Raw genomic sequence first — 56974 nt, forward strand, 5'->3', positions numbered from 1 at the left:
CAAAGACCTACAAGTTCTATAATGTTTTAATTATTTTGTATTTAATTTTATTTATTTTGTATTAAATTATCCACGTGTATTTACATATATTCACATATTATGTTTCTAACAATTTTATCACACACAATATATACCTTTTGATATTTTGTTTGCTTCCAAAGTTATCTTATATTGCTCTTTAAATTATCTTTTCTTTTTTCCCCCAGTATCAGCCTAGTTGACAACGAAGATTAACAAAACAACGTAGATTTGGATACAAATATTTACTAGTTTTTATTTTATTGATTTAATAAGATTTCTTGCTTACCATCAACCATAAGGGGCATATTGATGTATTCCATGAGCCAAATATTTGTTATCGATTAGATTGCTTAAATAGAAAAAAAGAATAATACAAATAATTAATTTTTTATGTTGTCCAAGGGAAAAATTAGGTATACTTTACCCTTTTATTTATACATTATAATGTATTATTTATTTCCTTTGTATAATTTACATTAAATTCTTTCCATTATGATATTTTGGTATTTCAAATTAACAAGCTTTAGATATATTGACATACTTGGTTTCCACCCCAAAAAAAAAAAAATATATATATATATATATATATAATGACCTACCAAATAAGTCAATTTTAATTGATTATGACGTATTATTTATTGAGTGTGTATTTTTCAAAATAAATAGAGAAAGAAAGAAGTATATATGAACATTTTGGATAAGTTACAAGTTCTAAATTATAATTTTTTGATTTTTAATTTCCTCTTTTGAAAATTTTAACGAGTTATCCAAGTCCACGCAGCATTTCAAAAAAAGGAAAATAAAAAATGACACGAGTAGCGACTTCCAAATCTTCGTCTATCGGCCACGTAACCGATTAACTTCCAAAAACTGCAGTGCAATCCTTTACAACACATATGTCAACACGTGGCGTCCTCGTGTCAGCAACTGGATTAGCATGCTCTCTTCGTCTTACACGTATCCACTTCTGCTTCCACGTGTCAAAAACCCAGACTGCCTTCGGAATCTATTTATTTTGGCAATAACCAGTTTCCGGTAGTGAAAAACTTAGTGGAAAGTGGAAAGAGTATTGAAAAGAGGGGAAAAAAAAACAAGAGTGAAAAATGCAGTCGGGAAGGAATGCAATGGAGTCTGTGAAGGAAGGTGCGGCCAACGTGGCAGCCTCGGCCAAATCGGGCATGGAAAAGACCAAAGCCGCCCTGCAAGAGAAGGTCCTTATTATTTTGTCCATTCCTAATTTCTTATATACTTCTATTTTCGTAATATACATGTATAATGAAGATTTTAATCTTGATTTTGAGTGTTCACTCTACTTTTTTTTAAAAAAAATTTTATTTTCGTTTCCTTTTTATATGAGAAATTAAGGTGGAGTTTTTTTTTTTTTTTTTTGGAAAATAAGAAAAACAAACAAAACAAAAATGTAGGAGTTCTCTTATTGGAATCGATGCCATGACAACTTGGCTTAAATGGACCACTATCTTTTTCATTTATATATATATATATATATATTTTTACGCGAACATCTTTTTCATTCATATGGTGTGGACAAAGATGCCAAAGTCATAACAAGGCAATGACAACTGCGATTTTGAATCATGGCCTGCCTAATCGTTTGGAGCATTAATTCATTTTCAAAAACTTCCAACAGCTAAAACCAACAAAATAAATATTTCTACATTCTTTATTTATTTATTTATGGGCAAAATTGGGTTGGCAGAAGGAGAGAATGACGGCCCATGACCCAGTGGAAAAGGAAATGGCAACCGAGAAGAAGAATGAGAAGATAACAGAGGCCGAGCTCAATAAACAGGAGGCTCGCAGGCAAAACGCCGCAGCCAGACAGGCAGCCTCCGCCGGCGGTCACACCGGCTCCACTGGTTACACTGCCACCGGCACTACCGGATACACCAACTCCAGCACCGGCACCGGCAATACTGGCAACAACACCATCACCACCAGGACGGCAACCTACTCCACTACCGGAGCCACCGGCCACCCAACTGGGACCCACCAGATGTCAGCATTGCCTGGACACGGCACTGGCCAGCCGGCGGGTCAAGTGACGGACGGTGTGATGGGGGCCCACCCTGTTGGGACCAATACAGGGACCGGTAGGACAACGGCCCATAATCCATATACTGGGGGGACTAATACTGAATATGGTTATGGGTCTGGTGGGTCCTATAGTTGAAATGGGCTTTAAGTTTCTGTGTAGTTCATTTCGCTTTGATGGTTTTCGTTTTGTACTTGTTAGGTTTCGTCGTTTTTCATTTTTTCAGTCTTTAAAAAAGTGTTCTAGTGATGGGGTATGGTTGTTTGGTTCTGTGGTCGAACTAGTTTGTCTTTTCTTGTAATGTCTATTGAAAAAAGTATTTTGATTGAATAAAGAGAGTAAATTATGTAGAATCTGGTTCTGAAACTTGGCAACTAAATATATTTATTTTAACAGAAAAAGAATAAGACGGAAAAGTCCTTGGTTAACCGGCCAATGATAAAGAGTATCTAACTCGTATATATGCTTTTGATGTCAAAAAACTTTTGTATATTGCTTTTAATTACAGCACCGCCCTTTGCTGGACCATGAAATACAACAAAATTTCCAATTGGTGCGTTTCTGGTGGACCAAAGGGGGGAAAAACACAACTTCCAAAACGTTATTAATATTGTAATATTACAAGGCAAAATGGACAAATTGTATCTTGCAGAGTAGTGTAACCAAAGGAAGAAGTGGCTACTTCTGCTAGGGGGTTTTCTACTTTAAAAATCTTATGTCCAAATTTTATTTGAACATGCTTGTTGTTTTCCATGCATCATTATCTATTCATTTCTTTTATCTTTTCCATCAAGTACGGTTGAAGAAAAATATTTATAATATATATTTCGTAATACAGACATGTATAATATAAGTTACTTCACTTTCAATCGAGACAAGACGGTGGACATTGGTTTGTGATAACTGGTAAGTCTGCAGCTCCCACACATTAGAAGTAGTAGGCTTTTTAAAGACAGCGTACGTCACTTCATGCAATATAAATTTAATTATATAATTTCATAACTTTAGCATTATGGCTATCCCTATGTTAGTCTATGATAATCATTAGTTAACATAACTTTCAAGGATCGGCTTTTGATTCACTTCTCACAAGTTTAGCAAATTACCGAATTCTGAACCGACAAGTCCACATTATATGTTTAAAAAATAATTAAATAAGCTAAATGTCAAAGCATGAAAACCTTCTACTCTCAGAAGCAGAAAACCACATCTAAATAAAGCTATCCATGTTCTGAAAGAAACCAGATCGCCAAAGAAAAACAAAAATAACTCTGATATCGTATTGTTTTTTGTCAGTAGTTCCATTGCACAGACATTTCAAAACAGCACCTCCACAAATACATAGCCGTGCAACAATATATGCCGTGAAACTAGCCAATGTTAAAAAACTAGCACCGAGCCCGTCAAAGTGTAGACTTGCGCAGCTCCGCTGTCCCATGTGCAAAGTGACATCTATCTCCAAATGTGCACGAACCCTTGCTAAAATTATCACACAGCTTTGTCTTAAAGTTGTTCCCTGGAGGAGCAGGGGGCCCCGGCATTCCGGTGGTTTTACTTGAGGCATTCATTGACACGGTGACAATTAATTCTCTTACCATCGCACCTGCTTCCTCAATCTGTTCAAAAGTTCCCTCAAGTTCAATGTTCTTGAGACTTGGATCTGACTCGATGTCCCGGATGAAAAGCCTGGCTCCTGTTTGACGGCTTATCTGCTTAGCATTCACACCGGCCCTCCCTATTATGGCCCCAGCAAGGGAAGCATCTACACTGATTTTTGCAGTGGCTTTGGCACCGAAACTTGAAGCAGGCCCTGGTGGAGGTGGTTCCATCCTACCAGCGAAACGATTTGGTATGGAAGGCATGGCGCGGGGATCGTCATGGGAGGGAGCAATTGGCTTGCCAAGTTCCCACTCACCATGAGCAAAATGGCATTTGTCTCCAAATTTGCAGCCTTCAGCAGAATTATACTTGTTGCACATACGCGTTTTAACTGCTGCAGATGAAGAGCCATTCGCAAGAGGGGGTGGGGGCGCCATGTTTCTTGGAGCTGGAGGAACAGCAGGTGCTAAATTCATCATCTGGGCAACAGCGTTATAACCACCAGGAACATAGTGCAGAAAGTGGCAGCCCTCGCCAAATGGGCATCCAGCAGTGCTGCAAAAAGAAGCATAGCACAATCGAAATCAGATTATAGTAAGTAATCAATATTACTAGTTCCCGTTGCATCTAATACAACACAAGTCAAAACTAGGATGCACAAAATAAATTGATTTGCAAAGAAATATATGAATTCTTAGTCAAAGTGGCAAACAGCTTTCACTCAACTAAAAGCCCAGCAATAAACAGTTAACGCATTGTATGAATTCTTACTGGGCCATAGAAATATGTACACAGAACTAACATGGATAACATATGACTTTCAAACAAAGTTCATACTTGACATAAGCATGAAAATACAGATTCGCAAGCAATACAATCAATACAATAATGTTTAATTGAATAATATAGCATGAAATAGCATCGAGGATTTCTGACTTTGGCCAAACTTCAACAATTGGAAGATATAGACATAATGGCTATTTGAGAATCAAATTTTTTAGTCATTTAGAGGCCAATGTTCTATTCCATAACTTGGTAATTCATGAACACTAATACAGTCAGTATGCTGTTCTTTATACAATTTTAAAGGTACATGATAGTAACAAGTAATGGATAATTTTGGAGATAGGTTCACCACACATGCATGGACGTACATATCAATCAAGAATAGTACCATACAAAGTTCACAGGAAACAATTAATAGCAGCCTACGGATAACATGAAAAACATAGAACCCAACTCTCCTATACTGCACAATAAATATATGAGCATAAAAATAAAAAATAAAAATAAAAAACCTAAAAATTGTATTCTGGAGATCACATAAAAAGATATTATAAGCATGAGAACCAAAATTAACAGGTTTTTTAGTTTCAAAATGTTATATACAATAACATTCACATGCATCAAAGAGATGACAAAAGAACTCAAACAAACTATAGCTATTTTAAATTACAATATATGTGAGAAAATGCTAGTTCTTGCAATCTGAATTTGAGGAATAATTGTTTACCAATCATAATAATAAAAACTTTCTATTGAAACTCTAGATTTTACAAATCATACCAGAACGCAATTGATCAAAGCTTGACAAGTTAACTTCTCTAGAACTTATTATTAAATGTTTAATTTAACTAAAAAGTTCTGTGCATTATATCTTACCCAGTTGGCTTGATAAAGTATAAAATATTAATGGAGGTATAAGGTACAACTTATTACTCTTGGATCAAACTTAATGTCATTGCATAAGCATCAACACTTAGTGAATGCTTATCCTTGTACTTCATACAGAAAGCTCAATTTGTTACATAGAAACTGTTAACTCGATTAGACCACGGCAAAGTATGTACCTGTATAACAGCTATGAGCCCAGTTCATGAGTGCACTTACAGCATTTTATCTTGTAATTATTGCCATTTAAATCTTAAAATAAAATTTATATAATCAAATATTATAAGATACAGTTCAGGATATTTATTTAGATAAGCAAAGATTTGAACCTGAAAAACTTGGTGCATGGCTTCGATTTGCTTCCTACACCAGTTGATAAGGACTCCATTTCTGTTACAAAACATTAATTACTTTTTCTCAGTTAAAATTTCTTTCAATTCTTAATCTGATAACTCTATAACATCCCAGACTCATTAAAACTTAAAAAAACCCAAAATAGATTCTTGTATAATATCGTCAAAATAATCTGTATTAATAATAATTTTCTTAGATTATAAGTAACCAATAAGTTTGAACATCGTTGCAGCTTTATCTAACGTTTCTTATTTTGAGCTCCCATAATTTGTAATGAGGCAACCAATCCGGTGAAGGGTCCAAGTACATTCTCATTTCGTGAAAAGATGATTTAATTGATTCAATCAATCGAGGGCTAATACCATGCATTGAAATCTAGTTGTTTTTATATGGAGTAATCTGTCATAGAATACAAATCCAAAACAAGCCGAAAAAGGTCAAACTGAACTTCACAGGCAAGCAAAGTATACCCCAAACCTTCGTATATTCGAAGGACATCAAATCTTCTATGTAACAGAGAGTAACAAAAAATATTGAAACTAAAATAACAAAGCACCATGCATTAAATCAGACATATGGCCAGCAAGACAATGCTTTTTGTAGTTTTGTTCTCACTGCTTTTAACCAATATAGTCTTCTATTAAAGTTTTGTCATTGCTTTTTGAGGAAATTTTACCCCCCCCTCTTCCAAAATTACAATCCAAGAATAAGCTAGAAGTATTGAAACAGGTACAAAAACCATAACAAACACCTCTAACAGTAAAGAAGCAAGAAAAAGCCCTAGACCTTTTCAGAAATTCAAGCAAAAGTTTGAACCTCATAGAAAAAGAAATTCCAAATCTCAATAAATTAAGTCGGAAAAAAGATTCTCTCGCATATGAACTTCAAAGTTCCACATAGCAATTTCTAATTCCCAAAAAAAAAAAAAAAAAAATGAATGGTCGAAGAATAACACTGAAGAAGGAAGGAGGAAAACCAAGAAGTGAAAGAAAGAGAGAGAGAGAGAGAGAGAGAGAGAGAGAGAGAGAGAAGCGCTGAAATTTTGAAGAATTAAAGAAAAACGAAAGCAAAGGACGAACCTTGCTTGGACTTTTTGACTCCGCCATTAGTGTTGAACCCAGCTTCAGACCTCGCTCGCTTCCGAATATCCATAAGTCTGGCACTCAGATCGAGATCCAAACGAACTCCACCAACTCGAACCCAATAAAATATTTCAGAAAAAAAAAATCCAAAAACAGTACCTCAAATCACAGAGTAACAAGAAGTGGAGAAAAAAAGAGAAAACAAAAACCCTAAGCCCAAACCCTAAAAACTAAGAAAAGGGTTTTTGGAGGAAGAGGAACAGTGTATAGCAGCAGAAGAAGCTGGGGGCAAGAGGGTGGGAAAAGTCGAGAGGTTCAGATATTAATAAAATCTATTATTCTTTATAATAATATATGTATATATATATTTATATTTATATTTGGATAATTTAGGTAATAAATTAAAGGGCAAAGAGTAATTATGGTTTCCTCTCTGATGATATTAAAAATAATTTAAAAAATATATATATTTGAGGACTTTAAAATTAGGGTTTCAAAGTAGTTAATTTTGTGATTTGGATTCCGAGCGCCATCTTGGATATAGTTTGCTGCCTTTTGTGTCCACCTCACGTGTCCTTTTGGCTTGGTAGAGTTGCTTACCTAAGCTCTCAAAATCTAGGGAATAATTTTTTTATTCCATATACCATTTTTTTTTTTTCTCTCTCTCTTTAGATGTACTTCAATGTATATCTTCTCATATTATGCTTTACTATTTTTCTCTCGATTTGGAAAAAAAAAAACTAAAATTATATAGTATTTAAAAGTGAAAACCTAATAAGTATTTTTTTTTATTTTTTTATATCCTATTAACTTAAAATTAAAATTAAAGGTTGTCTGTTGTACATTGAAATATTAAAGTTAAAAAGTATCAGATATGAAGTTGAGTGTTGACAGCCTAATAATGTGGAATTGCTAATAATTGGTGCTTAACTTTTATTTATGTTCCCAATATTTATAACATCGTAAGCTAAGACCCCTGTTTAGGAGACTCGTGATGGATACAAGAGTCTAACAAACAAATAATTTAAGTGATTATATAGTTAATATAAATTTATATTATATATATATATATGTATGTATAATATATCTGCAAATTAAATATTATTGGTGCCACCACCAAAATGACCATCTTATTGTTGTATTTATATCCATTTTACCAAAAAAAAAAATAATGTGTATACTTCTTATGTAAGAGAGGGAATGCATATACATGTGGAGCAAAGGAAAATCTTTTCTTTTTCACCCATCTGTAACAATATTTTTTACTTTTCGCTCTCAAAAAAATTACTATACATGCTATTATTTTCCCATTTAATTAATCCTAATATATTTATATGAAAAAAAATTCCTCCATTAAACAAATAAAGTTAACTTTATTTAATTAAACATGGTAATTTTTCTCAAACTAAGAAGTGTATGTCATTGTCAAAATATAAGGAAAGTATAATATTTTATAAAGATATCAAAAGAGAAGACAACCAGGGATTCAATTATTTGAAAATAAATTCAAAATCGAATTTTTTGAGTAAAATTTAGATTAAATTAACCAATGAAATATTGATGTGGTACAAGAACTGAAGAACAAAAATTAAATTAAATTGTATAATAAAAATATCATTTCATCCTAGTCCTACCACCAATACCAAATTATCCAATTGGTGACAGATTTATAGAAGAGGAGGCCAGAACAGTATTTTCACAAGGGCGCCAAAACCAACAGTTCACAAAACTGTGCCACCCTGCACATTCGGCAATTACTAAGCTCGTAACGATCACCTACCATCCAACAAACCAGGCTTCGGTTTCATCGAAACTTATACAAACACGCATACACAAACATACACATTCTTTGTATAATCTCTCTCTCTCTCTCTCTCTCTCTCTCTATATATATATATATATATGTACACACACCATCAAAACCCAGTTCTTGATTGTTTCTCCTCTGCCTGGAAATCCTGCGATATCATAGAGGTTAGTCTTCTATCTTACAGTGAATGCAATGCATTAGCATATGTACATATGGTTTTTGATTCACTTATTAGTATCCCCTCAATGTGTTAACATGTGTTATGTTTTTGGTTTGCTTCTTTTTTTACCAGATGATCTAGATTATGTATGTATGTTCAGATTTGCTACTATGTTTTGTATTTTGGGAAAAAAATTATATATTCAGGATTTTAGATGAACGCTGTTGTTTTGCTTGCCTTGAAGCATTAGGCAAAGTGAATAAACACAGTACTTTGAATGGTTTCCAATAGTTAATTTGAAGAATACAATTTTAGTCAATTAATATGAAATTTCATTTTAAATGTTGCACTTTTTATTTTTTGGTTTCTGGTGATTTAGCTTTATATCAAAAATGGGCACAACTACAACTCCATGTATGCATTTGGTAAGGGTCGAACCTGGCATGTCTTTTTCTCGAAGAACATTCATGCCAAGCAAAGCAAATTTTGGTGCTGAGAGTAAAGTGGAAATCTGGAAAAGGCTTAAAAGTTCTTCTCACGTCTCATCATGGCAACCAATCTTCCAGAGCTTTTCATCTGAGACTATAAAAGTAAACAAGGCTGTTACAAGGGCAATGTCTGGAGCAGCCCATAACGATCCGGTGTCAAAATTGCCTATTGATTTGAGAGGTCGAACATCTTCTATATTCACTTTAATGACATAATCGAGACTTGCTTTATATGCACTTCATCATTGTCATTGTTGCATGTTGCATTGCTACTCATATACATACACACATCACATGGCACACTGATAGATCAAAATCCATACTCATCTCGTACTTTATTAATGTTAATCTTGCAATTTTGGCATGGTTTTAGTCATAAAGCTTCATTATTTGCCTTTGCTTAATACAAAGTTTTATTTAACAGTTTCCATTTATTTGTATAACTAGTAATTGGGTGCTTCCTTCCCTGTTATGTGCCAGAATTTGGAAGCTCTGAAAGATGTATTTTCCTCGGTGTAGTGTTCTTTCATGTTTAAGTCTCGTATCAACAAAACATAAGTCAAGCAAAAAAAAATTAATTGGTGTTGTTGATTATACGTGAGGAACAGGAAACTATTTTTGTTAACTTACAGTATATGCATAAGTTGCAAGATCCATATACTGCTTCTTTTTCTAAACTAAAAACCAAATTAGTACCAGTTTTTCACCATTTCAAGGATCTTATAATGCATATGATTTTTGTAAATTGCTGAGTAAACATCTCTCTATGTTAGTATGATGCAGTACCATTTATGTTAGCTTGGAGCTTTTGGGATTGATGATATCTTAACATGGTACTAGAGTGTTTTATGTGAAATCTTGTGTTCAAATCCTGTACACTGTTTTCCTTTTAGTTAAAACTGTAATCAACAGAGTTTAGTCCCAAAAAAATTGCGAATGAAATGTAATTTCGTCTCAAAAGATTTCTTAGAACAAAATCACTGCTAATATATTGGATTGCCACATAATGTGAGCATACGTAGTACCGCATCTAATACTGTGACAACTCTTATCAGGTAAAAGAGCATTCATTGCAGGTGTGGCCGATGACAATGGCTATGGATGGGCAATAGCAAAGTCTCTTGCTGCTGCTGGCGCTGAAATTCTTGTTGGTACTTGGGTGCCAGTAAGTAAATTTGACTAACAAATTCAATCGTGATTGCGGATACTCAACTTTTGACAAAAAATTGTAGTTTTATTAAAGAGTCCCTTTCTGTTCAGGCATTGAACATATTTGAATCCAGTTTACGGCGTGGGAAATTTGATGAATCTCGCAAGTAAGAGAAGTATTTAATATTTTCCCGCATTTCAAACAATATGTTCATGTTGTCAAACCATAACACCAATTCTTTGCTATTACATATTGAACCTTTTGGCCTTTTCAGATTGCCAGATGGATCTCTAATGGAAATTGCCAAAGTTTATCCATTGGATGCAGTGTTTGATAATCCTGAGGCTGTTCCAGAAGATGTATAACTTTCTTATATTTGCATTATAGTAGTCAAATTATATTCTTAGTGATGTATTTTCTTTCACTTTCGGCAGATAAAAACAAACAAACGCTATGCAGGAGCTTCAAAGTGGACGGTTCAGGTATTCTCTTTTATGTAACAAATTTCTTTCTAATTTAAGTCAAAATTTACTTTCCTCCAACTTCAAACTTATTTTCCATTAATTTACTCTTTCTATAAAAACCTTCTGCAGGAAGTTGCTGAAACTGTGAAGCAGGAGTTTGGCAGCATTGACATCCTTGTCCACTCACTTGCTAATGGACCAGAGGTATACATAGTACTCTTTTTACCTTTGTTCTCAACATTACTGTTCAAGATTTCATGTTACTTATGTATTAACATATAATGCATAGGTTAGCAAGCCTCTTTTGGAGACATCAAGGAATGGATATCTTGCGGCTATATCTGCATCAAGTTACTCATTCATTTCTTTACTCAGGCATTTTGCTCCAATAATAAACCCAGGCACAGTTCTAGTCTTATTTTCTTCAGTTATACATTTGCTTCTGTCCTTTCGTTATTTGTCCACATGCTCCTCCCCCTCTCTCTGAAGGATCCTTAGATCGTGACCATCAACTGTTGCTAGAAATCCTATAAATTAAGCTTCAGTTTGAATTCAGGTGGTGCGACAATTTCTCTAACATACATTGCCTCAGAAAGGACTATTCCAGGGTATGTCTCTCTTTTCCATTTCAAACACTAGTGATGAGTTCTCATTGGAATAAATTTCTTCATTTGTTACATTACTTCCCACAGATATGGTGGAGGGATGAGTTCAGCAAAAGCAGCTCTAGAGAGTGACACTCGTGTGAGTATTTTGTTGCTTGTATGTTTGTTTTTAACATATCATATCTCACCATGACAACATCCGGGTGCTGTTCTTCGATTGGCCATTCTCAATTTCTTCTCATGCTATCCTTCCTATCTCATCCGTCACAATTCTGTCCTTGCTTTAGGTTCTGGCTTTTGAAGCTGGAAGGAAACACAAAATCAGAGTCAACACAATATCTGCAGGTACATCAATTAGTTCCTGTTGATAAAAGTAGAGTTATGTTTCTAAACTAGTACCCATTTTAATTTAGATCCAGGTATAAAGTACTTTTTCTAATTTCAGGCCCCCTAAGAAGTCGTGCAGCGAAAGCAATTGGCTTCATTGACATGATGATTGATTACTCGTCGGCCAATGCACCCTTACAAAAAGAACTATCCGCAGGTGAGTAATGCAAACAAACACAATCTATATCTACAACTTTGCTTGTTTTACAAGAAACCAGATATTCAAGTCTCAATATTCTATTCCTTCATGATATTCTAACTAAACCTTGAAAAATAAATTTTGGAACAGAGGAAGTGGGGAGTGCTGCTGCTTTCTTGGCATCACCATTGGCATCAGCTATTACAGGCACTGTTTTGTACGTGGACAATGGATTGCACTCAATGGGAGTGGGAGTTGACAGCCCCATATTCGAAAACCTTGACATTCCAAGCAACAATTAAAACAATAAAAAGTTATACACCACTGATTCTGTTAATGGATTTCACTGAAAGAAGTTACTTAGCAAAAAATAAATCTAGTTTCTTCTGGTTTGTTTTCCATAATTTATCGGCCAATCTTTAGCTTTTTCCTAGTTGTTAGGGAGGATAGGAAAGATCATAATTTTTTTCCATTTGGATTTACAATTTATATTTCAAAGTAATCCACCGTTTTCTTTGTATTTGTGTATCCTATAATTTTATTCGTTTTGTTGAAGGGAATATTTATAAACCTTCTTATTGAACAATGGTTTACATTGAAGAGCGAACTCGGCCATTTCTCAATCAAATTACCCCTAATATTCTGTAGCATTTGTTCAGCATTTAACGCAAAGGGTAAGAGCTAGACTTTCTTCATGCCCCAGTTTAACCATAAGGAAAGTGCTTTAAAAAAATTTATATATATATATATATATATATTATAAGTCTCTTTTTCATTTGCAATGCTTTCATGTCATTTTCAATTTTCTTTTACTTATTTTTCATATAGATCTATAAATTTTTTAAAAATTAGCAATTTACAATTTAAAAAAATGAATTACAGTGTCTTTATGCCTAACATCATCATTTAAAAAGAAAAGGAAAAATCAGTATAAGCGTTAGACGCACGTGAATATCGTGCCTTTAGAAATGAATAAGATTTGATAAAAATATGACCACTAGAATTCTATAGTGCCAAATGTTACTCCCAATGTCATGCCCATGAGAAAAGGACCTGAGAAAGATGGAATAGCCTACAAATATGAAACAGAACTAACCCATAAAAGACATCCCCTAATTTTAGTATATATCCCAGAGGAAGAAAAAAGACAAAAAAAGGAAAACCTAATGCATAAAGCTCCTATAAATATACACGGCTAAATGATCAGAATCAACAAAAGTATTTTGTCAGCAGAAAGTAGCCAGTATTACTCAGGAAAATGCTGCATCCAAGCCAATCTCATGTCAGCTTGCGTTTCCCTTTTCGAATTGCAGCAGCTCGTCTTTGCTTGGAATCACAGAAAGGTGAGTCTTCAATAACTGACGGTTCACCCTCAGCCTCAGGTGAGTCTTCCACAACTGTCTGCTCCTGTAAAACCAAGCCACGATTCCTGGACAATTTCCTAATTGGTGTCGTAGGTATAGATGCTTGAGATTGTCCAGATGGTGCATCTGTTTGGCTATCGGTTGATACATCTTGGTTCCTATGAGGCATCAGTTCCTCCCCAACTGCAACTGAACTTGTCATCAACTAAGAATGACATAGAAGACGTATAGTTTAGAAAACAATGACAAAGGAAATCATAAATTACATGAGCTTTAAAAAATGTCCCCTAGTAAGTGCCTTGAAATAATGTTTCATGCTTAAACAGAAAATTTTGATAATCAAATTAATGGAGGCTTCATATAACTAATGTTCTGCTGCTAGGAATATATATCAAATTGTGCTTCCGGAGAGGATATAGTTGATGCTACCGACTTGTTAAAAAACTTAACCGCACTAGTTACAAGAAAAAACATACTGCAAAGCTAAATAACTTACAATTACACAAGAAAATATGAAACTTTTATAATTGTGACCTTTACCAAATTACCTTCCAATCCTTAAAATCAAATCTGAAGACAAAATGGCTGTAAGAAACCTGCCCTGAAAGAACTTCATTAGCAGCAGGTGCATTCCTTGGAGCTGAGAAGCCAAATACAATAGTATATAAATAAAAGAAGTTACAGAAAAAAGAAGAAAAGAAAGACACAGATAGCAAAGCAGATATAAAATGAGCATTTGAAAAGAAACTTACATACTAGGTGACAGCCTTTCTCATTCACTTTTATTTCAGCCCGTCCATCTTTAACTAAGAATGAGAGTGCAAATAAATTTTCCACTGTCTGCGCGAAAGAGTTTCTGTTCAACACCAGATTTTCAAGCATGACACATCTATTCTTCCTCAAGATATTAAACATGGTAGCCATATTTTTATCAGTATCCGTCCTCTCCTCCACAACAGAATCCTTAAGCTGCAAAAAGTAATAGTTAAGCTGAACAGATCAAAATTCCTTGGGAAAGAAAGAAGGCTTAGAAAGTAATACTTCAAGCTCTTATTATTGATGGTAGTCATAGCTTAACATTTAAGTAACACAGAGTTAAAAATAAAAAAAGAAGTCAAATGCACATAATTTCATTGCTTTACAGGAAATGCCGGTAATACTAGGAAGGAATGAAAAATATCAGTTTTGAAATGACAAATGAGATGAAAGTATGATAATTGAAAAATTATTTGGACATCTACTAGAATATATATATATATATATATATATAACAGTTCAGAATATAGAAACCTTCACCTTAAATCCTTCCTAAAGTATAATCAATGGGGAGTCTATGGCCTAACAGAACCATTTGATCATAATTCTTGTAAGAAAGCAAAACTGCTTCTCCGATAAAGCATCCTTACCTCTTCAGGCCGAGCACTTTCCATAGGCCTCACATGTTTCCTACGAACAATAGCCTTCCGTTGTTTTATTCCAGTATCCATAGGCCCAATCCTGAAAGAGAAAGATATATTACTCATAAAGTCTATAATAAAACAAAACGAGAACTTTAAAATAAAATTTAAAAATAAAAAATAAAAATACACAGAAAATAATTTCTATAACTATTATTACATGGTGCAGCATCTAGGACCCCTCTGGAAAACATGTGAGACTGCAATTCCCACATCCTTCCAACATATCAAGTTCCTGCCATCCTCACTGCTACCACCCAGTCCAGTTTGTTTCCCAAAGTTTCTGAGAAGACAGGTGACAAAATCTGAAGGTGTTATTCCTTCACTGCTATGTGCCTTGACAGAGGTTATCAAGGTGCTTGTAATGTCCAAAAGAGCTTCTGCATCGGCAACCTGTTCCCTTGGTTTCTGTACTGAAAGTCATGTTAGAACAATGAAAGCATAAAATTAGTAAGCTAACTTCTTATATATATATACACATAAAACAAACTATACAATAAATCACTGGGGAAATTAAAAACTTACCAAATTGGTGCAAGCTCTCCACTTCATTAATGATTAGATTAAATTTATCAGAATCCGCATTTGTTATCTCATCTCTTTCATCTGCACATACATTACAGGAAAAAAAAATTTAGCATAAAAAGGTAAGTCCAACAAAAACTAAATAGCATTTTCATTACCCAACTATGTACAAATTCAAAATAATCATTCTTCTTTCATTCCTCGAAATTTGAATTACTAACTTAATTTTCCTTTTCGGTTCACAGCTTTGGAGTTTAGAATCCGCTAAAAAAAAAAAAAAAAAAACATAAACCCTTCGATAGTATACATATAAATTTTTCCATTCACATTTGAATCTTTTGCTCGCATTTTAATTTTACCAAACAACGAAAATTACAATATTTTTATATTCTTTTAACTTTTCACCCAATGGATTCTAGATTACAAATGTAGAATTAAGGGGGGGAAAAACAAAAGACGAAGATTACATAAACCCAGATAAACTTATCTTACATTCTTTCTTTCACAGAAAAACAACACAGAAAAATAAAATTATATAATAACGAAATTGAGCAAGATACACACCGTTAATTAAGGACTTGACGGCGAGGTAACGAGATCGAAGGACTCTACGGTCCGTCTGGCCATGAGATCGACTCGCTTCAGCTTTACCACTAGAACTGGTACTACCCGCTTCGCGTTTGACGGGCCGTACCATGACCACTCCAACTTTCTTCCGTAAACTTTTCGGGGAAACAAAAATTCAGGGAAAGTTGACTCAATTGTAGTCCCTACTCTACTACTCTTATAAAAGGATGGAGTAGGGCATAAATCGAAATATATCGAAATAAAACCCTAGGAATTCAAATTCAAATTCAAATAAGGAAAAGAAAACATTTAATAAGAGAAATTGGGGGAATTTTCAAAGAGACGTTTCCCTCTCGCACTTTCCCTCACGCGGTACCGTGATAAAAATTTTCAATTTTGGGGTAAACTTACTATTCAGAATCCGACTATTTTGGAAGTTTTGCAAAAATAGATTTCTATTTTAGAAATTTTCACTATTGCCCTCTGGTATTTAATTTTTGTTTCACTTTATTCCCTTCCGCTCATCAAATTATTTGTCTTACGTATTGTGACTTAACTGATATTTTTAACCTTTTCGTTTCTTTATGCATACAAATAGTCTGCAGTATGCGTTTTATCGGGAAAAAAGAAAATATATATATATATACAAACAATCTTATTATTATTATTAATTATTATTGTATTTTAATTAACAATTAATGTTTTAGTTTTTTGACATAAATGTTGTGAAGATGAAGGGTTAGTCAATAAATAAAAAATTAATGATTTTGAATAAAAGAAAATTTTAAATTTGTCATTTTGAGTAAAATATATTAGTTGACTAAAGTTTGACTAACAAATGGCTAAAAGGAAACAAAAAATTAAATGCGAGGGAACTTTAGTAAAGAACTTTCCAAAATAGAGATGTATTTTTGTAAAAAAAAAGAGAATAGAAGAAAAATCTAAAATACAAGGGGCTTGTGAAATTTCTCCTTTGTAATTTTCCCATTTAACTTCGGGGATAAGTATTATTATGGTTCAAGAACATCTTCATATAACTTAATTCTTATCCAAAATATATATTATATAACTTGACTTTACAATTACAAATGAATTGAGCATTATATGAAACAAAAGATTGCTTTAACAAATCATTCGAAGTTTATGAAGTCAGGATGGAATTTGTAGTGCACGAGAAAAGAAAAAGGAACTGAAAGAGGTTGCATGCAACTTCTTGATTATTAAGAACGATAAATCTCGATTATATAGGGCTATGAACCAGAAAAGTGATAGGGATTGAGGAAAAACGCTTAAAGCTATGTCGAAGCAATTTCATGTCCCTTAAAAATCAGATACCCAGAAGAAAAATGAAAACGATCATCCAGTTAATAACAAAAAAGACAATAAATGATGCATATTCTCAGAAGAGATAAAAACCAATCAATTGGCCAGTTTAGATGTCTTTTAAGGAGCAAAAACCACAAATTTTGGATGCCAGAACGGTACTTGTGCATATAAATAACAAGAAAAGTATCACGGCACGAAAGGGAGAAAAGAAAAAGGATCTGCTCGTGCACATACATGTTTTTGTGTATTTGTGCGCGCGCGAGAGAGAGAGAGAGATCTCAATTATGATTTTTTCCCATATCATTAATCACTAGTTTCTATTCCATTTTCACTAATTCCTGTGGGGGAAAATGTGCCCATACAGACGTCTCAAATGAAAGCCCAATAAATTAGCACAGATTTCCCAGCAAGAAAACAAATTGCAAAATTTTTATGTTACATTTTAAATTCCCTAAATTGGATTCCACTGTTAGCCCCAAGATCGGATTCCTCCTCCACAAAGATTGAACCTCTCAGCGTGTAAATTTGTTCCATCTTGATTGACCTCTGAAAATGGCGAGTCCAATCCACCACATGCCTTGGGAGCACAGTGAAACAACGCTTAAAATTTATTGTTAGTGATCATCACTTCTCTCTGCCGAGTGCTGATGGCAAGAATCCCACTCCAAAATTTGATACTTCCAAGCCCAAGATTAATCCTACCCAATGTCAGTATATTCTGGTAATGATGAGCAATCGTCAAGGCCTGAGATTAAGCCGGGAACATAGCTATGTGGGACCAATTCAAGACCTTTAAAATCCTCTGTTTCTAATGAAAACTCCTTATCGATGTCCGACTGAGAAGTACTTTTTAAATCATCAATCTGAACATCTTTACCGATGGGTGAGTTCAGGTCAAACCTTAGATCGTGATCCATGGGTACAGCCACTGGCAATGGATGGAATACCCGCTCAGCCATAACGTTACGCATTTCCCCAAGCTCCATTGAAGTTTTCTTTAACTTTGACTTGGAAGGTCTGGCTAGTTCAGACATGGGGAGCTTGTGCTTTCCTAAAAATTGTGACTTTGATGCTGAACGAGATCTCACATCGTTTGTTGGGAATACAGATGATGCCCATCCAAGACTATCCTCAACACAAGCTACTGCAGCAGACCTAGAAAAGAGAAAACAGGACATCCATTAGAAATCTACAGAGTTTTTCCAAGCATCGACTTTACACAGCATTGACATGACTAATGCTAGTTTGCAAATGGCAATCACCACGAGTCATCTCAAACCAAAAGGGATGACAAACTTTTCTGGACTGATCTCTTAACAATTTTAATCAACAAATGTTATGCAGAGACTACATAAAAGTCTGATTGTGTTATGATTATGAACACAGAACAAATGATCATGGTACCAGATAAAGAGTAAATAGTTGCTTTCAATCTTACGAGAAAAAGAACTTACATAACAGGTTGTAAACAATTCCAAGCCATTAAAATTAATTTATGAGTGCATGAAACCCTACGGTCCTTACCTGACTCGGTTCTCCGCCACATCACATGAAGATCTGAGATGATGATCATCCTTCATGTCCTTGCTTACAGATTGTAAAGAGTCTGGGCCAACCACTGACAAATTTACAACAGAGGGCAATGGATCCAGAGAGTCCTCCGCTTCTCTCTGGAATTCCAGTGTAAGCTCCAACTTTTCTGCATTAGCCGAAGTGCCTTCCCGATGAGTAGAAAGGCGCACTCTGTCATCCTGTTGTATACTGCTAGCATCATGAAGTGCATTTGCTAATAACCTGCTACTCTGTTCTAAATTGGTAAAGCTCATTCTTTCTGCAGGTTCCTTCATGTAAGTAAGAGAATTATGGTTTGCTGAAGTGAAAAACCTTCGACCAAAATAGAAACCATTTTGATGTGATGAATGATTTGGCCTGGAACCAATGCGAGTTGTCATCTTCCAGACAGATGTCAGCACGGCAGTGAAGTGTTTCTGAAGGAGAAACTCTCCATCTGGCTGCTCAGCAGCAACATCTAATAGCATACGTATGTTGTCCTGACATAAGAGAATTTTAGAAACAATTAAACTATATAACTAAACATAAAATAAAAGACACTGCTATCAAACAGGCAATTCTGAAAATCTATAAAAGATATTTAAACTAATAAGCCAACCTCTGTTACTTTGAGAAGAGCCTTTCCAGACCCCATATTGCTGACTTTGTCATAATTAGGATTATCCGGCGTAGACAACACGTATCTTTGGATGAGTTCCCTGAATCTCTCACAGCAATGGACAGGATGGCGATATCTTCCCCTGTAAAACCCACCAGCAGTCATACCATATAGTACTTCACTAACCAAGCTCCAATGAGGGCCATACTCATGTACCACAGCACATAATATTGCATCCTCCTGTGGCAACCAAAAATCAGGTGATGGCACACAGTCCCTCGACCAAATGTTCCCTTTCTTTAACTTCTCAGGTTTTATCATTAGTACTCGCTTCAAGGACATGGGAGTAATGGATATTTTTCCTCCCATCTTACTTCGGCTAACTGGTTTCTGCTCAGAATCAAACACACTCTCACATTGTTTTGACTCTGCAGGTTCACCATGCTGCAAACCAGCGAGGTCAGTATCCAACTCCGGGGAACATATCTGAAGAGGAGCCTTCTTAAATTTCTTAGACTTCTTCTTTGATATCTTTTCTCCTCCTCCATCTGGTGTTTTTTCTGCCTTCTTACGTTTTGTTAATATGCTTGAGTCTGAACAGCTCACTACATCGCGAGAAACAGTTTCTTCATCGATGGACATAGCATCCACCAGCGGCTCTTCTTTCACAGATTTCAATTCAGAAGCTAGAGATCTTTTCTTCAGAGATTTGAACTTTGCTTTCTTCGATTTCTTTTTAGACTTGGGTTTAGGATCACTTGGTATGTCATTCCTGTTAGAAAAATGATTAATTCAGAAACAAAATAGTTTCGAGGTTTCGCTTAGGTTCTAGAAGAAAATTCCCACATTTAATATGTTTAATCAAATAACACTGCTCTATTCTTGTTTCACCTTGATGAAAAACCACACATTGCATAATCGTTTTTCTTTAAGAATGCTGTGCCAAAAGCATCAGCATCGTAGAATTTTGATGTAAAGAAAAATGGTACCATAGGCATTTACAGTGCCAAACACAAGTAGTGATCATACTCACCATGCCAGATGACTCGTATCAGAGTACGACAAAAAGGTAGCCAGTTTTCATACCTTATACTGTAGGCATTTTATAAACTTATCCATGACAACTAATAGGAGCTATTAAATTGACATCTCAATATACCATGGCCTCTAGGAACCCAATTAGTCCTAAAGCTTCCATAACGTAACTAGAATAATTCAACTACATGCCATAGATTTTACAAAAATTTATCTCTATTCCAATTTCCAATAATCCAGCAAGGTATTAACTGTCATTTTATTTTTTTCCTTTTTAAAAAATTAAGTACTTCTATGACATTGTATTGGAACAAGGAAAATAAATTTCCACTAAAGTTTAAGTTGCTTAGAGACATAGAGACCGAGTGACAGTCACTTGTTCGTCTGAACATCACTTTATTATTTATCCATATATAAAGTAAGATAAATTTGCCATCGGAATATTTTATCTGGTTGTCAGAGTTTTGACATTTAACTTACTTCGTAGAATCACAATTTTCATCCTCATCATCTTCCCTCTCCTTGGCTTCATTTTCCAGTTCCTCCATCAACTGCAAAAAATTTAGTTATCAAGTGAGTTAATCTACATACACAGGAAAAATATAACCAAAAAAAGGAGAGAGGGGGGGGAGCCAGACACTAACCTGATTTTGAGCTAGGGCGGCCTCAACCTCCTGTCGATATGCCTCAGTTGCAAAATCAGCATCCCATCCTGCATAGACAAGCCATGTTACATTTGGAAATGGCACTGCTTACTGGTCATTCATCCAAACATTTCAAATGCTATCAAAAAGCAAACTGCCTGACATCATCATAGAACTTTTCATATTTAGAAACCAGGCTGCACTTAAATACAACTGAAAGATGCATTGACACTACAAATTTACCAGTCAATTGTGATAGTTTCAGGTGGGAAAAAAATACAATATAGAGATTTAAAAAAAAAAAAAATGATTTTTCGATTTCCTTTCACAAATACAATATAGAGATTAAAAATAAAAATAAAAATAAAAACATGATTTTTAGATTTCCTTTCACTTCTAATGTCAAACAAATGAAACTACAAAAAAAGGCTTAAACTGGGACTGATATCATGTTCAGAGAATAGGAACGGCAACACACATCACTTAATTATAAGTCATCAAATCCCACATATTTGAGGTACTGACATCTCAACGTTACTTTCAGCAACTAAGCAAATAAAAAGAGGGCACTTACTCTCATATACAAGAGGCTCCTCATCTTCATCAATCTCAGCTTCCATTTCCTCCTTGTACTTCTCAATACGGTCCAGTTCCCATTCGGTCTCCTCAAATCTAACTTGAGATTCCACTGCTGCCTTATCTATAATTGGGTCCCATAGCTCCAGAAAACGAATTGCATACTGATCAATAGGACGTAACTGATTTTCAAAGGATAAAATTGCTTGTCCTGCTGCTGCAGCTGCTTCAGCCATTTGTTTGACATCAGCCAACATGTCAACATCATCTTCTCTACCAGCAGCAACAGTAATAGCTTTTTCTTCATTAAAGTCACTGCCATTCAGCACCACACCATTTTCCTTGTTTGCAGACACCATCCATCCACCTTGATCGGCAGGCTCTTCAACCTTCCCATCATCCTCATTTACTAACTCATCATCTTCCAGTCTCCCAATGGCTTCTTCTGTAAACTCTTGGTTGTCAACAGCTTCTTCCTGCTCAACTTTCTTCAATGCCATGTAATCTGCTTCATCTTCTACACATTTTAAAGCAGCCTCCAAATCTGCATTAGAAACCGAAACATCATTTCCATTGGAATGTTTCTCCTTTTGGACATTCCTAATGAGAAGTGATCTATGATCAGAGAACAGCTCCATGGGGTCAAGTTTTTTGAAGAACTCAGTGTTGTAGCCCCCACTCTGTATCACTAGATCATCAAGAGCACGCTTCTGATTTGCTTTCTTTAATATATTCTCTTCAATAGTGCTCTCACTTATCAACCGGTAAATATGAACTTCTCGTGTTTGACCAATCCGGTGGCATCGATCTTGAGCTTGTTGGTCCATAGCAGGATTCCAGTCACTATCATAAAAGATAACTGTGTCTGCCCCAACTAAATTGATGCCGACACCCCCACTACGGGTGGACAAGATGAAAAGAAATATTTTCGGATTTGTGTTAAACCGCTGCATCAAGGTTTGCCTCTCCTCAGGTTGAGTGGATCCATCCAACCGCATGTAAGTGTAACCATACAAATTTATGAAAGCCTCCAAAATATCAAGCATCTTTGTCATCTGAGTAAATATTAATGCTCTGTGACCTTCTGATTTTAGTTTCCTCAGCAAAATTGAAAGCTCTTGCAATTTACCACAATCAAACTGTATAAGTCTCCTGTCAGGGAAATATACTTGCCTCCGAACAATAGCAGGTCTGACAGGTGATAGAAGTGGTGACAGTACTTCCGAACATTTCTGCTTATAAGTTGGGTGTAAAAAAACAGAATTTCCAGGTTTACTACACCAGCAAACAGGTGCTGGTGCCCGTGCGGCTGGAATTGCAAACATGAAACTTTCTACTAGGTCAATCATTTTCTGCAAGCGTTCAACTGGTGAGAGTACAATGTCAGCAAGTTTTGAGGAATACATGTAGGACAAAGGACGAGCCTTGTGGTGATGAATATCATGAACAGGATGCTTTACTGTGACACATTCCCTCAGGCCTGTTGAGTATATGGGTTTTTTGTCACACCTCAAGGAATTCCACCATGCAATGGATTCTGCCCATTCTTTTGCTAGTTTTAGTCTCTCCTCCAAAATTGCCTTCTGTATCTCTTCGAAAATATTTGTTCCATGCAACTTTTTGCGGTGTTTAAATCCAGGTCCAATTTCTTCAAGTTTAAGCATGTCAGCACACTCCTTGATTGAATTTGAAGACACAGCAAGAGCTTTGACTTCATCACTTTCCCAAGAAGTCATGCTATAATCAAGATGGGTAAATAAAAATCCCATGCCCCTGAGATCTACTCTTGAATATGGATCAGGGGAAAGTATAGAACAGATAGAGGAACACAATTGAATATCCATACCACCCATATCATAAGAACTTACAATTGGACGGCCTTCAAACAAGTCAGGATGATTGCAGACTTTGCGAAGTTGCATTATAACACTGATCATTCCAAAAAAATTAGCACTTGCAAGAGTAGCCTGTGTTTCCGAGCTAGCAATAAAGTCTTCATAAAGGTTACGCTGCCTCCTGGATAGCCTACAGTATATCACATGCTCATGTTTCATGGGGAGCTGCTTCTCCACATCTCGCTTCAAACGACGGAGTATGAATGGACGGAGGACATTGTGTAGACGATCAACCACTTCTTTATTTACTTTTTCTTGACCCTCTACCATCCCTGATATTGGATTACAAAACCAATCTTTGAATTCCTGATGAGACTGAAATATGTGAGGCATCAAGAAATGCATTAGAGACCATAGCTCCATGAGATCATTCTGAAGGGGAGTACCAGTCAATAAAATACGCCGTTTTGAATTAAAGTTCAAGAGAGTTTGCCATCTCTGTGACTTCCAATTTTTAATTAGATGAGCTTCATCTAAAATCAAGTATTTCCACTTCTTACGCTTGAAAACTTTTGAATCTTGAATAACCAGTCTGTAGGTTGTTATGCATACATGAAAAGAGTTTGGTTTCAACCAGCCTTGCCTCTTCAGCCTTCTCTCTTTTGCACTTCCAAAATATGTTAAAATTTTAAATGCAGGACACCATTTAAGAAACTCAGTCTCCCAATTTAGCATTACACTTGTTGGAACCACAATGAGATGAGGACCCCATATCCCCTTCTCACAGGCAAGGTGTGCAAGCAAAGCAATAGTCATAATTGTCTTCCCAAGCCCCATCTCATCAGCTAGAATTCCATTCAATCTTTTCTCATACATTGTAACAAGCCAGTCCAAGCCAATATGTTGGTATTCACGAAGAGGGAACTTGAGAAGGAAAGGGAACTTTGTACGAACTTTTGTTGTAGAGAAGGTGTTCCCTGTTGGTTGTGCTGATCTTGCAGCAGCAGCGGCATCAGCAATTCTGTTCTCACTCTCCATTCCTGCTTGTTCCTCTTCCATTAAACTACTCAAATCTGGCTGCTGTTCACCAGATTCAGCATCTTCATCAACAGATGCACGCTGCTGCTTCTGTTCAATGTCTTCAAGAGATGGAGACTCCACAAATCCATCTGACAAAGCCGAGGCATATTCAGATTCATCGTCCCTAACTCCATCATCATTTAAGTCCTGACAAACAGATGTAGTGATGGAACAAAAATCAAATGCCATGTGAACCACCAAGTGAAGATCAGAAGAAAACATTAAACCTACCTTTTTATACCTTGCAAGCAGTTCTTCTATAGGTATTTCACTCTCCTTCTGTAATAATGCAATCTGCAAAATAGTGGCAGAACATAAGAACAACCAATGAGTTCGACTAAAATCTTAAGAGTAAAGAACTCTGGGTCATTTGAAAATAAGCTTGTAACGCATGAATAGACGAAAGGTATGTATAAAGTATGAACTAGCTCCTCACCTCATCCATGGGATCTTTTGATTCTACCTTTGCTAATTCCTCCTCCTCTAACAAGGTTGTCTCATCATCCTGTACAATATGGTAAAATGAACAATTAATCAATAAATGTAGATAGATAATCTAATTCTTAGTCATATTAAATGTTTTACCACCTGAACTATATTTCTTACAAGATGAGCAAAACAACTTATCACATTCAAATACTTCCAACTCAAGGAAATTATATCAGCCAAATTCTGGCAACTACATTAATGCACACACAACATTCCAAAAATCCATATTATTACAGAGGGTATAAAACCAACAACCCATTGTTCAAAGAAAACCTTTAACGAAGTTCAGGGGAGAAATATTTGCAATACTCTCCCAAATCCTAATCAAGGTAAATCCAAATTATTACAGAGGGTATAAAACCAACAACAACCCATGGTTCAAAGAAGACATTTAAAGAAGTTCAGGGGAGAAATATTTGCAATCCTCTCCTAAATCCTAATGAAGGCAAAATAAGATATGAACATCACGTAATAAGACGAAGTAAAAAGAAAGCCCCCCAAAAAAATAAAAAAAATGAAATACTATCGATTAAATCATGTACGACAGAAGGAATAAAGAATTATTCGCCAACTGAGTAAAGCACCTGAGTAGCATCACAATTAAGTAAACCGAATAAACTCACACATAATATTTTAGGAATCCCACCCTCACCCCCCAAAATTATCCTCAATGATGCAGGAAGGCAACTGCATAACTAGAACGACAAAAAATAAATAAATAAATAAATATTCTGTCTGGCCAAATCAATCCTAGAAGGGGGAGTAAAAAAAAAACTGCCTATAATTTATTCAAGTCAATTAGCCTGCCGGTGGTTGAGCAGTATACTAACAACCAATGCAAACCATTACTGATTTTCTTTTTTCCATTTTCTCCCTTTTTTTTTTTTTTTTTTTTGGGGTACTTCTTTCTGGGGATCGGAGGTATTACAGATAAAAAGTGAGGTGCCAGCTAATACTTAGCAGTTAAGAGGTTGCAATAGTAATTATTCCTCTAACCACTATATAAACCATTTTTATAGGCACCCATCAGAATTTGTCTCAAAATCATTACATGTCACATGTCAGAGGAACTGAATTCCTGCAAAAACTTATCGACCTATTACCCCAATAAAAATAAACAGCAGGCCTAGTCACTATCATAAATTCAAGCCTCGGTTATTGATAATGTCAGACTCCAGTCAAACTTATGTATCTTTTGACTATTTTAACAAAAATTACAGTAGGAAAGAATATTCTTATATATCTTTTTTCCTTTTTGGTAATAAAAATTTTTATATATCTTATTGTGTACTTCCCTAGAAACATAATGAGCAGGCCTAGTCATTTCCATTAATTCAAGCTTCGGTTATTGATTGCGTGAAACTCCACTCCAACTTATATGCTACAGTAGGCAAGAAAAACAATTGACAGGAACTTTATGACATGCCACTACTAAATTGCAGAAAATTCTTGAACACCTTGATAATACATGTTTTAAGATTGGGGTGTGTACGTGGGCAAAATTAGAACTAAGAACATAAAAAAATTATTTCATGCTTTGATACCGATAGCAATCTAACAAAACAGCCTTTCTATAGTATGAACCAGAAATAGATTATATAACAGGCTTCGGCAGTGCCTACCTTTTCTTCCACGGCAGCAAGAACAAAGTCACAATCTTCCTACATCATATGACAAACAAGTCAGCAAACTTATACTAAAATTGACTAATGAAGTTAATACTAATACTTAGATACTAAGAAAAGAAACCCATTTAAAAAAGAAGGAAAAAATTATTAAAAAACATATATCCATATGGGTTTCAGTGACATGTACATTTAATTACATGCAAGTATCTAGTTAATGAATGTAAATGAAATTAAATATATAATCTTTAAAATATATGCGTCTGTGTTTGTGCGCAGATATCAATATATATGGGTATTTGTAGTATAAAGAATAATTATCATAAACTTTTCAAAAATCACAAATTTGTGAAATATGTAAATTAGTTGCAAATTGCAATGCTCAATCCACACGATCAAAAAACAATAATAAGAGCTTCCAATAACCAATGTAAAAGATCTTCGCATAACTATCAAGATAGATAAAAACCAAAATTAGAATGATAACATTTTTACCTCTTCATCATTGAAATCATATGATTCGTGTTCTTTGGCCAACTCCACAGCAGGCCCCAAAACATTTTTAGCTTCCCTTGTCTCATGCTCTAAAAAGTGATTTAACAATTCTCCATTACTTTCACCCTGAAATTATGAAACAACTATTATGACAAGCCCTACAAATGCTGTACAATTCAGCAATGGCAATTATAAACACATACAACTTACACAACGACGACCAGTGGATATGGGTGAGTTGCCTTTCTCAATCCTAGTAGCTGTAGACAGTTCAATTTTGTTGCCTGTGGCATAACAAACCCATCACCTTATCAGCATCGTAATATATGCAAAAGAAACATGAAATTTCAGCTACTTAAACTTACTATGATTTCCCTCCATAAGGTCTAGATCACCTGTGTCTTCATCCTTTATTGGACCATCTTCCATGCTATCTGAACATGTTTACACAAACAAAATATAAAAAAAAAAAGCCATTGACACAAAATGGAGCATGCCACTTAGACAAATAGAACAAGAGAGAGAGACCATTCCACTAACAAAATTGCAAACACAATATATGTTACTTGTATCACACCAAACAACTAAATTCTAAGATGATAAGCATAAAGATGGTGGAAAGAGCCATTCCACATGGCTTTGGGCTTTTCCACAACCCAAATAATTAGATTTTTAGGGGAAACAGCCATTCCACAAGCCTGAAAACATAGCAGTTGAATACAAACAAAGATCAACACAGCCATTCCACAAGCCTGAAAACATAGCAGTTGAATACAAACAAAGATCAACCCATTTGCTATGTACAGGTTAGAAATAAAATCTGCCAAAAAATTCTGAAGCCAACACAAACTCCCTATCATAAATAGACCACAGATGAAGATGTTTGAGATTCACCTTTCTCTCTTTCATAATGCTTGAGTAGCTCTTCAAGTGGAAGATCTATTTCATTTTGCAAAGCAGCCAATTCTTCTTGCCTTTCTTCTTTGGTTATCAGAGCCTCATCTTCCTCAATTGTGTGCTCATCATCTTCCTAAAACGGCAAAATTATGAAGGAAAATTTCTTAAATGGGCAAACAAATCGAAGCATAGAAACAACAGTATGGGGTTCTTAGAAAACTATGGTTTAGTGATAAATTTCAACACGTATAGTGAACCCATACTGTTGAGGGAGTGAAATGCTGTAAATATTTTAGTTTCCTTTATTAGCTTAGGAAATATTATAATTGCTGATTCTTTTGAATCAACTGTGTAAAACAGATTTAGTATGTTTTCTTTTCATATAATCTAGATTACCTATATTATTCTACTACCACTCAGTCAATGATATAGGCAGAAAAAAAGAATTTACTACTTAGTTTTCTCTTCATGGTATCATAGGATAGGGTTCTTTACCTAGGAACATCTTTCAAGTTTTTATTAAGGAAGCCTAAATTGTTGTCTAATTCTGAGAAAGTCTTAACTGCTGCCTAGATCAGACCATTGGAATAGTCATAACGTGAGTCAGCAATACTACTGTTAATGATAGCAGGCCGCCATGAAAATTATGCAATCAAAATAAGTTTTTGGAAGTATTATATTGGTAATATACAAAATATATTGACAACAGCACACCATATTCAGTAAATTGACATATGAATGTACACCAGAATCTGAAATTTAGAATCGGACAGAAGACAAAGAAAAGAAAAGACTTACTGATTCATCATCAGATTGCACATCATAATCCTCATCAATATCTGCTGTATCTACTTGAGGTTCAGTATCTGCTTGAGTTTCAGTACCTGCTTGAGGTTCTGTTTTTAGATGTGTAAAAAATTCTACCTTCGTCCAAGTTAATCATATCAAAAGCAAGGATACCACAACCTTCTACTTACCAGCATTCAGTTCTGTAGATTCATTAGTGGCATTTACATCGACATCTTTATGCTGAATGCTCGGTGGATCTTGTGTAGAATGTTGTTCCACAGGCTTGTAATTGTCCACGAGATTTTCAGCCAACATTGTAGAGTACCTGAAAATACCACCACCAGATAGTAGAATTTCACTTTGTCCATAAATGAATAACAAGAAGTCAAAGATCAGATTGGGTGAAGCACTAATTTAGATCGTTATTACAAAACATAAGAAAAATCATATGTTTACCTCTCAGTTTGACCCAAAAGAAACTCAAGCTGTTTATCAAGTGCCTTCTTCTTTTTCTCGTCAAGCTCCATCTGATGCTTGTAAAGCACCTGGGTTACAAAAGCAAGAACAAACATTCAAATTTTTGAATTGAAAGAGAAATAACATATTATATGAGTCATAATGAAGTTGAAATAGATGAACTTGCCAATTTTTCTATTTTCAGCCAGAATTTCTTCACATCCTTTGAAATATTAAGGGCAACTTTTTTCAACCGCTGCTCTTCTTCCTGATCAAAGAAGAACTTTTAACACATGAATTCCATAGAGAATATAAAAAAATATAGTCATGAATAATCACATAAGTCAATTTTGTTGAATAAGAAATAATTCCATTGACTATTGGACTACTGGTAATATGATAAAAAGATTTATACTCCTGGAAGTAAAAATCAGAACCTTCATTTTCTTTTCTCCCCTTGTAGCCTGATCCAACATGCCCTTGCTGGCTCTTAAAGCAACCTTCTTTGCCTGAGCCAATTTCCATTTTCTCTCCGACTCAAAGTCCTGCTAACAACCACTTTCATGAGCAAGAAAAGAATACAAACATGGATCACAATTTGCCATTCTTTTCATAACTTGATTTAAAATAAAATAAAGTAGCAAGATATTATAACTTTAATCTGATCCACTTAAAAAGCTAGTACATTGAAGATTTCCGGATGTTTAAGGCATAAACTTTTCAGTTACCTTTGAAAGCCAAACCATCTCCTCTAACACATGATCCCAATGAGCTTTAGGGCGTCGAGGTTCTCTGGGAGCTTCAAGGGCCTGAAACAGCCAAGTACTCATCAAAGTCAATACAAAAAATTATAGTGTTAAGCCAAAACAGTAGGTCAATGATGCTTCCATTCTAATTAAATACCTTTTGCCTTGAATAACTATTAAATGATTCTAATTCCTGCTAGTCTAAAACCAGTGGGTCAATTACGCTTCTGTACTAAATAGATTCGTCAGCCTTGTCTTCAGTTACCAGAACTATATCTATCACACTATGCATCAAGCATGGTTCTACAAAATAAAATAAAATCTAGTGGAAACTATTACAGTAGCATATCCACCCTTGTGGCAAAATTAGTGTTTGATAAAATGCTCAAGTAAATAAAACTGTAAACTCTTAACAGGCACTTGATACTCAAGATACATACATGTGCACACATATACACACATGTGATATATATAGTATAACCTTGACAACTTGCTGGGGGCATTGGCACAATACCCAAGTGACTACATCTTAACATTATTGTTACTCTTTTCTTCTCTGCCTCACGGATTTTATGCTGCTTTACATTTTTAGTTTTGCATTATTTTTCTTGAGTTCATGAGTAACCCTATTGACATTGTCTCCAATAAGATCTATTACTTCTAAAGAATCTGGAAGAAATTTGACCTACTTCAATTCCAGAAATTAAAAAAATGTTGTTCAGGGTTATTGAAACTAAATTCCTTTCTTTTGTTGTACCATCTAGGTTTTCGTTCTTACTTTTCATCCAAAAGCACATAAAAACACCATTTTTTTAGTAAAATCCATGGAGAAAACAGAACCTGGAAAAAGAACCAAAAAAATAGGCAACAGATAATCTTCCAAATTAAAAAATTCACAACTAACCTTTTGGCGCTTAGCTCTTGTTTCATGATCAAGCTTGGACCTCGGACCTTTAGAAGCCATGACTACTTCCTGCTAACTATGCCATCCTGGATAAACGTAACATCTACATACAACATAAAAACCAAACATATAGGATGCAATATTCCAACCATTACAGAAAACAATAAAAAGAAATAGTCAGTAAATGAAGCACAGGGCGTCATTTCAAGGAATGAAGCAAATTGTAAGTCTAGAAAATTCTCAAAGACATATTGAACGCATAGGATTAAGGAATTACTACTTTGAAATGCCTGAAATCTTTAAGAAGCCTTGACAATGCTATCACAAGCGTCAGACAACATAAAGAAAGAACAAAGTATAACTAAGGAAGAAAATCAACATTGTATATAGGTAGTAGTTAAGCTCCTTCATTTTAAAAGCTAAAGACATTAATATGAGCTACAAACTCTAAGAAGTCAAAATTGCACTTCAATTGCTAATTAACCTAAAAAGAGCCTTACACGTTGCAATGGATAGATTGTTTGCGAACAAAAGCAGTCAAATAATTTTCTCACCATTCTTTTCCTTGCTAGTAAAACTTCTAATTTTAACCCAAAAAAATCAACAAAGCCGAAAAAAGAAGATGGACCTCCCAAACACTTTGTATTCAGCTCGAATGAGGTACAGATTTTAACATCTTTAAGCCCTATATTTCTACAAGCTTTTTCTTCAATAAACTACGATTTTTCAAGTCTTTCTTTCTTAACATATTTTCCCACAAATTCTCTCCGCAAACAATCAGACACACACACACACACATATTTATATATATAATTTTTAAAAAATGAAAATAGCTGACCTGGTAAAAGGTTAGAGCGAACTTATCCTCGGAGTTCTCTCCGATCCTTCGCCACCGATGAACAAAAATAAATATGGAACTGAGAAAAAATAAATATGAGAAAAATGTATTTATGCAAATATCTATGCGAACGAGATATATATATATATATATATATACATAGAGCGAGAGAGAGAGAGAGAGTGAAGGAAAAGAGACCTATCGCCGTCGGTCGGGTGGATATGGTGGTGTTAGGGTTTTCAGTTCGGGTTTAACCTGAATACAGGTTCCGACAAACAACTTTTCCAGATCCGAATAACAAAACTCAGTAAAAGAAACTTCCTTTCTTGTTTGGTTGCTTGGGTTTTTTTTTTTTCTCTTTTTCTTTTGCCAGAAACCACAATAGTTTGATTTCCTCTCTTTTGCCTTCTCTCTCTGCCTTTGTTAATTTACTGATACGGTACTTCTGGATAAAACCCAATTTTTTGCACCCTGCCGCTGATCTTTCCAATCGTACGGCTTTGGGGCTTTCACACCTCTTCTTAGTTGCGTTTGCCAATGCACAACCTTTATGATTTTTTTTATTTTAACAATAAATATAAGCGCTGCTTTTTGTTGTCCCATAAATAATATATCTAAGAGTCATTCAATTTTCTACAAATATTTATATTTTTTAATAAAATATTCATCAACTAATTAGGTATTGATTGTGTTTTCTCTTGTTTTTTATTTATTTTGAATATTGTTGCATCCAACGAGTTACTTCCAATTGCAACTGAGTATACATATAAAGGCTATTTCATGATTATATCAATAAAATACATATATAGCGATTAATTGTAATTTGAGTTGTGATTCATTTTCACAACCAGATTAAGCATTTGGTTATTCACCTAAAAAAATAAAAAATAAAGCTTTTGGTTATACTTGTTTTTAAGTCAAGCATCAAACATCAATGAAAAATACAATTATTGTAATACTAAATAATACAAGCACACCAATGAATCATTAATTCGTAATAAAACATTTTATTGAATTGATGATTTAGTTTTTGTCAATTTAATAGAGACAATGGTTTGCATTCAAAAATTGGCAAAATCATTATTGCATCTTATGTAAAAGTAAAGTAAAATTGAATAAAATATTTTTAAACAAAGTTACAAGAAATTTTTTTATGTTTAATTTTGTAAAACTCATCTGTTAATTAAAATGCATGATTAAATTTGTTGACAAAAAAATAATTAATAGTTCATAGGTTAATTTAGAAATTTTATAATACAGAGGATAAAATCCATCGTCGAAGAGAATATGATACGGTTGTCTCAAATTATTATTTTGTTTTATAATTATGTTATGAATGATATTACATTATAATTTTATTTATCAAGAACCATGCTGTGTTATTTTGATAAAATAACATTTAAAGATCTCATATTTTTGATAAAAAAAAATATATCGTCTACGTTTAAAATTCAATACTTTATTAGTTAAAAAAGATGTGATATATTGTAGGATACAATTCATTGAACTCAAACTATCCAATAGTTTCCTCGCATAAAATATTATTTTCTTAAAAAAAAAAAAATCCAATAGTTATAATTAGCCCTTAAATGTAAACTCTTAGATTATATCAGAAAGTTGCTTGTGGTATAGAATCCTAATGTCAACATCTATAATTAATAGGAGATTATAACAAATTTATACGACAATACTACTAATTTTTGTGCCATAATATAGATATTAAACATATTTTTTTTAAAATGATATTTGCGTTGGGGGGATTCATTTGAATATCATTGAGATGAACCATTAACTTTTAATGTTAGCCCATCTACTATAATAGAGTTGAGAAGAAAAATGAATTTTACAATTTTTTAAAAATATTTTACCATCCAAGCATATTGACCAAATATTAGTAAAACATAATAATTTGTTTATTCCTCTAAAAAACTACCAAATGCGTGTGATACTTATTTTTTTTTAATTAAAATATAATATTTAACTTATTATTTTAAATAAGATAAAATCTATACATATATACTTTTAATATGTATAGGATCTTTCTTTTGCAGTGTTAATCTGACCAATTTAAATTATTTAATTAAGCTTAACAATTTATTATTTATTAAGAAATTAGTTCTAAAGTTAAAAAGGTTAGTTATTCGAAACACAGTTCATTAATAAAAATTATTACTTTTTTTGAGTAATGAATAGAGTTAAAGTAAAAATTCAACCAGAGTTTCATATTTCAGTAAGTACAGCAACTACGATCGAAATGGAAGTAAAAGTAAAAATTCAACCAGTAAATACGACCAGCAAAACAATAAGAAAAATGGCGACTTTAGCGGTAAAGTCCCTTTTTTTTTTTCCTTTTTGTGTGAGTGTGTGGGGGGTAACAATAGGTTGCATGTAGATAAACGCGATTTAACATTGCCCAAGTGCTCATTATAGATTCCAATTATATATTGGCATTAATATGGAATTTTGAAAATAAAAATAAGATCTTCCAAATACGAATATTTTTCATTCATTTTTGTAAATATAATTTATAAAACTTTATTGAAAATAATTTAACGAAGTCCGATCTGATTATGTATAACAGATTTTTTTATTTTTTTATTTTCCCTGAAACTTTGTAACGATCTAATTTCAACCAATCAAAACAGAGGACATTGATTTTAGCTTTGTGATAAGTCATTTATACATGCAGCAGAGGAAGAGAGAGATTTAATTAAATTTTATTCAGTCAAATTGTTTAATATTTCATGAATTATGTGCAAGTTTTCACTTATCAGCCATGAAAAGGCACTGTTCGTTTATTTTTTTAATTTTAACCAGAAAAAAAAAAAAAAAACATGCATTGCAACTTTTCAGCTGCAAAACACTCCACGGAATGAAATACGGCACAAAATGAAAAATCTAATTTTATTTTATTTTATTTTTTAACTTTTTGTCGAAAAGTGGAGTCCAGAACTTGAAGGTTGACACAAACATAAACTGCCAACTTACCATTAAAATAACATAAACTGTCAACTTGTACTAAGGAGTTGGGCGAGTCAAAACCATAACAGAATCATAAAATTTAAATTACTTCATCAAAAAAAGCGATTTCTTCAAAATTCCACCCAAGGTTGTCTACTTCCCTGCAATTATATCAAATAAATAACACTTCATAAAACCAATTAAGTTAAAGAAGAAAACTTTTAATTAGATATAATGAAGTAAGACAATATTTACATTTGTTGCAACTTCTGCAAACCATGAAATATTTATTTGGGAAACTCAGGGTCAATATCGAAATCTTTTATATCTTATTATTTTCCTTTTACTTTTATCATTATTATTATTATTATTATTATCATTATTATTCTGTCTATAAGTGTGTCAAACATTAACTTTTCATGCTTTCTTTTTTCTTCAGCAATAGGTCCAACGGTTTGACTTGGCACACCAAAGAAGAGTCTTAATTCGTAAGCTAGTCAATAGGACAGCAAAAAATCTCTAGACCACATTGTACGGATATTAAAAATATACACCACAATGTATTGAAACCCCACAATATGAGTGGAGTTTAGACTATTAAAGAGTAATTTAAGTCTTGAACCACCACTTGCATTATCTCCAAGAATTTCAGATAATTTACAGACAAAAAGAGGAAGAAAACAGGTGTCCCGTGCTTCATGGATAACATTGTTGATCGAGTGCATACCAGATCTAGCTGTTATATGGTCCCAGCTTTCACAAGCAATATCAAGTCTCACAGCACGACCCAACAAATCTTTGGCATTCAAATTTAGTGCCTATAACAAGGAAGAATATTGAGATCAAAACATCTCTGGAAAGATAAATAGAGGAGTATGTCCCTATATTCATTAGAAACACAAATCTATCTATGTCTAGAAACAATAATACAGCTCCGTTCTTAAATTTTTTCATACAAAAACCTTATAAGATGGGACAGCTTAACTATCTGACTCAAAAGAGTAACAGACATAACTATGCTTACCTTCTTTGCAGCTTCAGCAGTTGCAAACTCGACATGTGCAAAGACCCTGAACGCTCCTTTATTATTTGTTGAGAAACGAACCTCAACAACTTCGCCCGCATAATTTTATCGGATTGAAGTCATCTTGAAAATAGTATTTAATAATTAATAGTAGAATATACTCACAGATCATCTTGTTCAATACTAACTAACAAGTTGCCTACAAATAATGTATTCGAAGAAGTGGTTTGCGGGAGTAACAGGTGTTTGCGGCTGAATCAAACAGAAAACAATATTACATCAGTGAATCAGCCTAAATCAGAACATATTGAGTTGAGACTATTCTTCTTCTTTTTTTTTTTTTTTAAAAAAAAGCCTCAAAAGAATTGAAGGGTAGAGAGAGAACAAAATGGAAAATCATAGCTTTCTTCTCTGATTTTGTCTAAGGTGAAATGACATCTACCATTTCAACGTCAGTGACATGTTACAAACAAAAAGTCATTGGCTTACAAGACTAGAAAATATACAGAATTCAGCGAGCAAATAAAGGGCCATCATCCATTCTTTTTGTTAATATGTAGGTAGACGAGTCATATTGAATTGTTAAAGTCAACATTCCTAATGGAAAAAATTCTATGAAATTGAATCCAAGTTTTATGAAACATTTAGTGTCACTTTACAATGAGAAGTAGGATCTCGTGCTTCCTTATCTTCTCCCTTGCAAGACTTATCTCTGATTCGGACTCATCATCTGAGGAGTCAAAACCATCAGTATCAGTTTCACCCCAAAAATCTGCATACGACGCATCAAAAGCATCATCCTCATCAGAATCAGAATCACAATCAGCAGAAGCAAGATTCTTAAGTTGGCTAGTTGACTTCAGTTGTTTTCTTCAGCTGCAAATACATGAAGATAAATGATTAGCTCCAGCTTCAGCTTCGTCAATAAACAATTGAAGCAATTATATAATAATTCAATACCAATGCATCACCCAGTTAGATTACAAATAGTATTTATAGTACTCACAAGATGTTCATCATATGAGGAGTCAACAACAACAGGATCAGTTTCACATAAATAGCCGAACGTAAATCAAAATAATCCACATCAGATGTGGAACAACCAGAATCAGAATAATCAAAAGGATAAGGATTCTTTTCTGTAGGCACCATAGCTGTTGGAACTACAGATTTGGCAGCAGGCTTCTGGAATCAACACAAGACTAGATATTTCAGCAGCTTAGACAATGCTACAGAACCTAGAAAAGAAATGAAAAATGTTTATGGGCAATATCAAGTCTCACAGCACAACCCAACAAATCTTTACCTTCTTTGCAGCTAGAATCAGCAGCAAACTTGACATGTCCAAAGCCCCTGAACACTTCTACCTCATTTGTTAGGAGATGAACTTCGACAACTTCACCAGCATTTTTGAATAAAATTTTCCTGCAGGTAATTTTATCAGATTGAAGTCACCTTGAAAATAGAATTTAATAGTAGTAATAGTAGAATATACTCACACATCAGCTTTATCAATACTAAATGAAAAGTTTCCTACAGACACTGTCTTCGGAGAAGTGGTTTGAGGAGCAACAGGTAACTATTCTCAGCTTCAGCATTGTCAATAACTAATAGAAGCAATTACATAATCATTCAATACTAATGCATCACTCAATTAGACTACAAATAGTATCTATAGTACTCACAGGTTCATCCTCTGAGGATTCAACATCATCAGGATAAGTTTCACACGAATAATCCGAACGTATATCAAAAGAATCCATATCAGATGTACTAGAACAGCCAGAATCAGAATAATCAAAAGGATCGGGATTCTTTTCTGTAGGCACCATAGCTTTGGCATCAGAGTTCTACAGCAAAATAAGTTAATCAAATACACTAACTATAGTTAAATTATTTAGGAAAGCCAACGAGTATCAGGAATTTGGTAATCTCACATAATAAAACAAACTGTTTACTTACTTCAACCTCCTCAGATTTTTCATCTCTAGATGACAACCACTTTTTGGCTGTACCATTTTTAGCAATGAATAGATTTATTTGGAGGAACTACAGATTTGGCAGCACGGTTCTGGATTTAATACAAGACTAGATATTTCAGCAAGACTTTGTGAAATGGATTTAAAGGGCCTTTTTTAACCCACGTAATTATTAAAAAATATATATATAGCTTTATCTCATAATTAAAAAAATAAATTCCGGCAGCATTTTCACAAATAATATCTTAGGTACAGAACACATAAATTAACTTTAAAAGAAGAAAAAAAAAAAGGTTAATATTGTCAAGACCTAATTTCCAATCACTAAACATTTTCATGGGCATGTAATGAAGAACTACAAAATCACAGCCAAAACTCCAAAAAATAAAAGAACACTGATTATTAATAATATTAATATAATCCATAAACTTTACCTTCTCTTCCTTGTACTCAGATTCATCAAACTCCTCAGAACTAGACTCTTCTTTCTTCTTCTGTTTCTTTGTTTCAACCTTCTTTTACTGAGCAGCTCTCTTTTTCCTCTTCGTTTCAATCTTTTTTTCTCTCTTATTCCGCTTTACATCTACAGCATTCTTTAGCTCATCCTCAGCTTTTCTTTTGCTTATTTATTTATTTATTTTTTTTAAAGTCAAACAACCCAAAAGTTGAAAACGAAACAAAACTTAGAAGACACTTAGCCATATTAAAGATTTTTTTTTCTAGGAAAAAAAAAAAAAAAAAAAGAAGAACAAATTGCAAAAGAAACTTAAAGACGAAAAGATTTCCTATTTCCCAAAGTTGTACATCCATATACCAAAACCAATTAAAACCAAGAACGTGCTAAAGAAGTTTCTATCCTTCCACCATATACAATGTAAAACTCGTAGGAAAACTTAAAATACAAAAAATTTAAAAATAAATAAATAAATAACTGATGCAATACAATATCGAAGAAAGTACTTGCTGAACTTTCAGAAGGGAAAACAGTGGCAAGCATCATCATCAACTGGAAAAAAGAAAAAGACGAAGCCCACGAGAGTACGAAACAGTGGCGGAGCCACGTGTTAGTGTGGGGGCCCACAAAGCAATTTAATTGTTTTTTGGATACATATAGTGTTTTTCCAATAAATTGTGAAAATAACTCCATAATTAAATAATTGCCCCCAACTAAAATGTTTATCTTTTTTATTTACATTATTTCTTTTAAGTTTTTTTTAAATTTTAATTAATATATTAATATAATTATGCATTAAATAAATATTCTTTATTTCAAAAAAAAAAAAGAGTATACTTATTTTTAAATTTAATATTTTAATATTTATTTTATTTAATATTTATTATAACTTTTGCCATTTCATTTGAAGTTTTAAATTTTCTAGTTATTTATTAATTAATGATATTTTTTTTATTAGTGGAGTTTTTACGTTGATTATAACTACGTTTTTTTTTTTTTTTGTATTGTACTGTTTGTATTTTAATATATGATATTTGTGGATAATAAATACATTCTTTTTTAGCATGACATAAAAAAAAAATTTTAACACTATTGTTATTTCTGTTTTAATAATCTATTCAAAAATAAAATTAATATAGTGTCCTAAAAAAAATCTTTATTTTTTTCAAAGATCAATAAAAATTTCTTTTATATTGTGTATTAAAACATTTTTTTTTTCTAGGTTATAGCATGGCCACCTCACGGACATTCCTGCTCTGGACGAAACCTTTCTTCACAGACTTAGATGGAGGAGCTACAGCAGGAGGTGCATCAACCTGACTCAAAAATCAAAATCAATTGCAATATTAAAAAAAAAAGTAATAAAATAAAATAAAGTAAAAGCCAGAGAAGCACAGAAAAACGAAATCATTCAGGAAAACTTACAAATATATATATATATACTTTGGTGGCCGGTTTCTTGCTTGACTTGCTCATTAAAATGACCAAGATTGTACTCTGGGATTTGGAAAAGAAAAAAAAAAAAAAAAAAAAAAAAAGGAACAAGAGGCAGGTATGGAACTCTGCAAAACCCTGGTGCGAGGGTTTAGGGTTTTGGGTGATGCTGTGAGAGTGAGAGAGAAAGAGCGTATTGATGATTATTTATTTATATGTTTGGGGGGCTGTAACACGTACCTAGCTAATCGATATATATATATATATATATATATATATGCATATATTATATGCTCTGTTTCTTTATGGAAAATTAAATTTCGCTCTATGTCTATCAGCATGGATGCAACGTTGTTAAGAAAATTATGTTGAATCAATATGCATATTATATCGTTTTTCTTCGTCGCTAATGTACAAAAAAGAAAACAAAACTAATTTGGGCGTCGTTTATGGGTTTGTGTGAAATTCCCAGTTAATGTAATATTAATGACAAAATGCTACTTTTACCAGGAAAAATAATTCTGTATATAATTGCTAATTTAAACGGTGACCAATTTGTATCTAGAATTGATATTTCTAATTCACATTATTCATCATGATTTTTAAGTCATTATACAGACAACAGCTTGATGTTGTGTACAAGAATCCGCTTAATTCTCACACCTTGCCCTCACTATTAACTTGAACCTACTCAATTATTCTAGTTGGAAAAAAAAAGAAAAAAAAAAAAGAAAACACGAAATAAATATTTTGGTCACACCACAAATTAAACATATACCTACCAGCAGGGACAAACTCCAACCATTCTAAATCAATCCCTATTCTTTTCCTCCTTCACACGTTAATCCACCGTGGCCAAGACTCTTCCAAGCCTTGTCCTAGTTCTTAAAACTTTATCAACATTTTTCTTCTTCTTCACAGCTGCAAAAAAACCACAGCTTCTAAAGAACCTTATGCCCACAAAAACTCGGCCTCATGAAATGAAAAGCTGGGCCACCTCACACTCACAGTAGAAACGCACCAATGGATCACTAATTCATAGTAAGACATTTTCATTGAATTGTCGATTTAATTAGTTCTGTCATCTTAGCGGAAACGATAATTTGTATTTCAAAATTTGGCAAAATTAGTATTGCATAATATCTAAAACTACAGTAAATTAAATTTAATAAAATAGTTTTCAAACAAAGTCAGCAGTCTTGTATGCTTAATTTTATGAAACATTACACTTCATATATTTGAAAATTTATTATCATTTACCATTTTAAAGTTGATTTTTTTTATAAAATTGATTGATGAAAAAATTATTTTACTTTTATGTGTTAAGATAAATATTACATTATTATTTTATCATTTATTTAAGGGAAAAAAATTATTTACATCCCTTAGGTTTAAAAGTAACTTCATTAACGCTTTTAAAATTTAAAAAAATCATCATTTACCACGATAAAGTTTAAATAATTATTACTTACCATTCTTGGATTTTGGTTTTTGAAAAAATTGATTTAAGAAAAGTCTATTTTTCCATTATGTGTCAAAATAAATATTACATTATTATTATATTACTTACTTTATAACAATGTATACTAAAAGAATTATATCATTTACTATAGAATTTCATTTATACAATGATTACAAAAAAAATATAAAAATGATAACTAAATTACATTTTTAATATATATTATGATATCTATTGTGTATATATATATATATATTATATAACAAGATCATAAAATAAAGTTTTGATATTTATTGGGAAATTAAAGAGTACAATAGACTTTTTTCCAATTTAGTCAAAATCAGCTTCTAATGTAGTAAATGATGATTTTTCCAAACTTGGGGTGTAAATGATGATTTTTCAAACCTTTGAGTGTTGATAAATTTTTATCTAACCTTGAGATTATAGATGAAAATTTTCCTTTACGTCTTCAATAGTGTACATTAAAAATATCATTTACTATGAATTTCATTTATATAATGATAAACAATATAATTACATTTTTTTTAACTAAGTTACAATTTTAATATACGTTATTATATAAAAAAGATCAATAAAATAAAGTTTTAATATTTATTTTGAAAATAAAAGGATAAATTAAAGTTTTCATAAATCAATTCACTTAAAAATCAACTCTAAGGCGATAAAGTGATATTTTTTCAAATTTCAATAGTGTAAATAATAATTTTTCAAATTTCGAATGTGTATCTAAAGTTTTCATCGAATTTCGAAGCTGTAAAGAAATTTCCCTGAACTCTTAAATTATATTAGGAAGTTGCTTGTACAATGAATATTAATATCAACTTTTGTAATCCATATGCTGCTTATAACGAATGTTCTATACGAAATATAAGAGTTATCACCATTGGTATATGTCATATTACTTAAATGCTCCTATATAATAATATGCATACTATTTAACTTTTTCTTGTTTTATTTATTTAATATTGCATTTGCATACTATTTAATACTATTAGATAAGATGTTTCTTAAAAAAAAAATTAATAAAAAAATTATACCTTTGAAGATATATTGGATGTTTTTATTTATTTTTTGACTAAAGGTCAGGGTGCATTTGGTATAGAATATTTTATTTGCAAAGGTAATATAAGTAATTTAAATTACTATCCATTATTTTTAGGAAGTTATTTGTAAATATTTTTTCCCGACATTGGAGAGAATTTTTTTTTTAATTTTTATTTTATAAATTGGATAAGCAGAATTTCATTACCAAACAAGTCATTGAAAAGATTTGAACTTATTATGGTCCAAGAAAATAACTTGGTAAAGGAAAGAAATTATTTGTAAGAGGATCAAATGTAATTAATTCAAAATTTGAAAGAGTTTTTATGTAATCTAATGTTCTTTTAAAAAGGAATTCATTATAATTTAGCTACCAGTAGGTAACGCGCGAGATATTATCATATTAGTCAGCGGCGTAGTGCCAGCGCGGAATTGGAGCAATATTATAAATGCTATAAAAATTTTCAAAATTCAAAAACATATTTTTTTATAAATAATTTGGTGAATAATTCAAAAACTTCTAAAACACCTGGAACCACGCCAAACATAAATATTTTCGTAATTTTTGAAGAAGCAAAAGGGCAAATTCTTAAGTACGCCACTCTAATCTTCTGAACCCAAGTCCAGCCAAAGCTTGGCGGAATCTCCGCTAAATACAGCAGGGTTTTCTCCAATTGCAATTTCAAAATTTTACGTTATTTATTATTATTTTTTAAAAATCGTTTATATTTGAAACAAAGCTATTCTACTCACAGTTTCTCCATCCCACTCTCTGAATCAGTGTCTGTTCGGTCCCTATAGAAAAAAATCCCAATTTGAATTAGGGTTTTCTGCAAACAGAGAATCAACATGAAAGCTTCCGTCAAGTTCCGTGACGATAAGAAGCCTTTGTTCAGAGCCAAAGTCCCTCTTAACATCTTGGGTATGCCCTTTCAATCCGGCATCGTCGCCGGCGAATCCAAGGAGCTCACTCTAAATCTCGGCACATTCTTTGCTTCGGGGCCGTCAATCAGGATTGCGTATCGTCCCAATGATAGATGGAATCCCTTTTCCTTCATCGTCAAGACCGGAACCGGACCGTTCGGTTCTCCCACCTCGACCTCCATGCTTATGAGCGCTGAATTCAATCTGCTCAGCCGTGGAAACCCCACTTTCATGCTTCACTTCAAACCCCAATTCGGCGATTTCACAATCAAGAAGTCGCAGACTTCTAATCTGGACAAGTTAGTGAGGTATCAACACGGTGCCGTACCGGAGAACAATGGTTCGGTTGAGGTGGGTGAGACGCCGGAGGCTTACAGCGCGTTAACCGGGAAGAAAATTTCGATCTTACCGGCGGAGAATCCGAGCGGTGGTGCTATTGCTGGTCTTTTCGCCGGAACAGAAGTGGAGGCGAGAACAGCCGTGCCGGTGAGAGGCCACGCCGTGTTGAATTTCCGTTGGGGCGTTAGGGTTCCGTCGGAGCTGAAGAGTGGCGGCAATCCGATGAATAGTATTGCGTTCCAGAAAATCCCTTTCTTGGTTATGAACAAGATCGGGATCGAACACGTGTACAGCGAAGATCCCAAGTCGGCCACCGCCACGGTGGGCCCGCAGTCGGCTCTAACTTTCCCGGGGAATGCTGATGTGGCAGAGGTTTGTTTTTCGCTTAAGCGTCAAATGGAGATATTGCAAGACGACAATAGGCTTCTGAGAAAATCAGTGGATGATCTCCGGCAACAAATGGCCGGCGGCGTTAGGTCAAATTCTCCGGCTAGAAATTCCGATTTCGGTAAGTACCGTGATTATGATCGAAATGGAAGTAAAAACCCACCAAGCAGTAAATATGATCGACGAAACAATGAGAAATCTGGCGACTTTAGCGGGTTTTCGGCTAAATCAACTGAAGGAGATGTGAGCGAGGAATTGAAGAAGGCGTTGAAGTGAGCTTAAAATGCGTCGAGATTGCTGTAGATTTTTTTATGATATCGGAAACTGTTTTTTTTTTTTTTTTTTTTTTTTTGTTTAGTATTTGTATTTCAATTTTGAGTGTTTTTCTTTTAATAAAATCGATGTTTATTTTTAAATCTTCAAAGAGAAAAAGTTTTTTTTTTTAATTCTTTTAGTAATATTTCAATATTTTGATTCTCCATAGGTTTTGTACCAAAAAAAAAAAAAAAAAAGACGATGGAAAAAAGATTTTAATTTATTTGTTGCAAAGTTTTTAAAGATTTTACACGCTCCAAAAATTTTTCGAAGTAAACCTGGCAATATTTCTTTGTTTTTTTGTTTGTGATTTATGACTAATTTTCATATGGTTCATCTCCTTTTAAAACAAGATAAACGTATGAGCTGTAAAATTGAAAATATGCGTTTGGCATAAAACATGGAAATAGTTTCGTATTTTAAAAATGTGTTATATATTTAAAGAGGAAAGACAAATAGAAAAAAATAAAAAAATGACAAAAATAAAAAACTGAGCAAATGCAGTGAGATTACTTTTTTTTTTTTTTTCCCCTTCTAAAAATACAATTTATTGGTTGGCTTGGCTGACATATTTTATTTTGTTCCCTACATATTTTTAATACTCTGTTCCCTACATATTTTTAACCAAATTTTTTTTTTGGTTAATAATAGCTAATCAAAATTAATTGCTTACACTTATAGTATTATGTAAAAGGAAAAGGGTATAATAGTTTTAGCCCAAAAAAAAAAAAAAAAAAAAAAGAAAGAAGGAAAGGGGTATAATAAACAAAAAAGTTTATATCTTTTTGCTAGACACTTTTTTATTTTTTATTTATGTCATCAACTTTCTAATACTTGGATTTGTTATAATTTCTATGTAATCCTTAATTAATTAATCTAGTCAAAATGGGTTTTGTTTTTTCTAATTTTAAAATGGGAAGAAATTCTAGCAAAATAAAGATGACCATTTCTTCCAAAGGAGGTCATTCCCATTCCACCTCTCTCTTTTCTCTCTCTCCCACCCAATCCATTATCACAAACTTTTTATGGCAACGAGGAATTCCATGGAATCATGCATATTTAAATCCTCAAACCAATCAAATAAACTCAAAAGTTATATGATGGCTATGCCGGTCCATCCCTACACTTTAATTTGGACAATTACAGGGTCGTCCATGAGAGCCTTATATTAGATTAGAGGCTGGGCTGGATCCACAGGGAAGCGTCCGTACATGGTTGTTCTGAAATTCACAATGTCGTTGCTTTCTGGGAATTGGGTCTCTCGAAGTTTCTTGGTTGGTTCTTCCGTAGGTATGATCTTCCTTTGTCGTTTTGGCTGTGTTTGGAATGGTTTTATAATCCATGGGATTCTTCATTTTCTCAGTATTTGGTTGATTATACTTTATTTGTTTATTTGTTTGTTTGAGTTGGTTGGTGATGGATCATTAATATTAATTCGCAATCATGATCAATATTATCTTGTGGAGCTTTCTATCGGTTAAAGTAATCTGTTTCGGCTGGGTTTTCATGATGAAATTTCAAATCTCTGAATCTTATATCATGTAGTACAAAATTGTATTTTTAATTTTTTTCTCATTCAGTTATTTCTTCTCCTAAACTTCTAGTTGGCTAGTGGATGATTTCTCATTTAATGAATCGGTACTGCTAAACTATCTTTTTTGTTTTTCTTTCCTTTTTTGATCAATTTTATGTTTATTTGGTCGTTTAATTGTCTCTTCTTCTAAACTCCTAGCTGCCTAGTTCAATTTCTCATTTGTATGGATCCGATACAGGAAAACTGCCTTTTTTTTTTTTTTTTTTGATTAAACTGGAAAGAAATGGTTTTATCAGATTTCATATGTTGCTTGTTTGGTCATGAAATTTGTAAATGGAAAGTTTCTTGGCATCCTGAACTAATTACCAGCATAGATAAATAACATTTTACTTGTATAACTTTTAATAGGATTTTTCTACCTTGTCTATTATTTCCTTTTCTGATTTCGTTTTGGTGAGAAATCTTGGATGCAAGTGCATGCTCAATTGGAATTAGAATTTATCATCCCCTTTTGGAGCTGGAATCAAAGTATGTTTTCGCATGAATAACTGATATCCTCACTCTGTAATTTGGTAACAAATCAGATTCTTTTCTAATATTTGCCAAACTCCATTATTCATTTTTGTTGTACATATGGTCTGGGTGTAGGTGTGCAATCTCTAGCTCTGCACCTGATGAGATAGCGCAAAACCAGCATGAAACAATGGGAAACAAGTCCTTCACAAAAACAGGTATGGTTATGGAGATTGTAAACTAGTGCCATTATTGCTTTAATCTAAAACAATCCATTAGTTGCAGAATAAAAAACTATCCGTTTGGTTGTTCTCGGATTGATTCTTGTGCTTGTCATACGTATATATTTTTTTTTCACAGGGACATGGATTGCAAGAAGGCTGCTCAAAAGGAATACAAAATGGAAAGACCAGATTAGTGATAAATCAATGAAAAATCTTTACATTGTTGCATTTAACTGCAATTCCTAACTTTACAGGGTATGTGGTGGGAAAAAAGAAAAAAAAAAAAAAAACTCTGAATAAATAAACAACTTCAATTCCAACTCCTTGATCAAAGTGGGTAGGTGGGTATTCGTAAACCTTCAAATCAAAGTAATCCCAAAGCTAAACCCTACAAAACATCAAGGTACTTCTAAATATTTCCTGAAAATTGATAAGACAGCTTCAGAGAGATGATCCAACCTCGAGGAAACGTCGCATCATTTTCAGTTTCACCCACCATGCCTCTTCTTATCCTCTGTCCATTGACTGACCATACGTATAAGCATGTTCACCGTCTGCTTTGAAGCAAAAACAAGAAAATAAGTATCATATCGGCTATTTCTTTAAGGAAGAGTTTTGGGAAAAAACTGTTAAGATGGTGTAACAAACTAGGTTCTTAAAAAAAAAAAAAAAAAAAAATGTAAAACAATCAATCTGATTGACACCTTTATATGTTTTCATAAATTAATTCGAGAATCTAATCTAACAAATTCTATCAGCTACAGAAGGCTTAATGCGCACCATCTGTTTTACTTGGTTACTTTATTGGTCTCTTTTTCATGGTCGTCAAATTTCTAATGGTCCAAGATGCGTAAGGGGCTTCATCAGGGCCCAATTTTAATCGTGAAAGAATAAATTAGGAGGCACTAAGAAAAAAGAAAAAGAAAAATAATATAACATGCTAATAGAATAACCTGCTTTAACATTATTTATACAAATACAAGATCTGGCCACTCTAAGCTCTCTCAGAAAAGTTTCTTTTAAAAAAAATGCAATGTACAACAAAAATGCTTAGCATTATCATGTGTAAATATGTTTATTACCGCTTTCACCATCAGAAGCATAAGCAAGCTTGGCAATGGCATCAACAAGTGCCTGTTCGTGCTCCTGCACACATCACATATAACAAACTCATCATATTAGACTTGGCAAAAATTGACATATACGTTGGAGGATGCAACATTTTATTCATCTTACTTTCAGCATTTTCTTTGCCTTTTCAAGCTCAAAAGGATCTGGATGACTTGTGTTGAAAACCATCTCCACCTAAATTTAAAACCAAAGAATGTAAGTATCTGGAAAAAAAATAAAAAATAAAAATATTTGATTGAATTGACTTGCATTCATCAAACATACCTCCTTTACCAATGAATCAGTGTTTAGTAGTTCAATATCATCCGAAACTTTCTTTGAGATACCATTTTGTGATGGAAGAGAATCCTTCATGGATTGACTCTTCAAAGGTCCTCTCACTCTTCCATTATTCGGAATGCGACCACCACGGTTCAAGGATTTCTTAACTCCACGTCCTTGACCATTGTGTGCACCGTGATGAGATGTAACCATTTCTTCACCTTCCCAACGGATATCCTCAGGAGAAATCTGCAATCACTAAGATTTCATTCGGTCCTGCCTGATAAATTGGGTAGGAAACTTCTAATTCTACCAAGGTAAAATAAATAATGGTTGAAGACCTTCAATCATCACATGAAGTAGTTTGGAAAAAACATACCCAAGAAAAGAATGCAAACAGCTTGACAGTATCTGTAAGAAACAGATAACGTTCAGGAGTACATGATTCAAGGTCTTTCCAACCACTTATATATTAAAGACGAAGAATTACTTAAGAGTTTGAATGCTGTTTCTAAATATTTTTAATTATGAATAAATACAATCTAAGTCTCATATTTACAAATTTATTCTCAACCAGCTAGTAGGAATGCAGCCAAAGACTGAAAATGGCATATGACAACTCAATATGTTGTTCAATTTATGAAAACTGTAAGCACTATGCACCATAAGTCCAGTAGTTGGGAAAAAAAAAACGAAAAAAATAAAAATAAATGCAAACAGCTTGACAGTATTTGTAAGAAACAGATAACCGTTCAAGAGTACATGAGTCAAGGTCTTTCTAACCATTTATATTAAAGATGAAAAATTATTTAACAGTTTGAATGCTGTTTCTTAATATGTTTAACATGGATACATGAAACGTAAGTCTGATTTTGCAAACTGATTCTCAACCTGTGAGAATGCAGTCAAAGATGAAAATGGTAGTGTCAACTCAACAGGTTGTTCAGCTTATGAAAATTTTAAGCACCATCCACCGTACAAACTCCAGTGCATAATTTTGGGAGAAGGTTACTCTTAATTCCCAAATTAGTGAATTACCAAAAGCCAACATTCTATATTGTAGATGGCCTATCTTTGGTCACAAGAAAACAATAAAAAAGGATTTTCTCACACAAAAGAGTCTATCAGAGTGGAACCCTTTGCACTAAGCCTGCTATATGGATGAGCCTGCTATATGGATCTGGTCAATGTCCTAAACACCCCCTTATTCTCATCATCAAATTTCTCAAAGGTTGTAACAAAAATGCCACTAGAAAATTTTCAAGTGAATGTTATAGCTCAACCAGGAACCTCTTTTTTTCACAAAACAATGAGACTCACCTCTTTAAGGTCAACCAATTCCCAGGTCTCATTTTCTGTACCTATATCATAGACCAGAACATGCCGGCCCTGTAAATAATGAAAATGAAGTGAGTATGAGTGAAATATTTGCCATTTAAAACATGGCCATCCTTGGTCAAATCCAAGGAATCAAGACTTAAGAGGCAATAAATGCACTCTTTTCTGCTTAAACTTCATTGTGAACTATTTAAAAAAAAAAAAAACAAAAAAGAAAAAAAAAAAAAAACAAAAGAAAAAAAACAAAAAACAAAAGAACATAGCAAGAGGCCCTATTGCAAGTTCAAAATAATGTATTTTTTTAGATTTTCTGTTGGCTACTCCATGATAGTATGACAAACTGATATTTCACTAGTATCATGTTTACAGATTTAAACACAAGTAACAAGAAAAGTCAGGAAATGATCGATTCTCACTCACTATAATAATAACAAAAATCCATGCCTACCCCAAACATAACTTTGAACTTAGAATCACAATTGAATAAAACTAAGCATTCCACCTACTTGCATCATTTAGTTCATTATTTGAAACCAATTAGTTTTGGATATCATAAATGGAAGATATTTCCACAGTAACTCTGAGACATAATGTGCAGGTCTATGGTCAACCAAATGCACGCTCTTTAGTTCTACAGATTGTTAAATTAAGGGATTTGATCCTCTCAACATCATCTCATCAAGAATGTTTCAAAGAAACAACAATATATGATGGTCCACACAAATATAACCACTATTCCCACCTTTTTATTTATTAATGATGTTAAATTCTTGTTTTTGTTTGGTATGATTTGTCTAAAGGTACACATCTTGGAGCAAACACAACAGCTGACATAATAAACAGGTTTGATTTTGCCACACAGCTGTAATCTGAGGGACCATGATTTTAGTTAGTTTGCTCCCTCTCTATTATTAAATAAATTCCTTCAGGATCTTTTAGCACCACCTAAATACAAAATCAAACAAAATCCAACAAAACTAAATTGAATACCTCTTATGCTTACTTAAATGAGATGCACGCATTTCACCAATTATCAAAACTCATGAGTTATAAACCAGTTATGGTATTGCAGAGGCATATATCCAAATCAGAAACACCTTTCAGAATTTATGGAACATACCGCTGCAGCATCATAATCAGTTACTAAAGCCTCGTAGAAGCTGTTATCTGCAGGCCACCTTGTCCATACTTTCCTTCCAATTAATGGATCAAATGTTGCAGCTTCAGGATGTTCATTTACAGCATGGCCACCTAAAGAACTGCGGTTAATGAGTTGCCTATTTCTGGCAGGTTCTGTAGAAGGGTACCGCATAGACTTCACCGAGGATAAACTAGGGAATTGTTGAACCTGCTAACCATAAAACAAATTAAGGTCGATCAAAAATCCTTCTTTATCGATATTGCCATTTACAACTATACTGTATTAGGTTTCTTTTATGACTTCTATAAAAGCTCCAGTTTTTGCTGCTGGAAGGAGTTACTAATAGAAGAATTGAAGCTGACAGTGGCACACTAAATGCTATATAAGGTACCAGTTGGGATGTTTTCTGTTTTTTGCGGGACGCTGAATTAGTAGGACTTGGGAGAAGATCATAAGCAGGAAGTGATGTGCTGAGCCTCGTAGCTTGAAGCCCACCTGACTTTCTCCACTCTCTGAAAACATAGCTCATAACTGACAGATTAAACAGTAGAAACAACAAAATCTAGCAAATGTATCACTGATTCCTACTATTGCAGCTGTTTCAAGACATGCACATGCACACCTTAGTTTTCTGATGATATCATCTTCATTAACCCTTGTCAGAAGTTCTCTGTGGGAATCGTTTGATACTCTCAACTCATTCCGAAGTTCTGTTAACAAACTTTCTTTCTCCTGAATGAATAGACATGTAATCAACATTTAATCTGATTGGCAGATAATGCCGAGATATTAACATAAAAAACATGCAGCAACTGGGAAACAAAGAAAAGGAAAATACCCAACTAATGGCGTCAGACTGAGCTTGAAAAGCACGCAGTACAGCGCAATATGCTTCTTGCTCAAGGTGATGAATTTGGGCCTCCATGTCAGTATGCATCCTAGTGTGTGAGATAGAACCTACAGCAGACCTTGCAATTCCAGCGACTCTACTACCTCTAGGAACTCTGTTTTGATGAGAAGGAGGATTATCATCATCAGTACCTGCAGTTATTTCATACAAAGAAGTATATGACCTCATAAAATAATAGGGTTCGATTAAATAGTCGAGGTAAGATTGAATCCAAGGTGACCATATATGGTGTTTAACCTGGTCTCAGAACGGGAGTTCCGCTTCTTTTGTTACAACTGGCTTAGGTTTGGAGGGAAGATATTACGGAAAAATTGGATACAGAAACCGTTGATTGTTTAACTAATAGGAAGGGAGTTTTCTTCCTGGACATACATATATTCATGAAAACACATAGAAATTCAAATAGCATTCATAGCACACACGTAAATACAATATTAATTGTCAGTTTCTTATAATGGGCATACTAAAATCTTAAACCATTCTTTTTCTTAAGTAATTAAACGCTGGCGAATGACAAATATGTTTTCATCTCAGCTCTCTTACAAATACATATATTCAATTCTGTTGATTAGAACTATATAATTATTAACCTTGACTTCATAGCTGATTACCATTTAACATGCTAGCCTATTTGCATCAAGTCTATCCCAAACATCATAGCAAAAACAGTAAACAAACTTAAAGTAAGATCTGCCTTCTGTTTCCTTAATGCAATAACAAGCAACTCAAGCAGTGCTCAACTGCCACTAATCTGTAGAAAAGTGCTATGGTTCAAAAATCTTGAAAGTCACATCTAGTTTCCCGCCTGAAGGAAATTTTGTTTTTTAAACTATATTCTTTCTTGTATCTTCCCTTAGAGCAATGGAAACAAAAATGAAAATACGAAATATTCCAAATTTCACTGCTAGGCCACTAATGATTAAAGTGAACCAACCCTAATTTCATCCAATGCCAATTTCTTCTCCCCATCAACAACAAAAGGCAAAACCTACATATTAAAACCAAAAGGTAATAATACGCAAAAACCATTTTCCAAGACAAGCTTAAAAAAACCAACAAGCAAAGATGCAAAGTCATACAAAGCCCCCAAACCCTAATTCCCATCAGACCACATTGCCTCCGTACCCACATTATGCACGCCATTGCATATAACCAAACCCATTCTGCAACAAATGCAAAACCCAAGAAAACACACAGAAATCGAATCCAAACCCAATAAACGAAATCGATAAGAAAAACGATGACCAAGATTCCAAGAATCCAATGGCCGTTGCATTCTTTTGGATAATGTAAAAGGTAGTTTGTTTCTAACTCACCGCTGCTGTCGGAGACATCAAAGTCCATTCCAAAGTTTAAAAAAGCCAAAAGCAAATCTTGTAGGGGAAGAGGGACAAAAAAAATCTAAAATTTGCGCGTGGTTTTGAGAGATTTGGCGGTGACGCTGAAGAAGAGAGTTGGTGGGAATGGGACGAAAAAGCTTCTAAAGGCCGTTGGCTACGTTATGCATCCACCAATACGGCCCATCTACGTATTTTATACGCATTAGCGAGTGATTAGAGCCCCTATTTATTGTATAGCGGTACAGGGCACAGACTTTTGCCAACAATTGAAACCAAAAATAAATTATACAAAAAAAAAAAATAATAAATAAATAAAAAAAGAAGAGAGAGGAGAATCCGGGGTGGGAGTTTGGAAAGCAAACGGCTTTTTTAATTCTTAGTTCAACTACTTTTGGTTCGACCCGAAAATATAAAACCAAAAATAAATTTTATTTATTTATTTATTTTTTCCTTTTGTACAAGAAGAATTGGAAAATCCTCAAAGCCTCTTTAACGTTGGAAACAGATAGCACCCGCTTTGACAACCAAAAATAATTTCCTCCCAAAAAAAAAAATTAATTCGTCTGTTGTACGTTCAATTTATATTTACTGGGCTTGTAAGAGAAATTTTAGCCCAGCGGACTGAGTGAGATTGTTCTTTGAACCATATAACTCTTTTACTGGGTAGACTATAAGCTGGTTGGTCCACTTGAAGGCCCACTACTCGTTTCAGTAACAATTATTATTTTTAGGAAAATTTGGCCCAATACCCTCTTTAGAAGGGTCTTAACGATATACATGTGAAGTCCCATATCGGTTAGAAAAGGAAATGAAACACGTCTTATAAGGTGGTGTGGATATCTTTCCCGTACGAGGCTTTTTAAAACCTTGAGGGCTGGATTGTAAGAGGATTCCCCAAGCCCAAAGAGGACAACATCGCATGAGGATGGTCTAGATTGTCACAGATGGTATCAGAGCCAGACCTGAATCGATGTGTCAGCGAGGACGCTGGACCCCAAGGGGGAAGATTGTGAAGTCCCACATCGGTTGGAAAAAGGAACAAAGCACGCCTTATAAGGTGATGTGGATACCTTTCCTGTACGAGGCGTTTTGACAAAACCTTGAGGGCTGGATTGTAAGAGGATTCTTTAGGCCCAAAGAGGACAATATCGGACGCGGGTGGCCTGGGCTATCACAGATGGATCGGTTGGAAAGGAGAACGAAACACTCCTTATAAGTGGGTGTGGATACCTTTTCCTTGAGAGGTCTTTTAAAACCTTGAGGGTTGGGTTGTAAAAGGATTCCCCAGACCCAAAGAGGACAATATCGCATGCGGGTGGTTTGAACTGTCACAGATGGTATTAGAGCCGGACCCGGATCGGTGTGCCAGCTAGGACGCTGGACCCCAAGGAGGGAGGATTGTGAAGCCCCACATTGGTTGAAAAGGGGAACGAAGCATGCCTTATAAGGTGGTGTGGATACCTTTCCTGTACTATGCGTTTTGACAAAACCTTGAGGGCTGGATTATAAGAGGATTTCCCAGGCCCAAAGAGGACAATATCGGACGCGGGTGGTCTAGGCTGTCACTTATACCCTTGCATTGGTGAACTTTTTTGTTTTGCCCTTTAATATCCATTACACCCTTAAAAAAAATTTTAAAAGACTTGGATGTCCTTTATTTTAGATCTAATACAAGGTTACCTTCCCGCTTGTGGTTATTTCTTCTTTGCTGTTTTAGAAATACTTAAATGGTGGATCGGAAGAATCTGGGTCTTTAGCAAATGGGGGTTTTGTTTCGATTCTACTAGGATTTGTGGGTGTTTTTAAGTTTTTTACGTTGCTCACCAAGGTTTTTTTTGAAAAATTTGCATTGAGGAGGTCGGAGAAGCAATTGAATGTTCTCTTTGGGGCTTTGGGAGCCATAGCTGGGAATATGGTTTGCTTCCTCATTAGTCCTTTGGTTTTGGATTTCAATTTTGGTCCATTTGATGGTTTTGGTAGATCTTCAATTGTTGTTTTAATGGGTTGCTTAGTTGGTTTTCTATTTATACTTGCAACGAAGAGTTTATCTTTTTACAGGTAAGAAACAAAAATAAAGATTGCATAAAAAACTCAGAAGATGTAAAAGTATTGCAGTTCGAATCTGATTATTGTAAAGCTGCCTCATCTTTTTAGAGAAAGTAAAAAAAAAACTCAGAAGATGTACAAATATTGCAGTTCGAATCTGATTACTACGTAAATCACAAGGACATTATTCAATCTATATATATGTGAAACAACACAATTTGAACAGAATCATCTTATGTGGGCAGACTAGATTCATTTTACATCAAAACCGAATGCTTGTGCAAGATCTGACAACTCTTGTTCACACTTAAAACCTGGAAGAAACACCCATCTTTGATGAGAAATGGATTAATTTCAAAAGGCGAGAAAATAAAATGTCGGGAGGGAAGAAACTCCAATGGCAATTTCATCTTCTCCAAATTGAGTAATCAGTAAAATCCAATGAATGAGTTGTAACGCTTTCTCACTTACCTGTTTATCACCCATGTTAGGAAACCTTCAATTCCAGGATCTGTGCATGCCTTTAAAATTTTGGTTCCTTTCTTATAACCATTAGGGAAGCGTTCAACATAATTCAACAGTTTTGCCGCCTCACTTCCAAACATCTGCATTCAGTGTCACCATGCAAATACCATAATGTAGCAAGTAATTCATTTTTTCAAAACAAAACGCATAAGAGATGATCAATGTGAATACAATTACCAATTTTTCAATTGTATTAACCTCATGGTTCAAATCAGCTTCTAAAACAAAAGTTACAGAGCACAGAGTTACCTGTTTTTGTTTTAGGTAGTGTGAACACCAAAAAGCCCCATACATTTTAGCACTAATTGATTGCAGATGCTTTGCAAGAGAAAGAGCAAAAGGACTTGATAGTGATGTTATCTCAATTGTAAAATATGGCAGTTCAATTTCAGCCAGGCTAACCAAGAAATGAAACAAGGGAAATAAGTCATTGAAAATGTCTTATATATTATAACCATATTTAAAATTATAATTTTAAACATTAATGACGGCATAACAATCACCAATTTTCTCTAATTTGTCAGCATTCTTGTACAGTTTACATTTCTATTATCTATGCTGTTTTATTTCAGTTGAAATTTATAAAATTCTTTAAAATAAAAAATTGGGTTCTTTGTCAAGACCCGTCCAAGATTCCTCCCTGGAACCCTAGACAAGCCCTGATCCCAGGAAAATACCACCAAACCTTCCAACGGAAAATCCGGCAGCACCTCCCCTAAGGGTAGGACTAACCAAAAATTACCTGCACTGAAAACACACTTCTATATTCATTCCCTTATTCCTCCCACAATACTACAAATTGATTCCACAAATTTCAGCACTTCAAAATATAACAGCAACTCAGTGCATAAAGAACAACTACATGTCCAATACAGTATACAGAGTATTATACAAATAAATGTGGAATTTATACAATGACAGATAAGAAGTAATACAAGATGAAGAGGAAAAAGGGAAGAAATACTTCTTGAACCTTCGGCAACGAACTGAGACGTTGGGCTCACCCCGGACAATCAACGTCTCCAACCTGGACCTAGGGAAACGGAATTTAAAAGCGTGAGATGCTAATCATCTCAGTGAGTGACCCTGACTACTGAACATCTTTAATATTAATAATATACCAAATAAAAGGATTTAATTAATCAATACCGAACAATTAAATAAATAAACATTTGAAGTAATAATTTATCTCAAAACCCTCACTATTCACTCCGTTGGAAATGTTCCCCTTTTAAAACAATTTCACAAAACCCGATATTCGTACTTCCCGAAAACCAAGGGATCAAACAATTTGATAAACAATAATTAAATACCCCAATATATAATTAAAATGTAATAAATCATAATAATTAAATTTGAACACTTTTGGGGTTTGGAACTTTATCTGAAAATTTACACTTGACGCACCACACCATATACCGGTGATGCCCTCCGATACCCAGCGTCCTGAGTACTGACTGGCGGGGAGATTAAAGAGAGAAACTTGCAAACGGCACTTCGGCGTCCCGACAATACCGCTGCTGAAACCATCATCCCGGCCAAGAAGGGGGGCGGCTGTGGCCAATAACAAACTTGCCTGCCGATGGTCTAATGGCAACTCACGGGAGAAATAATAATACTTGCGCGCTGAACCACATATACATATACCAGAACACCAATACTGTATGAATGCGTCTAAAATAATTATTAAACCAACTGTACCGTTTTCCAAAATTACCGTGGGAAATATATTAAAATTTCACACTTACCATCCCACATATTTTTATTTAACAAACCGGTACGAAAACATCGATAACAAATAAAACCATAATTTTCTCGTAATACGAGGTTCATCAATTAAAATACCGCGGGCATAATTTATAAAATTAAACC

The 56974-nt window shown here is 34.0% G+C and overlaps 8 protein-coding genes and 1 long non-coding RNA gene across 31 annotated transcripts; 4 read left to right on the plus strand and 5 right to left on the minus strand.

The window, feature by feature from the left end:
* Nucleotides 1-1059: 1059 nt before the first annotated feature.
* Nucleotides 1060-2427, plus strand: LOC107432342 (18 kDa seed maturation protein). The gene is made up of 2 exons (XM_016043463.4): nt 1060-1232; nt 1739-2427. The coding sequence occupies exons 1-2, from the start codon at nt 1125-1127 to the stop codon at nt 2210-2212; spliced, it is 582 nt and encodes a 193-aa protein (XP_015898949.1). The 5' UTR covers nt 1060-1124; the 3' UTR covers nt 2213-2427.
* An 858-nt stretch (nt 2428-3285) lies between these two features.
* On the minus strand, nt 3286-7109 carry LOC107432330 (zinc finger CCCH domain-containing protein 14). The gene is made up of 3 exons (XM_016043444.4): nt 6778-7109; nt 5674-5734; nt 3286-4228 (listed from the first exon to the last, which is right to left on the minus strand). The coding sequence occupies exons 1-3, from the start codon at nt 6848-6850 to the stop codon at nt 3478-3480; spliced, it is 885 nt and encodes a 294-aa protein (XP_015898930.1). The 5' UTR covers nt 6851-7109; the 3' UTR covers nt 3286-3477.
* A 1427-nt stretch (nt 7110-8536) lies between these two features.
* LOC107432338 (enoyl-[acyl-carrier-protein] reductase [NADH] 2, chloroplastic) lies at nt 8537-12503 on the plus strand. The gene is made up of 13 exons (XM_016043458.4): nt 8537-8754; nt 9130-9419; nt 10294-10403; nt 10499-10554; nt 10663-10747; nt 10823-10870; nt 10982-11056; nt 11142-11253; nt 11409-11460; nt 11545-11596; nt 11745-11802; nt 11903-12001; nt 12134-12503. The coding sequence occupies exons 2-13, from the start codon at nt 9143-9145 to the stop codon at nt 12283-12285; spliced, it is 1176 nt and encodes a 391-aa protein (XP_015898944.3). The 5' UTR covers nt 8537-8754; nt 9130-9142; the 3' UTR covers nt 12286-12503.
* Nucleotides 12504-12944: 441 nt separating this feature from the next.
* LOC107432332 (non-structural maintenance of chromosomes element 4 homolog A) lies at nt 12945-16353 on the minus strand. Of its 2 annotated transcripts, none has more exons than XM_016043448.4 (7): nt 15894-16353; nt 15330-15410; nt 14965-15217; nt 14754-14844; nt 14100-14316; nt 13896-13987; nt 12945-13552 (listed from the first exon to the last, which is right to left on the minus strand). In XM_016043448.4, exons 1-7 carry the CDS (start codon nt 16024-16026, stop codon nt 13262-13264), a joined length of 1158 nt encoding a protein of 385 aa, XP_015898934.3. In that variant the 5' UTR covers nt 16027-16353; the 3' UTR covers nt 12945-13261. The 2 variants fall into 2 exon arrangements, with proteins under 2 accessions (XP_015898934.3, XP_015898935.3); XM_016043449.4 differs by having other exon boundaries at nt 14965-15212; nt 15894-16035.
* A 1143-nt stretch (nt 16354-17496) lies between these two features.
* On the minus strand, nt 17497-32338 carry LOC107432348 (protein PHOTOPERIOD-INDEPENDENT EARLY FLOWERING 1). Of its 2 annotated transcripts, none has more exons than XM_025079675.3 (22): nt 32000-32338; nt 31802-31880; nt 30964-31066; nt 30042-30122; nt 29751-29858; nt 29501-29581; nt 29314-29402; nt 29046-29182; nt 28867-28952; nt 28066-28201; nt 27537-27605; nt 27382-27455; nt 27172-27297; nt 26674-26712; nt 24999-25067; nt 24794-24856; nt 21646-24709; nt 21072-21139; nt 20908-20978; nt 19393-20164; nt 18747-19273; nt 17497-18377 (listed from the first exon to the last, which is right to left on the minus strand). In XM_025079675.3, the coding sequence occupies exons 3-22, from the start codon at nt 31021-31023 to the stop codon at nt 17921-17923; spliced, it is 6177 nt and encodes a 2058-aa protein (XP_024935443.3). In that variant the 5' UTR covers nt 31024-31066; nt 31802-31880; nt 32000-32338; the 3' UTR covers nt 17497-17920. The 2 variants fall into 2 exon arrangements, with proteins under 2 accessions (XP_024935443.3, XP_015898957.3); XM_016043471.4 differs by having other exon boundaries at nt 28867-28964.
* A 2872-nt stretch (nt 32339-35210) lies between these two features.
* Nucleotides 35211-38731, minus strand: LOC112488890 (uncharacterized). Of its 16 annotated transcripts, none has more exons than XR_009634746.1 (5): nt 37749-38731; nt 37472-37636; nt 37093-37211; nt 36793-36971; nt 36297-36662 (listed from the first exon to the last, which is right to left on the minus strand). XR_009634746.1 is itself a non-coding variant. In XM_060812572.1 (5 exons), exons 1-5 carry the CDS (start codon nt 37802-37804, stop codon nt 36646-36648), a joined length of 393 nt encoding a protein of 130 aa, XP_060668555.1. In that variant the 5' UTR covers nt 37805-38731; the 3' UTR covers nt 36297-36645. The 16 variants fall into 16 exon arrangements, 4 of the variants coding, with proteins under 4 accessions (XP_060668555.1, XP_060668556.1, XP_048320807.1 ...); XR_009634747.1 differs by having other exon boundaries at nt 36793-37024; XM_060812572.1 differs by having other exon boundaries at nt 36936-36971.
* A 4017-nt stretch (nt 38732-42748) lies between these two features.
* On the plus strand, nt 42749-44240 carry LOC107432349 (uncharacterized). The gene has a single exon (XM_016043474.4). The coding sequence runs from the start codon at nt 43024-43026 to the stop codon at nt 44098-44100; it is 1077 nt and encodes a 358-aa protein (XP_015898960.3). The 5' UTR covers nt 42749-43023; the 3' UTR covers nt 44101-44240.
* Nucleotides 44241-44974: 734 nt separating this feature from the next.
* Nucleotides 44975-46730, plus strand: LOC107432353 (uncharacterized). Its single transcript, XR_001582694.4, has 3 exons — nt 44975-45429; nt 46322-46404; nt 46547-46730. It is a non-coding gene; the product is annotated as an uncharacterized LOC107432353 (long non-coding RNA).
* On the minus strand, nt 46581-52800 carry LOC107432352 (protein EMSY-LIKE 1). 6 transcript variants are annotated; one of them, XM_016043477.4, is made up of 11 exons: nt 52508-52798; nt 51120-51322; nt 50904-51013; nt 50673-50793; nt 50261-50491; nt 49123-49191; nt 47806-48051; nt 47647-47715; nt 47493-47556; nt 46870-46964; nt 46581-46798 (listed from the first exon to the last, which is right to left on the minus strand). In XM_016043477.4, the coding sequence occupies exons 1-10, from the start codon at nt 52533-52535 to the stop codon at nt 46918-46920; spliced, it is 1188 nt and encodes a 395-aa protein (XP_015898963.1). In that variant the 5' UTR covers nt 52536-52798; the 3' UTR covers nt 46581-46798; nt 46870-46917. The 6 variants fall into 6 exon arrangements, with proteins under 6 accessions (XP_015898963.1, XP_060668752.1, XP_060668749.1 ...); XM_060812769.1 differs by having other exon boundaries at nt 46581-46964; nt 51120-51285; nt 52508-52799; XM_060812766.1 differs by having other exon boundaries at nt 46581-46964.
* Between the last annotated feature and the right edge of the window lie 4174 nt (nt 52801-56974).

The sequence above is a fragment of the Ziziphus jujuba genome, chromosome 11 (genome assembly GCF_031755915.1).
Source record: "Ziziphus jujuba cultivar Dongzao chromosome 11, ASM3175591v1".
Classification (NCBI taxonomy): Eukaryota; Viridiplantae; Streptophyta; class Magnoliopsida; order Rosales; family Rhamnaceae; genus Ziziphus; species Ziziphus jujuba.

Coding starts and splice junctions, on each gene's coding strand:
- LOC107432342 (XM_016043463.4), top strand. CDS start 1,125: ATGCAGTCGGGAAGGAATGCAATGGAGTCTGTGAAGGAAGGTGCGGCC. Junction 1,233..1,738: donor AAGCCGCCCTGCAAGAGAAG/GTCCTTATTATT, acceptor TTGGGTTGGCAG/AAGGAGAGAATGACGGCCCA.
- LOC107432330 (XM_016043444.4), bottom strand. CDS start 6,850: ATGGATATTCGGAAGCGAGCGAGGTCTGAAGCTGGGTTCAACACTAAT. Junction 5,735..6,777: donor AGTCAAAAAGTCCAAGCAAG/GTTCGTCCTTTG, acceptor GTTTTGTAACAG/AAATGGAGTCCTTATCAACT. Junction 4,229..5,673: donor CCATGCACCAAGTTTTTCAG/GTTCAAATCTTT, acceptor TTCTTTTTGCAG/CACTGCTGGATGCCCATTTG.
- LOC107432338 (XM_016043458.4), top strand. CDS start 9,143: ATGGGCACAACTACAACTCCATGTATGCATTTGGTAAGGGTCGAACCT. Junction 10,871..10,981: donor CTTCAAAGTGGACGGTTCAG/GTATTCTCTTTT, acceptor AACCTTCTGCAG/GAAGTTGCTGAAACTGTGAA. Junction 12,002..12,133: donor ACAAAAAGAACTATCCGCAG/GTGAGTAATGCA, acceptor ATTTTGGAACAG/AGGAAGTGGGGAGTGCTGCT.
- LOC107432332 (XM_016043448.4), bottom strand. CDS start 16,026: ATGGTACGGCCCGTCAAACGCGAAGCGGGTAGTACCAGTTCTAGTGGT. Junction 15,411..15,893: donor CGTCAAGTCCTTAATTAACG/GTGTGTATCTTG, acceptor ATGTATGTGCAG/ATGAAAGAGATGAGATAACA. Junction 15,218..15,329: donor GGAGAGCTTGCACCAATTTG/GTAAGTTTTTAA, acceptor CATGACTTTCAG/TACAGAAACCAAGGGAACAG.
- LOC107432348 (XM_016043471.4), bottom strand. CDS start 31,023: ATGGCTTCTAAAGGTCCGAGGTCCAAGCTTGATCATGAAACAAGAGCT. Junction 29,183..29,313: donor CTTTTGGGTCAAACTGAGAG/GTAAACATATGA, acceptor TGGTATTTTCAG/GTACTCTACAATGTTGGCTG. Junction 26,713..27,171: donor ATGATTTCAATGATGAAGAG/GTAAAAATGTTA, acceptor CATATGATGTAG/GAAGATTGTGACTTTGTTCT.
- LOC112488890 (XM_048464849.2), bottom strand. CDS start 37,804: ATGGTACAGCCAAAAAGTGGTTGTCATCTAGAGATGAAAAATCTGAGG. Junction 37,637..37,748: donor AAAAATCTGAGGAGGTTGAA/GTAAGTAAACAG, acceptor ATTTTGCTGTAG/AACTCTGATGCCAAAGCTAT. Junction 37,212..37,471: donor AATCCTCAGAGGATGAACCT/GTGAGTACTATA, acceptor AATTACCTGCAG/GAAAATTTTATTCAAAAATG.
- LOC107432349 (XM_016043474.4), top strand. CDS start 43,024: ATGAAAGCTTCCGTCAAGTTCCGTGACGATAAGAAGCCTTTGTTCAGA.
- LOC107432352 (XM_016043477.4), bottom strand. CDS start 52,535: ATGGACTTTGATGTCTCCGACAGCAGCG. Junction 47,557..47,646: donor AGGCAAAGAAAATGCTGAAA/GTAAGATGAATA, acceptor TGATGTGTGCAG/GAGCACGAACAGGCACTTGT. Junction 46,965..47,492: donor TGCTTCTGATGGTGAAAGCG/GTAATAAACATA, acceptor GCTTCAAAGCAG/ACGGTGAACATGCTTATACG.